The sequence below is a fragment of the Acomys russatus genome, chromosome 22, assembly GCF_903995435.1.
Source record: "Acomys russatus chromosome 22, mAcoRus1.1, whole genome shotgun sequence".
Lineage (NCBI taxonomy): Eukaryota > Metazoa > Chordata > Mammalia > Rodentia > Muridae > Acomys > Acomys russatus.
Window position 1 is genome coordinate 46,940,021 of NC_067158.1, and position 72,089 is coordinate 47,012,109.

Below are 72,089 nucleotides of genomic sequence, written 5' to 3' on the forward strand. Positions count from 1 at the left end.
CAGGTATCACAGCAAGTCAGATCAACTGCTCTAAAGAGTAGTCATCATAGTGAAAGCACAGTCGTTTTGGGATATAGAGAGCACACAGAAAACCGTGTGTTGGGTAATTTTCTGTTTTTTACAGCCTGTCTGTTTAGGTTATTAGTAGAGCACTAGGCTTTAATTTTCTGCACTGACTTCCAAGCTCAGTCAGTTCTGTCATCTGGAGATCTGCAGTTATGAATAGACAACCACATTTAATCTTTTCTGCATTACCCTTTATTTATTTTATGTACATGGGTGTTTTGCCTATGGATGATATGTCTGTGCACCCAATGTATGCAACAATCACAGAGACGTAAATGGACACCATATTCCTGGAAAATGAAATGAGACAAAGTCATGAGAAACCAAGTGGAGACTGGGAATCAATCCCAGGTACTCTGGAAGAGCAGCAAGTGTTCTAAACTGGTGAGCCACCTCTCCACCCAAGTTTGCCATATTTTAATCACAGTGTGTGTGTGTGTTCTGAACATTTATTCAGACACCTGTTTTATAAATTTACTTTAAAACACTGATCAATAGTTATTAATTGTTCTCCATAAGCTGCCTCTAGTTGTATGATCAGGATAGAATATGGGGAAGACTGAGAAAGCAGAAATGGGCACAGGTCTTTAATTCTTTCATGTGTGTGTGTGTGTGTGTGTGTGTGTGTGTGTGTGTGTGTGTATAACATCTGTTCATATATAAACATACATACACATACAGAAACACACACATTCAGTTCTCACTCAAAATCAGCAAATATTACTGCTTGCTTTGGTTATGCTTTCTTTTCCTCTTCAAGAGTATTTATTTTAGAGTTTGGTATCCATGATATGCCTTTCAAAAATTTATACCTTAAATTTGTCCAACTTCTGAAAGAGCTGATGGTTGCATGGTTTCTGGCCCAGTTCTTCCTATTAAACCTTCTGTGACTTTAATAAATACCCTTGTCCAGAAACGAAATGGCAACATCCAAACATTTTAGATGCTGGGAATGACTAATTTTTAATGCAAAATTCATGATGAGAAAACAATAGATTGATTTTGTTACTTGCTGGATATGACATACATAGCTCTTCAGGAGAACTATAGGTCATATCCAGGAATGAGTGGACACTTTTGACAAATGAAAGTTCTATATAAAAAAAAAAACAAAATCAAGTAACATTGTGACTGACATGAATATGATTTAGCATACTGATAATTAGTGTGTCATTTCCATAAACTCAAATGCAGTTTCTCAACTTACTGGTTATGTTAATTCTGTGTTTAAAATTTTGATAATTTTTATCATGATGATTATGACTTGACTTACATGTTTTTTTAAATATACAACTAAACATTAGTTATTCTAGTTACAGATTTTAGGGGTCATCCTTCAAATTTCACCCCTTAGATAAGAATTTCATGAACTGAATATACAGACTCTATAGCACTTCCCTGTGTAGCCTCACTTATTTTAGCACTTCCTAGGGTAAATTTTGCAGTTAGTCATAACAAAATCCTAAGAGGAAACCTAATTGTATAATAATGTAAATACACACACATATTCCAAACTGAGAAGAAATAACAATAACATAACCCATAATGTTTATCCTCCTACTAATTTATTTCTTTTGGAAATACATTAAAACATCAAATATTTACAACATATTTGAGGCAAATTCCTGCCATAACAGCAAGTAGCAAAGTAACAGTGTTCCAAATCAAATAAAGAGTATAAAAGAAAATTTACAAAGCTCTTATGACTTAGCTGACAGAAACATATGAGGATTCTATTATAGAAGTGAGGATGTTAATTATAGATTTCTTGTCCGGAGAGATGAATAAATGTCAAACAATAATGTAAGAGGGTCTCTGTATTAGCTGGTTCTCTCATTCTATCAGGCAGTGATTCTCGTTTAAGGTTTATATTAATAATGATGAAAGAAATATAAGTCTATTTGTGTAGATTTGCTGAATATCACATTAATTTCCACACTGATGTTTGAAATGGCAAGTGTCATGATTACTAGTTTTTCAGATACCATAATTAAAATTTTTGATATTCATTCATTCTTCTCCTTGCAATCTCAACTTTCTTTTTCATGATACACTATTTCCTCGATAAAAATACTAGTTTCCCACATTAAATTGCTTACTTCAAAATGTTATGTATCCAAATTTGGGGAGCTAGGACAGCAGGGACAGGAGTGTCACAAGAAGACCAACAGTGGCAAGTAACTGAAGAGACTGAAACACCAACCACGGATCACATATGAACTGGACCTAGTCCCCCTGTGGTATTTACCCATGTGTAGCTTGGTCTTTATATGAGTTGCCTAGAAAGAGGAATGGGGGCTGTCTTTGACAAGGTCTCACTTGCATGCTTTTGGACCACTTCCTCCTGGCAGGAATGCCTTTCCAGGACACTGTTATAGAGGAAGTACTCAATCCTGATGCAACTGGACGTGATGGTGTGAGTTAGTGTGCGGGGACTCCCCTTTTCTGAGGGGTAGGGAAAGATGGATAAGAGGAAGCGGGACAGAGAGAGGGGGAACACTGGGAAGAGAGGATGGAGGGGACTATAATTTGGACGTAATGTAAAATTTTAAAAATTTTCCCTGCACATTTTCTTTATTGGTACAACCATTGTCTTAAGAACCTTGTGAACAACTATTTCTGAAAACTAAGTCCATCTGAATACTTGAAACATCACTGAATATTTGTAATGAAGAACCATTCCTATGTCTAACATCTTTCACTGATGTCTCACAAAATTGCAGGGCCGCCCTTATTGTCAATTATTGGTAACAGAATGCTGAATAGGTATATTCTTGATTTTTTTCCAGAGGTTACATTTGATTCTGTGCTGACGCCTGCCATTAAATCAACCACTGTATGAAGAAATGATCAGTATGGAAGGGAGATGAGGACATACGCATGTTTGAATATTTTATTTTTAACCGGGAAATTATATACAAACTTTTATCAGATTAATACGTAAAGGGGAGAGTAGAGTCACTGGGAAGTTGATGACCACGCAGTATATAATAATGGACTTTCTAAAAACCACCTCAAAATGATACTAAAATACTATTTCATCATACATGGAAAGCAATTGAAAATAGAAGACACCTGTTTTTCTGTTGGCATATTGCATCATTAAAAAAATACCACAGACCTCAATAAAATATTACAAAACAACACAAGAAATTAAGCAGGAAATGTGGTGGATATAAACATGTTTTTGTTTGGATACTAAGTGTGGGATGGAGAACGTACTTGTGAGAGAGCAGGTGATATTTATCCAGTAGAAGACAAACCACCTCTTGTGGGGGCTTGGTTTTTGCCAGCTGAAACACATCTTACTACAGATTCTGAGAGGACACATATATATGTATGAGCCCAAAACAGAAGGCAGACCTTTTTGGGTCTTGACATTGTTAGGCTGTTCACAGCTCCACTCCGAGATGCTTCTAGAGAGAATGCTCCAGAGAATGCTTCTGACTGCTGTTTGATAATCCCGCAGCAATTTTGGTTGAATTGCTGGTCTGATGAAATCCTGTTGACTATGCCAGGGGAATTGCTCCCAGGAACTGAGTCCAAAAAGGTTTACTTCTCCTTTTCCCATTAACCTCTTTTCTCTCCTATTTATGGCAGGTGGGTTAGAAGGGAGGTGTAAGCATTAAAGAACCTTAAAAAAAGGAGGTTTGGAAAAGGTCAAAGCCTACAAGAAAATTATAGCTCAGATAAAAAAAATTACATGAAATCTTACATTGGGCATTTCACTTGGAAGCAAAAGCTATAACTGTGTTATAATAAATAATAGTTTAAAAAGTGTAAAACGAAGAATGAGTATATACATCAACAGATGCACAATGTATGAATGTAAAAAGCATAAATGCATAAACGTACATACACACATGTTAAGATCAAATTGTATTCCTACTCTGACATTTGAGGAGAAAACCAATGAATGCAGAGAAATAAGAATAAGAATAACGGACTTAAAATTTTTTAAGTGCCTAAGGGAGATACAAGATGCCGTCAAGAATCCCATGCCACTGATTATCAGTTGTCCAAATGAGAGAGAAGGAGATAAGGCTAGCAAGATTGTTTAAGGACATAGTGGATGGAAACTTCACAAATTTGACAAAGTTGGTGAACCTGCTTAACAAATCCCTTGAAGAAGGAGCTCAAGATACATCATGAAAACCAATTACATTGATAAGGCAAACACGTCAAGAACACCTGCTGTTTTCTCAGCTTAAGCTATGCAGAACAGAAGGGATTGTTGTGCCATACATTTGTCCTTCTGCATCTGTGGGAGAATAGTTACAGGGTACCACAGAGGTGAAAGTCTGCAGAACCTCAACTCACATAACTTCACGCAACCTCAACTCATAACCTCAGCACATCATCCTTTATTATCTTAGTTATCCCTAGATTTCTTATAATAGCTATCACATTGTTATACCTTTTTATTTTGTCTATTTAAGAAATGAAAATGAACCTGGGAGTGGTGGCTCAGGGCTTTAAACCCAGCACTTGGGAGGCAGAGGCAAGTAGATCCCTGTGAGTTTGAGTCCAGCCTCATCTATAAAGCAAATCCAGGACAAGACAGCCAAGGCTAACACAGAAAGACCTATCTCAAAAAAAAAAAAAAAAAAAAAAAAAAAAGAAATGAAAAGAAAGAAAGAAATTAAAACGAAAATATCCTTAAATCTTTGCACAAATCTATTTTCCAATTAAGCTCGAGTCATAAAATAATTGGTGTATAATTAATGGATAACAAGGGTTTACTATATCTGAAGTATGAAAAAAACTGTCAAATAAAAATTCTGTATGTCAAAAGACAGCAAAAATTTAAGAAGATTTTAACATAATTTCATATAGACAAATTATGTCACAGTTTGATACTGCTAAAATATCTTACAAAAATATTAAAAGATGAGCTTTAGCCAGAAAAGAATCTTAAGTAATATAAATTTAAAAAAATAATCTGTGGATATATTTCCAAAGTATATAAGGAAATGTCATTGTTGTATTTCTGGTTTATAAATCTGTTTTGTCTATATGATTTAAAAACTAGCCATAAAATAAGAATTAGTATGTATGTCAACAGATAATGCAATCTATAAAGATGCAATTTGTAAATAAACAGCATATAAAAAATGAATAGAATTGTAGAAGCAGAAGTAGTTAATATACACTAATAGTATTAACTGATAAGACTTAACTGACAGACTAGAAACTAGAGTGTTCTGAGTAACCAAAAGAAAAGAAATGAATAATGTAGAATTAGAATGTAACAAAAATGGTGTCTTAAGTGTCATTTATCAAGTGAAACAGAAGACTATGGAATAACTGAACAAATAAAATTAATTCAAGAGGATTTTAAAATTCTGAATATTGAAAACTTCTTAAAGCATTATTAGGAATATTCATGCTAAAGCATATAATGGTAAGGTAGATTGGGGCAGTTAGAATATTCATTGTAGATTCTATCAAAGAATATATACATATATTAATATGTTTACCAATAACTTTGTTATTTATTATCTAATTTATTTGTATGTTACATATGTATGCTACCTACTATATATGTGTATATATATATATATATATATATATATACACACACACACACACATAGATACACACACACACACACACATATATATATATGGCAAAATAAAGTTATTACCTGATAAATTTTTTAATTGATAATCAACAGTCTCTATTTCAGTATTAAATTAGTTTCTTGTTCCTTAGGTTTTTAAATTTTATTTGTATATTTTCAAATATCATAAAATATAAATATTTCATTGAAATAATTTTAGAATAAATAATATTGGTTTGTCAGTTTTAAGTGTCCTGTAAGCTTTATACCTGTTAAATTACTTATTTATATACATATATAAATATATTTCAATTATATACATTTATAATTATCCTTTGCTAATTTCCTATGTAAAATAGTGGCATACACACAGAACTCAGCACACTGTATTTGTAAAAGAATATGTGAAATCCAGTACAATTATATACAAAGTCTTTATTACCCCACTAAGAGACAAATGAGATATTTAAGGGTATTATCAACACCATTAATGACATTTCACATTTTAACATACTTCCAAGTTGTAAAAGAAGTGGAAAGAAATGTGCTCAGTGGAAAAAATTGGAGATCTAGGGCTTTTATAGTTCCTGAAGGGGTGATCAGATTATTTCCCCCTAGACATCCCTTGTTGTCATGGAGATGTTAAATAAGGGATTCATATATCTCTTTAATATACTATACAATTGTAAACATGAACCATAAATCCATGAATACAGTATATGTACCTATATATCGTCTGATCAAATAACTAATTTTAAAATGAAATTTTTAAAACAAAAATTAAAAAAAGCTTTAATTAGCATGATGTTCAGATAAGCATTTTGGGTTTTTAATTGTGAGGCATGAGAAAAACAATTTGCCAAAAAGGAGAGACAAAAAGAAACTGGATAAAATAGAAGAAAGTAAGGGAACAGACATAAGTAAGTGAGGATAAGAAGGAAGGAAGGAAGGAAGGGATGGAGGGATGGAGGAAGGGATAGGGAGAGGGAGGGAAGGATTGAGGGAGGGAGGGTGGGACACAGGAGGGAAGAATGTGGGAAAGAAGGAAAGTCTGAGGGACAATGGGGAGGAGGGAACACAGGGAAGTAGCTTAAGTTTGGAGGAAAGGTGCAGTGTAGAACTATTGTCAGAATATGGCCCTGGTAGTGAAAAGATGTAAGATTGGTTTTCTGGGTTTACTGCTGACTTACTCTGCCCTCTGCTTTCTCTGCCTAAACGTATCTTGTGGTATCTTTAATGGATTTTGATCTCATCTGAGAAAAGATGATGGAGGAGGCAGCATTTTCCTTAGCTCTAGCCAGCACTTGACAGCAAGCGCCATCAATTTCTCACATAAAGTGTCGGAGTATCCTTTTCTTGGAACCTTAACAATTGACTGGTCAAATTGTAAGAAAATATTGTAAGAAAAATTGCAAGAAACAGTTTGTGGTGCCTTTGGGAAATAGACTGACTGCAGTGACAGACCTTTGAGGTTTATTACATTCTTTGTTTTAGCAATGTGGCAATTTTTAGCACACTTTTTTCTTCCTTAAAAAAAGTGTGTATCCCATTTTGAAATAATTTGAAAGAAACAGCATCTGTTACTTTCCTCAGAAGCCCATCTTTCTGAATTTATCACTCACCCAGTGATATATATTTTTTTATGAACACTCGCTTTTCTAAGATTCTTACAAGCTCTTATGTGCACCACAAATTCAACCTTCTTGGGGCTCTTACCTAAATTTTCTCTCTTTTTTTGCTGCAGTGAATTCTGAAAATTCATTTTTTATATTATGGGAAGCATGCATGAATGTTTGTGTCTGTGTGTGTGCACGTGTGTGTGTGATACAACTGTGCTAAGTATAATTTTTTTGTATTTATCATGCCAAATATTTATAAAACCTAATTGAATTCTTTCCATATTTTAACATTATTCTAAAATCAATAATTTAAAAAAGTAAAAAAATCAATAATTTTAAATAATTATTACAAAATGTTTTAGTAAAGTTCCTATTTCATTCAAAAACATAAATCACTTCTTGGGCCCCCCTCCCCAAACCTCGTATGTCTATGCCAACTTGGGCAAAATTAGAACTGAACAAATGAACAAGACAAAATTCACAGATATCCTTCAGATTTTTACATTGCTTCCATGAATAACTTCACTAATTATAGCTTTTAAATGATGAAAGATAAAACCTGTGCAGAGTAATGGAAAAAATATATGGAAATATTTTCAATTCATAAAAAAATAGTTCTTATGAAATACAGCCTGGTATGAAATGTACAAAAGATAATTTAATGTTCTTAAATATTTTAAGCACACAAGTTTAAGATATAACCCTGAGTATTTGTTTGTAAATATAAATACTGTTAATAATAAAATTTTGATTATTTAAGAAGCTTATAAAATTTATACATTAATTTTTGATGAATGATTTTAAAAGTACACTAAATTTGCTACTTACATTATTGGGTTCTTATATTTACAAAGCTTTAAATTTTCTGCTTATGTTGTTTAATTTTCTGTTAAGAAGTCATATGTAGAAAATAAGTATCATTATAATAAAAATAGATATTCTTTTGCTTTTGTTTTTTTGAGCCAATTCCTCATTTTTGAACCTAAAATGGCCTTGAATGCCCTACATAAAGCAGGCTGGCCTCAAACTCAATGCAGACCTTCTCCCATAGCCTCGCAGGAATGAGGACTATAAGGATGAGTATCTTCAAATTGTATTTCTAAATTATAAAAATGTTAATATGAAAATAAGATTTCAAATATCATGACTATAAAAGTGAGTCAATGTAATAATTTAAAAGGAGTATAATAAATAAGGTGTTATATATCTTCTCACTGTGATAGTCTGCCAGTCACATAATAGCTGCATTTTATATTTATTATGCTTCAACTATAGATGAATCTGTAGAGTTATCTTGGTAAATACTGTGTATAAGTTTGAAGAGCGTATTTGGATGAGTTAAATTTGGAATTAATGAACTTAAAGTCAAGTTAATTACCCTCCAATGGGAGTAACCTTGTGCAATCAGATAAGGCTGGAGTGGTACAAGAGCAACATGCTTCTCCAAGCAGAGATTACACAGTGGACTCCCACGGAATCCATCTACACCATTAATTCCATGTTGCCTATACTTTCTACCTTTTGTTCTATGGGTAGCAGCTGGATCCTTCTGTCTATGAATGATTCTGGAACTATGACCAGAAGAACTGCCCCCTATATTCTTCTAGAAATGTGGGTTGTTCATCTACATTGCAGATAAATGGCTTACTAGTCTTCATAACTACTTGAGCTGAGTTAAAGTAAGTCAAGAGAGAAAGGAAACAAGGGAAAGAGAGAAAGAAGGAGAAAAGATGTGCATGGGCCTTCCTACACATGTATCATTCAAATCCCTTTCTCTAGAGAATTCTGAGTAATATAGTCTTTGATTTTATATAATAGTATTTAATGTGCTAATAGACTTTATATGATTGGTCAGGAGGGGGCCTGTTGAACACTATGATTCTATTCTGTGAGTAAAATACAGTGTTGTTATATTTTAGAAAATGAAAGAACTGTTGAAAATGTAGATCAAATGTGAAAAAATTCAATAATGGGGCTAGTTCCAATGACCTATATCTATATCCTTTATCAGTAAACAGAATATTCTCTTAACATCTCTCCGTTCAATTCTTTGCTCCTATAGACATTACCCTTGAAACACAAGTGAGGCTGCCAAAACACCTGAGTATTATAATACATGTGAGTTTAAATTAATTATTAATTTTGCACTTTCAGAAAATTTTTGCATTGCTAAATGCATAGCATCAGGAGGTATACTTTAGCAAGCATTGTCACTAATTGCTTTTCTTCTACATAGGATGTTGCTTGTATCAAAATAACCCTGCCCCTTTTACAAAGTATTACCATTCATAATTTCAGCAATGCATATTGTTTTTAAAACAGTAAAATGAAGGTGAAATTATGTGAAATAAACATGGTTCCCACCCTTAAAAGGATGGAATGTTATTTTAGTTTAAAACCCTTAAGTTCTGCATAGTTAATATAACATTAGAAAGAATATCGAATTGTATTTCTCTTAAAACTCTGACACCATTGAAAATAATTCCTGGTACACACTAAAGCCACTTAGGTGTTCCTTGGTGGTGTCTCCAAATGATGAAGGTCATTTCCAAATTTATTGTTGTTTACTCTGAGTTTCTGTTCTAAATGGCATTGTGTGTGACTCACTAGAGTTACCACACGGCTTATACTTAGAACTAGTTTGCCATAACTCAGGAAAGAGAAAATTGTCCTGACCTACTCTATGTATTTCCCTCTAGTTTCTGAGGAACATAATGCTAAATAGATGAATTTTTTTTTTTGTCTGTGTTGCTGCTCTTTTGGTTGCCTGTGTTAGTTTGGTTATTTTTGTTGTTGTTTTTGTGTTGTAGAATATCAAACTTAGACGAAATTGGAAAAATAGTAGTAAGATATGGGAGCGGAATTAAAGTAACAAAGTTTGAAAGTAGATGGGGGAAGGGTTTTTATAAGTATTGCTTCAGCCAACCCACCTTCTTCATTATTTGAGAAATGTACAAAATTATCTGGACTATCTTTTCACAATACAATTACTTCAAAAATATGTTCTATTTAAAAATATTAAATCATTTATCTTGAACATGGTCTTTTCCTTCCCCAAACTACCCCCAGGCCCTTCTAACCTCCCCAAACCCCAATATCCTGCTCATTCATGTACTACCCCCGCCCTCTCTCTTCCTCTCCCCCCTCCACTCCCCACTTTCCTGTCTCTCAAAAGAATATCAAAACATAACACAAAGGGAAAATTAAAACGACAAGCATTCTAAAAACTAAAAGTTAAAATCTAAAACAAAACAACTCCAAATTTACACACACACACACACACACACACACACACACACACACACACTGGACTCTGTTGTGTGGATTAACTATTCCTAGCCATAGGTCCTACCCTGGTGTTATGGAACACCCTATGGCATTTCATTGAAGAAAGCTAATTTTCCCTTTACCAGAAGTCACCAACTGCAAATAGTTTCTTCGTAAAGGGATCAACTTTGTGTTCTCTTCTAAAATCTGTGTTCTTGTTCTCTCTCTCTCTGTGTGTGTGTGTGTGTGTGTGTGTGTCTTAGTCTCTCTGTCTGTCTCTGTCATTGTTGTCTCTGTCTCTCTCTCTACACCTCCACCCCTATCTTTTTCCTCTGCCCTCCCCTCTTTTTGATATGCATGGGTATTCGTGTGCGGTGTGCAGCATTATTATGTTATTTTTTTTAGCTTATCACTGCAGAATCTGTTCTGTGCTCATAGAAACATATCAACATGCTCATCATATGTTTGCTAGTAGCCTCAGGAAGATACATTTTGGTTTTGCTGTACATTTTTTGAGGTGAGAAATGTAGATGTGATTAACTTTCTCTTACCGTCTTGCCCTTGCTATTAAATAGTATTCTCTGATCATTTAGCATCCCTTTGTATATCACCGAAATATTTTAAAGGTTCCATCACATTATATTTAAGTAAACAGCACATATGCATTTCATAATGCCATATGCATATTACATTATTCTACTGTTGCTACATATCCATTTATAGAAAAGTTGCTCTAACTCTTTTCATGTTTCACACTCTGCCAGATTTCATTTCATATTACATTTTAAAAAGGAAAGGTACAGCTTAAAGAACAGGGAAGAGGAGATTGGGAAATGCTAGGGAGACACAGGTAAGAAGGTAGAGGAGCTCCAATGGAAAGAATGGCACAGCGAAAAAGGGGTCAGTGTTTGACGCACTGAAAAGGTTCCAGGGATTTAAGTAACTAAGTGTATTTTCTGACATTTGTGAATCAGGGAGTGTGAAAATGTCACAATAGGTTTTGGCTTCACAATGAACAATTTTTATTAACATAAGGAGAAAGCATATTGTAACTTCTGAAATTTCTAAACTTTAGCTATATTTTTGAAATCCAGTTTAAAATTACTTTTGTCTTTTCAAGAAACCTGAATTTTCTGGTAATTTCCCAAGTGTTTGCTTGGGTTTTATGAGGATAATATCATGGCATTTGGAGAAGCATCATGAAATATACTTTCAGTGAAGTGGAAAATATAAACTGTTAAGCAGAAATTATTAAACTTAAGAGTACTCCCTTTTCTAATGATTATCTCTCAATTGCTTGAATGTACATTGTTTTTATATAAAATGTATAACTATAACATTTAAAACAATTATTTTCACTTATTTTCTACATGCCTAAAAAACAGAATACAATATATAGATAAGTACTATTTCTAAAACATCTCAATGTACATTTAAAATTCCTTTATTTTTTGCTACTGTTTGTAATGTATTTGTAATTAAATATATACACACGTAATTCTGAAAAAATTTTCAAGAAAATAATAAATAATTGATGCCATTCTGTTTTGCTTTTTTATTATAACTGATTTCTGGCCAAGATAATTGACCTTTCCTCAGGAAATTGATATTTGGTATGGCAAATTGAGTCATTTATACATGGGTAGCTGTATAAATAAGACCTTTAACTCCCAATTCTAAATAACAGACTAAGTTCAAAATGCTTTAGAAGAATAATATATTTTAAAAAGAAGGAAAGAAGGACTTTTGATCTTTTTTTCTTTTTTTTTTCTTAAGAAAGAAGAATGCAAGAAAATGCCTTGTACACCAAGCTCTTAATAGATATAAATTAGCAAAGAAAGTTCTATCTGTTAACTCTCTTTTTCATAAAATGGGGTTAGGTGTAACCCTTCAAAATGAATTCTAAACGATGAAGGAAATGGTGTATGGCCAACTCTGCTTTCCTTTAAAGATAGATTAAAATAAAACAACCATACACCTCACAGTACAGAACCTAGCTCCAAGAGACTACAGCTGCTCCATAGGAATCTTGGGACTCCATTATGGAAATATAATCATGAATGCAGTAATCCACTTTCCTCATAAAAAGTCATCATTATGTGCTTTGATTATTTTGCCTGTCAGAGATTTAAGTTTTCCTGAAATAATTGAGAATCAATAAACACTCTAGACACAAACACATTGTTAACAATGAAGGGATCAGAAGGGCCAGGAGTGATAGAACATTTGACATGTGCTAGGGTTTTGATTCAGTTATCAGAGCAGAAATAAAAGAAAATAAAAGTGTTTTATGTTTACGGCTTTTTTTTTCTTTTGGTTTTTGGGGTTTTGTTTTGCTTTGTTTTACAAAATATGTGATATTTTGGTCTTTTATTTGTTTGTTGTATTTTAATTTATTCAGTTTATATCCCTACTGTAGCCCCCCTCATCTTCACTTTCAGTCCCACTCTCCCTCCTGCATCCCTGTTTTCCCTCCCATCATCCTCAGAAAAGGGGAGCCCTCTTCCACTAACACTTAGCTCATCAATTCTCACCTAGTCTCCCAGTATCCTCTTTCTCTGTGGCTTGGCAAGGCTACCCCACCATGGGGAAGTGATCCAAAAGTGGGAGCCAGAGTTTACATCAGTAGTCCCCACTAGCCATGTTATGGAACCCACAAGGAGACTGTGCTGACTATCTACTACATCTGAACAGAGGATGTAGGTCCTCACCATGCATGGCCCTTGGTTAGTGCATCAGTCTCTGCAGCACCCCCATCCTCTTCCCAGATTTGTTGACTCCAGTGGTCTTCTTGTGGAGCTTCTGTACCCACTACGTTCTTCTATCCCCAAAGTCTTGAGTGGAGAGTGTGATATGACTTTTTCACTTACTCTGGTGCCTCACATTTGACCATGTCCCCTGGAGGGGAAGACCTGGTGGCACTCAGAGGAAGGACAGCAGGTAGCCAAGAAGAGACTTGATACCCTATGAGAATATACAGGGGGAGGTAATCCCCCTCAGGAACAGTCATGGGGGAGGGGAATAATGGGAAAATGGGGGGGGGGGAATGGGAGGATACAAGGGATGGGATAAACATTGAGATGTAACAAGAATAAATTAATTTAAAAAAACCACAAAAAAAAAAAAAAAAAAAAAAAAAGACTTCCTGGGATCCATCCTGAAATTGGGCTATAAGTCTCAGAACCTGCTTTGATCCCCTGCTGGGTGGAATCTTTCAGAGGACCTCTATGGTAGGCTCCCATTCTCTCCTCTTAAAGTGCATACAGTTCTATTCTATTTGCCCTTCTGAATGAGAATTAAGATTCTCTCTAGAGTCTTCCTTGTTATTTGGCTTCTTTGATTTGTGGTATTGTAGTGTGATTATCTTGGATTATGTGGCTAATATCTACTTATAAGTGTGTGTATACCATGCATGTCTTTCTGGGTCTAGGGTACCTCACTCAGGATGACCTTATCTAGTTCCACCCGTTTGCCTGGAAATTTCAAGATTTCCTTGTTTTTAATAGCTGAGTTGCATTCCATTGTGTAAATATTCCACACTTTCTTTATCCATGCATCAACTGAAGGCCATCTAGGTTGTTTCTAGATTTTGACCATTAGGAATAAGGCTGCAATGAATATAGTTGAGCAAATATACTTGCTGTGTGTGGGAGAATCTCTCAGGTATATGCCCAGGAGTGATATAGCTGGGTCTTTATTCAATTTTGGTAATTGGTAGCTATCAAGAGACTTTTCCATTTCATTTAGATTTTCAATTTTTGGATCATATAGGCATTTGAAGGAAGACCTAATGATTCTTTGGATTTCCTTGATGTCTCTCTTTATGTATCTGTTTTCATTCCTGGTTTTGTTGATTTGAGAATTCTCATTCTGCCTTTTAGTTAGTATGGCTAAGGGTTTGTTTTTCTTGTAAATTTTCTCAAAGAACCATTCTTTGAATTGTTCTCTTTGTTTCTAGTTTATTACTTTCTGCCCTGACTTTGAGGACTTCTAGTGGTCTACTCCTATTGGATATACCTGCTTCTTTTCATTCTAGAGATTTCAGGTGTGCTGTTAAGTTGATAGGATGGGATCCTTCCAATTCTTTATGAAGGCATTTAGTCCTAGCAACTTTCCTTTTAGTACTGCTTTCACTGTGTCCCATATGTTTGGATATGTTGTGCCTTCACTTTCATTGAATTCTACAAACTCTTTAATTTCTCTTTTCATTTCATCCAACACCCAGAGGTCACTGAGAAAGGAGTTTAGTGTCCATGAGTATGTATGCTTTCTGTTGTTTCTGTTGTTGTTGAGTTCCTGCTTTAATGCATGGTAGTCTGATAAGATGCAAGGGGTTATTTCCATCTTCTTTTATCTGTTGAAGTTTGCTTTTTTACCAAGTATATGGTCAATTTTGGGGAGAGTTCTATGAGGTGCTGAGACAAAAGTACATTCTTTGGTATTTGGGTGAAATTTTCTTTAGATACCTGTTAGGTCTACTTGATTTATGATGTCTATATCAGTTTCATTATTTCTCCATTTAGTTTCTGTCTTGCCGATCTGTCTATTGGGGAAAATGAGGAGTGGAAGTCTCCCACTATTAATGTGTATGGTTTAATGTGTGATTTAAGCTTTAGTAATGTTTAGTAATATTTCTTTTATGATTGTAGGTCTTCCTCCATTGGAGATGTAGATGTTCAGGATTGACATGTCATCTTGGCATACTTTTTCTTTGATGAGTATGAAGTGTTCTTCAGAATATCTTCTGATTGCTTTTAGCTGGAAGTTATTTTATTAAATACTAGAATGCTGCTCCAGCTTGCTTGCTTCTTGGGTCCATTTGTTTGGAATACAGTTTTCTAGTTTTATCCTGAGGTAAAGTCTATGTTTATTATAGAGATGTGTTTCTGTATGCAGCAGAATGATGGGCTTCATTTTCTGTTTCTTTATGTTAGCCTGTGTCTTTTTATTGGGCAGTTGAGGCCATTGATTTTGAGAGATATTAATGACCAGTGGTTGTTAGTTCCTGTTTCTGTTTTTCTTTTGGTGGTGGTAGTGTGTGTGTGTGTGTGTGTGTGTGTGTGTGTGTGTGTGTGTGTTTCATTTCTTTTGGTTTTGCAGATGTGGGGTTATTTATTTCCTGTATTTTCCTAGGTTTATTTAGCCTCTTAGAGTTGGAATTTTTCTTCTAGTATCTTCTGTATACATAGATTTGAGGCTAGGTACTGTTTAAACTTGAATTTATTATGGAATATTTTGTTTTCTCCATCTATGGTGCTTGAAAGTTTTGCTGGGTATATTAGTCTGGGTTGGCATCTATGGTCTCTGAGCATCTGTATGGCATCTGTCTAGGCCCTTTTGGTTTCATAATCTCTGTTGATAAGTCAGATGTAATTTTCATAGGTTTGCATTTATATGTGAATTGACCTTTTTCCTCTTGCAGCTTTTAATATTCTTTCTTTGTTCTGTATATTAGTGGTTTAATTATTTTGTGTCAGGAGAATTTTATTTTCTGGTCCAATTTATTTGGAGTTCTGTAGGCTTCTTGTATGTTTATGGACATTTCTTTCTTTAGGTTGAGGAAGTTTTCTTCTATGATTTTGTTGAAAATGTTTTCTAAGCCGTGGAGTTTGGTATCTTCTCTTTCTTTTATTCCTATTATTCTTAGTATTGGTCTTTTTATAGTGTCCCCGATTTTTTGGATGGCTTGTATGGAGAATGTTTTAGTTTTAACATTTTCAACCATATCTTCTACCCTTGAGAGTCTCTCTCCTACCTCCTCTACTCTGATAGTGTTGTTTATGTCTGTAATTTTGTTTTCTACCCTAGGTTTTCCAACTCCAAAATTCTCTCAGATTGTGTTTTCTTTTTTGCATCTAATTCCCTTTTTAGGTCTTGAATAGTTTTATTCACTTATTTCTCCCATTTGATTGTGTTTTCCTGTTATTCTTTATAAGATTCATTAAATTCCTTAATTTGTTTGATTGTACTTTCCTGTATTTGTTGAGAGATTCATTTTCCTCCATCAAGGCTCCTATCATTTTCATCAACTCAGGTTTAATGTTCTTATTGTGCTTTCTGGGTGTTAGTATCTCCAGGACTTGCTGTTGTAGGACCAGTGGGTTCCTGTGGTATCATATGACTCTGAGTTTTGTTGCTAGCCACTTGCACTAGCATCTAGCCAGTCCTCTGTCTCTGTTGTTAGCATGTCTGGAGATTACTCCAATGGGATCACTGTTTGTTTCCCACATGGGCCAGGCAGATTGGGAGCAGGCAAAAAGAACTCCAAGCCGAAGGCTCTTTGCTAGGCCTCCCCAGATGCTTCCTCAGGATGGTGGACAATTGGTGTTGGAGCCTACATTCAGCTCATCTCTGCTAGGTTCCCTGTCTGTGTCCTAGTTGGGTTAGGCAGGGAAGAGAAGCTCCAAGCTGAAAGCTGATTGAGTGCCCCTACCCGGGTAGTCTTGATATGGTATATAATGTGGGTCATGCCTGGCACTCTACTAAGCTCTGCTGGTTTGTCCTCTGTGACCCAAATTGGCCAGGCCAGAAAGGAGTGAGCAGAGAAAGTTCTAAGCCCAAAGCTGCTTAGGTGTCTCACAGTCCTTCTCTAGATGGCAGCTAATGTGCGTTGTGACCCACCCTCACTCAGCTCTACTTGTTTGCTCTCTGCATCCCAGATGAAGCAGGCTGGTAAGCAGTGGGCAGAGAATCATGCTTACTTTTCAAATGGTAGAATTTTTCTACATCTCCAGTAAATGAGACATAGGTAAACATGTTGTGTGTCTGACTACTGTTTTGATTTTATGGTACTTTCTTCTTAAGTTAAGTATGCTTAGTTAGTTGTCTAGTTAGCTGTTATTTTTTTGTATTTTGGCTGTTTGGAAGTGAAATTCCTTAGACTGAGTATATTCTTAAAATAGACTTTTAGCCATATGGATGGAGAGATCAAAGATTAATACAGTGATTAGAGCATCAACCCTATGAGTATTTTTCCTCAAATCTACCAAGAAAGAATATGTGTGTGTGTGTGTATACAATTTTATTTGCTGTTTAAGCTTGTTACTCAAAATATAAATATTTCTCTTTTAGATTGTTATTTCAAGATATATTCCTACTTTCCATAAACACATGACAATATTATAGAATTATGCTACATTTTAAAACATGAGCACTGTTCAGAACTGTTATAATGTTTGAACATCGCCATCAGTTTTACTAATATTGAATCCACTGTGTAAACCATGTCTTTGAGTTTGGCACTGTAGTGTCACTTTCCTGGGGAATAACATTTGTTCCACCTAGACCATCACTCGGAGACCAGAAAATCAATTTTACCAAGGTATATTGTAGTGAACCAATAAGTTATTGGGATTGTTTACAGGTGTCTGAGTGAATGATTGGTTACTTACAGGAACTTGGGTGACAACTCACAAAAGCTGTTTTCCCAGAGCCCTTGTCCCAGCATCTTGTTATTTTGTCAGGTTTTTTGCTTGTTTGTTTTTGTTAGGTTTGTTTGTTTTATAACACTGTATGACAACTTTGTGATTCTTAAACCTTTATAAACTTCTACCTACATCAACTCCCTGACCCTTGAATTTTTTAGCATGTTTTTTAAATTTTATTTTATTAATTTATTCATATTACATCTCAATGGTTATCCCCTCACTTGTATCCTCCCATTCCTCCTTCCCTCCCATTTTCCCCTTACTCCCCTCCCCTATGACTGTGACCGAGGGGGACTTCTTTCCCCTGTATATGCTCATAGGGTATCAAGTCTCTTCTTGGTAGCCTGCTATCCTTCCTCTGAGTGCCACCAGGTCTCCCCATTCAGGGGACGTTGACAGCACTCTGGACTCTGACCCTTGAATATTGCTGTCTAATTATATGGAATATTATCTCTAATATGGGAAATTTCAATTTATAGTAAATTGGTATATAACATAAATATAACTTTTGCAGACAAAATATGAATCCAACACAGGTTTGACAATTTGATCATGATATGAAGCCACTATTCCCTTCTCCAGATGACTGTGGTACTCTGCATTTTGGCATCCAAATGTAGACCTGAATCTCCTTCCATGGAGCCCTCTGTCAGTCTGAGTTAGCTATAAGAGCAAAATGCATGCTGCATCATATACTCTGCCTCAAAAACACACCAAAACCAACCAGACAAGTATTGTGCCTTAAGAAATCCCTTCTCTAAGTGTTCTCTGTTCAGCTTTACAATTGCAGCAGTTTCTTCTATCTCTCTTTCCATCTGTACAGCATTAACTCAAGTTCCTGAAAATGTTTTAGGTCCATTATGAGACAACTAGACAGAAAAGTTTTCATCTTTCAATTTACCTCTATTCACAAACTAAAATCACTTTGTATTTCCTACACATTCACCACATGGTACAGATTGTCAATGTGCTCCAATATTCATGGAAGAAGATTTTTCAAGAACTAAAATTAAACTAAAGAAGTCACTGCAGCAAGTTCTCTCATGGATAATCAAGAATGGACAAGGTGTAGAAAACCACTACCTAAAATCCATATAAGAAGTTATTTCTTTTTTTAATTGTTTTCCCTTCTAATGGAAAGCAATAATGAAGTCATTAATGATAATTGCAGTAATAATGCCAGTACCAGCAGCTATTATGGAAGTGAGTAATGACTCTATCTGAGGGATGAAGTTACTCATTTCACTAATATCATCTCATTTAATTTTCACAATGTGTCCACATGTAAAATACAATCAAGCACAATCTACTAAGGGGTAGCATAAATCTTCTATGTAAATATGCTGGAACCAGAAGCTTTTGAATTATTGTTTTTAATTTGGTCAATAGCTAGTATATCCAGTAATGAAGTAACCTAATTTATATTTATTTTAGAGTCTACTTTTTTAGACTGGTGCAGCAAGAAAGGCCCTTTAAAACCACAAATATTATTATATTAATCCTTAGCATAAAATATTTCAGTGCCTTACAATTAGTTATAAAGTATAACAAAAGATTTTTAGCATTAAATTTACAATCAATTGACTACTAAACAAATGTTTAATCAGTACTTATTTTGTCAAAAATTATGAGATAAGGGTAAAAAATATTAATTCAACATAACATATGCATAACTAGGTCACCATAGGGCTTGTACAATGGCTCAAATACATCACATGACACACTACCAAGTTTACACGGTTCAGCTCAGATTTTTACAGTGAACCACATTCTCTCTAGCCATTTTTTAGCTTTTTTATTAATTAAACATTTTTTATTTTTTACATATACATTTATATTATTACACATATATACAATAAACTACCTATAGCAAGAAGAACCATGACACAATCAGGAATTATATAAACGTTACATTCTTAGTCTTTTGGCTATTTGTATTTGGCAGCCTTAAAGAAAATATCTTTCCTACTTTGGTGGGTCTAAAATTCTGAGTGTAAATCAATATCCATCACATTGTGACCTCAAGATCACAAGATAACTACATTATAAAGTCTGGAAAATACATTTAGCCATAAACCTTAGCAAACAAGACGTAAGTGAAGCTCTATTTTTAAGGAATAGCAGAACAAAGTATTGAGTATTTAGTATTTAGTAGTACCTCCAAAAAACAAAAATAATTTTATGAGTTTTATAATAGCCCATGTCAAAAATATAACTTACAATTCAGGCTGTCTCTGCCCTATTGTCTTTAGTCTAATCACACCATGACAATTATTCTCTGCAGACAATTCCCAAAAGTTCCTCACACTTCTGCTACTGTGTGACTGCACAGGTTGTGTGTATTTGCATGGAAGTTCTCTTTTCTTGAAGTACTCACTTTCTATTTTTCAAGCACTTTGCCTTTTGTCAAACATTCCCATGTTATCTGCCTTGGCTGCCCAATCATTTTTTTCAGTTTCACATTATGTGGCAAATACCCATACCTGTAGTTACTAAATCTGAATGTTTAGAATCTATTAATCATGTGACATTTAGAAGTCTTTTTTTATGTTTAATAGGAGACTGAAACAAATAAATATATGAGCACAAAATTCAAGGCTTTTGCTTTTATCTTAATGACTTTCACACGAACTCTGGTGCCTCACATTTGACCATGTTCCCTGGAGGGGGAGACCTGGCGATACTCAGAGGAAGGACAGCAGGTTACCAAGAAGAGACTTGATATCCTATGAGCACATACTGGGGGAGGAAATCCCCTTCAGGAACAGTCATAGGGGAGGGGAATAAGGGGAAAATGGGAGGGAGGGAAGAATGGGAGGATACAAGCGATGGGATAACCATTGAGATGTAACAAGAATAAATTAATAAAAATAAAAAAAAAATAAAAAATAAATAAAGAAAAAAAGAAAATCCAGTGCTTCGTTTGACTAGATGGCTAACATATAATATATAATTTCTACAATTTTGCCACATGATAAATATGAATCAATAACTATATAATATTCACTAGTTTTCTATGACTTTAAATACAGTAGCTTATAAGTAATCTTTGTGTAGCATGTCAGCATTTTAAATGTGCTATTATATGGGATCATAAACATCAAAATGATCAATATAGATAAAAAAGATAGCATCTTTATGCGTAGATATTTAGTTGAGAAGTACAGTGTTTAAGAAAAGTACAGGATCCAGATGCAGTGGCACACGCCTATCATCCCAATACTAGAAGAAGCAAAGGCAGGAAGATCTGTGAGTTCAGGGCCAGCATGGTCTATAAAACAAGTCCAGGACATCCAAAGCTACAGAGAGAAACCTTGTCACAAAATTAATAATAATAATAATAATAATAATAATAATAATAATAATAATAGAAAGAAACAAAGAAAGAGAAAAAGAAGAGTGCAAGAGTATGTCAAACCCCCATATTTAATGAGAGTTAAATGTATATCATTGAATTTCAGATCAATGTTTTCTTTGTGAACTACATAGAATTATTAGAAGTAAAAAGTAATACAGGGTTATATGGGGTGAGGAATGGAGAGGAGAGAATGATAAAGAAGAGAATAAATAATGGGTTAAGTAACAACAAAGACATTTTAGAAAAGTCATATAAAAACCTTCTAGTGTGTAAACTTTCTAAACTATTACATATACATATATAGAGTTTATTCAGGGTTTAAATAAACTTCTTTCATCTGCACTGAAAATTCACCCTGCAGGTTACTAAGAACACAACAGTACTCTTAACATCAGGCATGAGAAGCTGATTTTGGAGTTCCTGGTCATGGCTGTCCTTGGAATCCCAAAATATGCAAGTTACTGCCATCATCCTTTGTTTTTCCTCATAGGCAGAAGTTAAGTCCCTAGTGCTAAAGACACCATGCATATACAAGATACAGAGGCCCTTTATTTGGAACTCACTTAGATGCCTTCTCCCTGGGGAGTGAGTTTTATTGTCACAGAAGGTGCCATTCACAGATAAGTATAGAGCTCATCCCTCATCAAGCAACTTTGCAAAAGACAGAGACCAATGGCAACAACTACAACCAATCGGAACTGCAGAGGTGTGGAGCCCAGTCCCAGTGAATACGTCTTCAAAACACTTCCTCCACTTAAGGGTCAGAAATTTTTTCAGAACTGAGAGCAAAAAGGGAGAATCAGGAAGTTTACTATGTCTCCTATTCCTTTCGAAAGCTGTACCTATAGATTCATGAACACGAGTTGAACAAGAACAATAGACATGAAGGAGTAAGTGGGAGAAAATCCGCAAGACCTAAACGAGAGAGAGGGAGAGAGAGAGAGAGAGAGAGAGAGAGAGAGAGAGAGAAGGGGAGGGAGAGAGGGATAGAGAGGAGAGGAGAGAGAGAGAGAGAGAGAGAGAGAGAGAGAGAGAGAGGAGTCATCTTTCGCAGAGATGAACTCCCCAGTTGGTTATCCCATACTAAGTCTACACCATTGAACAATCTTTCTATCCCCACTTTTGGTCATCCTAGAATAACATGGTTTACTATGGAGGTTCAGCATCCAGTGAGGTTAGAGCCTGAAGAAGGGTGAATGCAAGAGCAGCAAAGGAGAAATGAGCCAGGCACAGGGATTGGGAGGAGTTTTCAGCCTGACTGGCAGTCAGGGTCCTTTTTTGTTTGTTGCAGAACTCAGAAGGCAGGGATAGATACATGTTGTTCCAAAGCATAGATCATATCACTTTTGCTCATGGACACATGTTTTAACATTATGTAGGTTATAAGTTTGGTCATCATCAATAAACCATGACAGAACACAGCTATGTTTTACAACCACTTTTTTTTTGTTATCAACCCCACAAAGCAATTTTTAACAGTCTTCTGGTTTTAAGGTCGTATTTGCCAAAACTTGGCATCTGTTATCAGAGCAGAGATCCAGCCTTAATTGCTCTGTGCATCCTGCACACTTGATACCATCACAAAGTTAGAACTGTATAACGCTTGTGAGAAGTTGTGTTTTCAGAACGAAAGAACTGGACACGGACCCTGGATCAGACCTGACAGGATTCATTCTTGTCAGCAAGCTGGGATGCTGACATCCTGCACCCTCTGTGGCCCAGCCCCAGGCACCTCAGTTCCTGTTACCCATCAGAACAGGACAGCTTCCAGGACAATGTTGTAGAATGTTTCTGAACCCAATTGGTCCAGCAGTTCAGACTGTCCCACACAGGACTCCTATTAAGCCTGAAATTTCACAACTTAGGAAAAATGGACCACAAATGCCATCCCTGGCTTACTTAACCATTTCCCCCAATTATTTGGGAGAGAGTTTAAAGGAACTGTTTGCCCTAAATCAGGCTGAAGAAACCTTAAGAGAATGACATTCCATTTCCTCTAAGAGGGGTTGGGAAAGTTTCTGTTTTCTCTCTTGGTCTACAGATGCTTATTTTCATTGGGAGTTGTTCATAAGTATTTTTTCTCTTTTACAGAGAGGAAACTAGGTTTGACTCAGAGATATATCTCTTTTGCTTTATCTTTCTTTTGTAGGTAAGGAGATAGGAGCTGTAAAGAAGTAAAGGAAGATATAGAAATATAGAGAAAGGATAGAAAAAAAGGTAGATCACTGAATCTACTGTTCATCTCAAGGCCCTAATTGTTACTCACAAATAAGGTTAATTTTTAATTCAATGGTAGTGAATTTTGTATATTGATGGAAAACATGCTCATGTCAAAAACTAGTATAATTTTATCACAAGAATGTACACTCTAGGTCTAATAGGTAGATACGGTTCTGTAGATGTATGAGGTAGAATAGTTAAATAGCATCTTCAAAGACCTCAGAGACCTACAGAATATGGCATGTAAAGATGTTTTTATTATTCTAAAAATTCTCTGACAACAAGACGAGTTAACTCCTGGCAACACCAAGCCTGCCTCAAAGAATAAGATGAGCATCAAAGAACCTCCTTCTGTAGTTGGTTTCAAATGTGGCAAACCAGCCACTGGGCAAAATATCCTCATTTCTGCCACAGACATAATGCTTCCGAAATAAGCACAAGTTTAGATGCAGGCAGGGTCGACGGCCAAACTCTACCAAGACTTGGTAAGCAGGTCCTCAATAGTTGCTGCTTCATAAATATGTCTGTCAGATATATTGGGCCAGAAGGCTGAAGATGATGCTCCAACATTACAAAGAGTGTTGGGTGATTGTTCAGGCAGTAAACTGTCTCAGTCATTTATTTTCATTTTAGAAGCTGCTAATCTGCATTCTGGGTTCACTCAGGTATTTAAGTTTTATCCCTCCTCAAGTCTGATGGGTTTGAAGGCCAGATAGTTTAGTCTTTCAACTAGATCAAGATAGATGTTTTAAGTTAATAAAGATGAGATATGATAGATATTAATCTCCATTCAGAAATTTGGAAAGATGTTTACTTCAAGTTTGCCAAATACAAATGCCAAATCACTATGAATGTAACATTTATATAATCCCAGATTGTCTCGTGTTTCTTCCTACTGTATGTAGTTTATTTTACTCATGTGTAATAATATAAATGTATATGTAAAAAAGAAACATAATAAAATATTTAAAATAAAACATTTTTCTATTTGTAGAATAGAATTTATTTATATGTCTAATATTGATATTTTTTTGTTCCTTTGTCATACAGCATCATAGTGCCCTGTATGGGTGCATGTTTTAAAAGAAAGGAATGTCTTAGTACCTTCTTCTTTCATTTATCCACACCATTATTTGTCTATTAGTACATGGAAGAACCTTTTAATTTGATCTGTTGCCAACTTCTCTAGTCTACAGAATATTGTTTACATTTTTAAGTTACTTTGTTCTGATTATCTTATTCCTGAGTAAGTGCAGGGGCAGATGTGTCAAGAGTATCTTTATGTCAGAGCTTCATAAGGAGGTCTCTGGTATATTTACTTGAATCATAATCTCCAGGGTGTAAGAAAAATCTTCAAGTAGACCAGATACGTGCATCTTCCTATAATATCGAATGAGTAGTATGGTCAGGACAGAAAGCTTAGAAGCAGTACTCCTGGGAAAATGTGTAAATGATTCATTAGAAATTTTCTATCAATCCAATATCCACAAGTTGTACAAGTAATAAAAGCCCTCCCCAAAGAAAATGACACTTGGAGATTAAGGCCAAAAAGTGGGAGACTGCACAACAGCAATCGCATCATTTGGCTCAGATTTGCAGGCTTTGTCAAACAGCTGTGCTGGCTTTATCAATTGACTGTTCCCATTAGATGTGACTGTGCCAGTCTACCTTGCACAGTGATCAAAGGACAAGGAGGCAAGTTGACTCAAACTTATGGTTTACAATTTGAAGCCCATTTCAAATCACTGCTTCAGATATGAATGATTCCTAGGTAACTAACTGACAAATACAGTGAACAAATACAGATATTAACAAAAAAACTGGATGCTGCAATTTCTCCTTTTGTTCCTATGGATTCCATTTGACATTTCAGATCATTAAGTTTGCTTTCAAGCGTAAATATAATCAGTTTATTTTAACCACTAGTTTTGTTTTGTTTAGCTGGGAAGTCATGAACATCAGAAAGATTTGTTCTTGTAAGAAAATTATTTTCTATCACTGTTGCCATTAGATATGAAACATCTCATTGAACCACTCAACTAATCGTTTTACTTTCTGAGAATCTAGAAAATTTAACTAAAGTTCACAATGGCCAGGACTAGGGCAGGAATTGAAACAGGGATAGAACTTGGAGGCAAAAGCTGATACAGAAATCAAGGCTGCTGCTTATTACTTGCTTGCTCTCTAAGGTCCATTCAGGCTGCTTTCTTATTGAACCCCGGACACTAGTGCAAGGAGGGCACCACCCACAATGGGCTTGTCCCCCCAACATCAAGCACTAATTAAGAAAATGAGCTAAAACTAGATCTTATGGGAGCATTTTCTCTTTTTTTTAATAGATTTTATTGATTTATTCATATTACATTTCAATTGTTATCCCATCCCTTGTATCCTCCCATTCCTCCCTCCCTCCCATTTTCCTTTACTCCTCTCCCCTATGACTGTGACTGAGGGAGACCTCCTCTCCCTGTATATGCTCATAGGGTATCAAGTCTCTTCTTGGAGAGACAGCTCTGTTGATTACTGTTCACCAGAAACCCATCCAATTCAGGGAGGGAGAGGTCTTTGCTTCAAGAGCCCATGGTTTTCAGTTGCAACATAAATCTTTTGGTAGGAACCTGTGAAATGTCAAACAAATAAGAACAAGTAGAGCTACCGAGAAGAGACTTGATACCCTGGGGGCATTTTTTTTCAATTGAGGTACCTCCTTTAAGATAACTCTAGTTTGTGTCAAGTTGACATAAAACTAGCTAGAATACTGACACATTGGAAAAACTGCATTATGGGACTATCAATTTATTATTCTGTTTAAAAATATACTTAGACAATGATACTTTAAAATAACAAGATTAGAATAGTACTATTAAATTTATTTCATCTGAAACAAACTAAAATTATCAACTCATTTCAATGGTATAAGTTTAAAGTCCAATTTTAATGAAGTTCTAAGTTTTAAAAGTTGTGTCAGATAATGCTAGAAAGTGGTCAAAACTGTCTTGAGGCTCATAAACCTTCATCATGGGTAAAATGACAACAAAGCTAGTACTTCACTAATTTGTATTAGTTTAAAAAACGAATGAATTTTCTTTTAGTAACAGTCAGAAATACATAAATTTAAACTGATTTCTTTTAAATACTTTGCACAAGAAAATGAAAGACATTGCTGAACTCTGAGAGGCATATCAGCACAACCATCCATTATCTCTGAGGATAACACAGCTTTACCACGTTGATTTGTAATACTGTTGAATTTCAGTATAAAATCAATGCTGTATCTCTAAACAAAATATTTAGTTTAAATGGTATTGTTCACCATTATTTAAAACTTGATTACATCATGTAAAAAGTAAAAAGGCCTGTTTAAAAAAGCTCTAAATATTAACACAATGATTTTACAAAATTTGTTCCTTAGAAACCTCATTCACAAGGCCCAAGATATTTCCAAAGCTATTGGTTGCACTTCACAAACTGACAATATGGTCCAGTTCTGGAAGACAACAGTAACTCACTGCACATGGAGAAGTTGAGTTAAGGCTTACTTACAGCCTCTATCTCCTTTTACTAATGTTCATGGTATTTCAGAAAGTACTCTGAACATTTCCAGAGGAAAAAGATAAATACGATGCAGCTACAAACGGTGAAATCTACAACTGTGAGGTGCCAGCAAGATACACAAACATAACAGTGACACAAAAGTTCTCAGTGTAACCAATCACTATCTTATTGGAATCCATGCCCATCACTAGTTATCTAAGAATCCAAGATTAGATAGACAATAAACATAAGGAAAAAGGAAATAACACTATTCTGCTAAAGGACTATGGCAATAAAATGACTCCAAATAGTATTCTTCTATACTCCTGTGTCAGTTCTTTGCTCACACATCACTAGGAAAACTTCCTCCTGAAGTAAATTGGATTAACTACAGAAACCCATACCTCAACAAGTGTGCAGTGAGTAAGAGGAGTTGAAATATTCAGTCCTACATGGGATGCCTTTACTGACACCCCCTACCTCACAATCACTATAGCACCACCATCTTGAACTTCAGAAAATGTTGCAGAAACGGAGATGGAAAGATTGTAAGAGCCAGAGAGGACTGGGGATATCAAGGAAAAAAATCTAAGCACAGCAGCACTGATTCACAAAGGAACTCAGAAAGTGTGGCAGCATGTAGACCTGCACATGTCTAAGCCAAATGGAGTTGCAATTTTGAGAGAGGAAGTTGGTAAAAGCCTCATTTCTAAGGCAGAATCTATCTCTAATTGATAACTGCTCACAAAGGAAATATTAGTCATTCTTCAGTAGAGGCTTAATAGGTATACAAACACTCATTTTTTCTTATTAATTTATTCACTTATTTACTTTACATCCTGACCAGAGCTTCCCTTCCTTGCTCTCCTCCAAGTCTCCGCCCATCTCTCCACTCTCTCCCTGAAATTTTTCCTCAGAGAAGGGGGAGCTTCCCTTGGATATCAACATTTATCTTCTCCTATTGAGGCTGGACAAGGCAGCCCAGTTTGGGGAAAAGGACACAAAGGCAGGCAACAGAGTCAGAGACAACCCTTGTTCCAGTTGTTAGGGAACCCATATAAAGACCAAGCTGCATATTTATTAAGGATGTGCAGGGAGCCTAGGTCCATGACTCCCATGATCTTTAGTCGGTGTTTCAGTCTCTGTGAGCCTTTTAGTTGATTCTATAGATTTTCTTATGGTGTCCTTGAACCTTCTGGCTCCTTCCTTCCCATCTTCCACAAGGCTCCCCGAGCTCTGTTTAATGTTTGGCTGTGGGTCTCTGCATCTGTTTCATTAACTACTGAGTGAAACCTATCAGGACAATTTTGCTAGACTCCTGTCTGCAAGTATAACAGAATATTATTAATACTATCAGGGGTTATCCCTCCCTCACAGAGTGAGTCTCAAGTTGAGTCAGTCATTGGTTGGCCATTCCCTCAATTTCTCCTCCATCTTTATCCCTGCACTTTTTGTAGGAAAGACAAATTGTGGGTCAAAAGATTGGAGGATGGGTTGATGTTCCCATCCCTCCAATGGAAGTTGCCTGGTCACAGGAGGTGGCCATTTCAGGTTCAGTATCCCTTGTTGCTGCGAGTCTTAGGTAGGGTCACCCTCATAGATTTCTGGGAGTTTCCCTTGTCCTAGGTTTCTAGCTAGTCCCAAAGATGACCCCCACCGATTTTCATTCTTTTTCCTTCAGATCTCCCGACATGTTATTCCTTGTGTTCCCCTCCATACTCTCTTTCCCCCCCCACCCCAGTTTCCTCCATCCATCTACCCCTATATCTATTTTATATCCTCTTCTGAGTAAGAATCAAACATTTTCCTTGGGCCTTTCTTGTTACTTAGCTTCTTTCAGTCTGGGAATTTTAGAGTGGTTATCCTGTTCTTTATGGCTGACATAAGTGATTGTAAGTAAGTGAGTGCACACCATATTTTTCTTTGGCAGTCTGGATTACCACACTCAGGATGATATTTTCTAGTTCCATGTGCCTGAAAATGTCATGATGTCCTTATTTTTAATAGCTGAGTAGTAGTCTACTATGAAAATGTACCATAGTTTCCTTATACATTCGTTAGTTGAGGGACATCTGGGTTGTTTCCAGTTTCAGGCTATTTCAAATAAAGCTGCTATGAACATAGTTGAGCAAATATTCTTGTGCTATGGTGATCTTTCAGGTATGTGCCCAGGAATGATATAGCTGAATCTTGAGGTAGAACTAATCCTAATTTTCTAAGACACTGCGGAGTTGATTTCCAGAGTGGTTGTACATGTTTGCACTCCCAACAGCAGTGGTGGAGTGTTCTCCTGTCTCCACATCCCAGCCACCATGTGCTGTCACTTTAATTTTTTATCTTAGCCATTCTGACAGGTTTATGATGGAATCATAGAGTTGTGTTCATTTGCATTTTCCTGGTGCTTTATCTGGGCTTTTTAATTGTGTAGCCATATACTATAAATATTTTGGTATCCAATGTTTAAAGATTTCTTTATTTTTGTTTTATGTGCATTGGAGTTTTGCCTGTATTATGTCTGTGTGAGGGGGTCACATCACTTGGAACTGGATTGTAGACACTGTGAGCTTCCATGTGAGTGCTGAGAATTGAAATTGGGTTCTCCAGAAGAACAGCTACTGCTCTTAAGAGCTGAGACATCTCTCCAGGTGCAGAAGAATTGGCCATGCAGCTAGTAAGAAAAAGGCACACCAATGACCAATGTTCATGCATAATCAACACACTGATAATTAGTCTATAAAGTAAATAAAAACAGCACAATGAACATTTTCTGCACTGGATGATAGGGAAACTCATGATATGGAGGCGTACATTGTGAAGAAAATGTATAGCTATGAGGACCTCAGAAGATTAGCATCAGTTATCCATGGATTCACGATGGGAGAAACAAAAACATAAATGTATAGCTATGAGGACCTACCTCAGAAGATTAGCGTCAGTTATCCATGGATTCATGATGAGAGAAACAAAAACATAAAATTAGTAATAGTACAGATAATAGGAAGGCAATAATCCTAACATGATAAGAAAATTGACAAAGCTAAAGTTTGGTTGATGTATTAATCAGGAAAATTCTAATAAGACTGATGCCCTGCTTCTCTCGGGTAAGTTTGTGATTCTGGGTTTCTGCCAACCTCCTAGCATGCACTCAAAATATCTATCTGGAAGCCACTGCTAAAGAATTCCTGCTCTCAGTAAGCTACAAAAACCCGAAGCTTTTCATTTCCTTTGAAGAAAACATCTCCCCATCTCATCTGCTCAAAAGCTTTTTAAAAATGCGTTTCCAAGAAATGGATGACTAACATCATTATTTTGATGTGAAAACAGCTAACATCTGTGGCTCAGGGAGAAAAAAAACATGCTGCAGAAAGAACGACTCCCATGTCCTGTACAAATTCTATTATATCAACTCTAGTACTTACAAACAATGTACTCTTATTATTTTCCAGCTTATGCCAAAAAGAATAAGAAATAGAAAGTTTAACCCTCTCTTGTCATCATTTGCTTTTGTTAACAATGACAACTGGCCTTCAAGACATTGATACTGAGTTATTTGCAATAGACTGTATATTAATTTTTCAGTTCTATCAAGTGCCCTGTGCATCTCTGTAACAACAACAGCAAAAAAAAAATCCTTTAATCTTCATTTGGCTCTTTACATGAATAGACGGACAGATGGATAAATGGATAAAACCATTTCTCTATTGTTCTTAAAAAAAATCTATGTGAAAGCCAGTTAAATGTTAAATATTGCAGAATAAAAAAATGGGAGGTTATTGTTAAACACCTATAGTAATGGAAATCATTCACAGTTTACAAATTGATATTAGCTCTTAAATGGAACAGTCCTTTCTGAGTAGCTAAAGAGACGGGGTAGATGGGTTAAGGCAAAAAATATGCTTCCATGATATAGTTCTCAATTCTGTAGAAAGAAAGTAGGAATGAACTTCTCTGGCCAGTACAGCCAAGTGTTTAATCAAACTCATGGGCTTACAAATGTTATAACTGAAAAAAAAAATGGTTTGTGGAGTGAGAGGATTACCTTGAGAACAGGCATCTTGCTACATCTGGCATCTTTCTACAACACATTTATAACAAAAAATACATGTAAATGTTATGGATATAAGATTAATTTATCTGTCATACCTTTGAGTGATGAAAAGAAGTAAAACAAAACAGATATATTTAACTGAATATAGTCTTGGCATTTGCATTATTTCCAAACTAAAAAAGTTTAGATCCTTCTGGTCAAAGAAATTTGGTAATCAATGAATCCCGGTTTTTGTTAGCTGAACCAAACAAAACAGAAATAAAAACTGGATACCAAAATATTTATAATATATGCCTGCACATTTAAAAAGCCCAGACAAACCATCAGGAAAATGCCAATGAGCACAACTCTATGATTCCATCATACCTGTCAGAATGGCTAAGATAAAAAATTAAAGTGATAGCACATGGTGATTTTTATTTAGATTTTTTTGTTTTTGTCTTTAGGGTTTTCAGTTTTCTTTTTTGTTTTTCTTGTTTTGTTTGTTTGTTTGTTGGTTCTGAGTAAATTTGAGCACTGTGAGTGTCTCATCAAGAATCCTGATTATTTTATTTTTTAAATATATTTTATTAATTTATTCATATTACATCTCAATTGCTATCCCATTCCTTGATTATTTTAAAATGTTGAGCTTCTACTATTAGTCAGTGAGCACCTTAAGAATCAGAGCTGGAAAAAGATAAATAACATCTGAAGCCACAGACCTCACAATACCTGGGAAGAACGAGCAGAAATTATGCTTATGGCTACATGGAGAATAAGAGAGATAAGAAAAAGGAGAAGAGCATCATGGAGGACAACAGAATGGAGAAACAACTTGTTAATTGGATACTGAAAAGTATTCCTCTGAGTAAAGAAAAGTTAATTAGCTCAATATAAAAGAAAAGTACATGTACTACAAGAAAGATGGAGATGACCATACAATAAATCTATATTAATGGAAATAGAGACACTTTAGTGTAGCTAGAGAAAAAGTTAATTAGGAAAAATGTGAACAGATGAATTTTGATGTGAATTAAAGATTACTTTAAAAATAAATATAGTAAAGAAATTGCTTTATTTGTATAAGAAAGGAGCCTTTGAAGAAATACAAGAGGACAAATTTGTGCCAATTTTTACATTAGTGTGATTATATGGACTAAAATGTGGAACCTGATCTAGATGTCAAGAGTAGAGAGTGGTAAGGCAGCTGTTCAGAAAATCATATTGGAAATAATAGAAGCCTGGGATAAATGAATAGTAATGCAGCTACAAGGAAGTATAGTGCTTTTTTACACTAAGGAGACTAGTAAAGTGTCAGTATTCACAAGACAGGAAAATCACAAGGAAAAATACACCTGAAAGGAAATTATATGTTTATTGTGAACAAACTTAGGCTGTACCAGGTGACAATGTTCAGGAAACAGTATATAGTAATTGTACAATTATATTATTATACAATTATATTTGTGATGATATAATCATTAAATGAAAGATAATAATTTGAATGCCCATATATTTTCGATTATGGACATCCTTGATATTAAATGCTTTACTCTAAGGAAGTAATGACACAATTTTGGAACTTAAGTAGTGACTGTATTTTAAAGAATGTTGAATGAAAGACAAAATTGATAGTGATCCCATAGGGAAATGTAAAATAGAAACAATGATATCACACAATAAAAGGCAGAAAATTATTTCTTTGAGCATGTAGACAATGGTGATTATTTGCTTTGGTGGTAGACTGCACAAATTCAAGTTTTATGTGTTTGCTGATTTTTGAAATTATTAATTCTCTTTCTATTTCTGGTTCATCATGATGGATCTTAGATTACTGATTTACTGTCTACTAAGATAGGTTTTTATAAACTTCCTTCATATCAATTGTTTTGGTATCATGTCATGAATAGATTCCCTTATGAAAAGATATGGCTTAACATGCTTATCTGAATTTGATATTTAAAAATAATCCTGTGTAATAAGTTAATGAGCAATCTTTACTACTGACTAAATAAAGAAGTATTGAGCAGTGCATAAAATATTGTTGAAACTGAAGGCAATTCATCTAAGTTAGACTTTTCAGAAATCGAAAACTATCAAAATGCATAAGATAAGATGTAAAGATATAGTATGTTGTAACTCTTTAGTAACAGACTAAAAACAACAACGCTAACAACAGTTAAGTCCCCATTATTTTTCTTGTTTGCTGTCATATACATTTTAGGTCAGCAGGAAATCTGGGCCATGTTTCTCTCACTCAGGATCCAAGTTGTTAAAATGTTCAAATCTTAGAATTATGAAAAAGAAACATTAAATTGTGCATTAAATAATAATGTTTTCACCCCAGAAGTTATATAAACTAATCATTGTGTGTGTGTATCATAGCCAACATGAATCAGATGTTTGTACCTCCCTCCACTCAGGGGGTATAGAATCACAATTTATACTTCTTAGAAAAGTGAGATGTAACACTTGGATGATTCTGAATCATAAATACTTGCAGGGTTTACACTGAACAAAATATATCTTATTTACTTGTTTACCCCACTCATGGTCTCCACTGAGTCTTAACACTGAAGGAAATGGGCCAGGTTCTTAGGCTAAACATCTCGCTGATAAAATGATAAATACTAGCTTTACAATAAACCATAGCTGATTAAGATGACTTTCACTTTGAAAAATCGATGGATTTAGAAAGCCGTTCTATCTATCCCCTTAAACACATACAAATAAAGAAGGAGAAGAAGAAATGGTGAAAATCCACAGCAGACAGAAAGGTTTTTTCAAACTCATTTGAAAAAGAAAAGAAACTCACCTGGAGTCTATTTATCTTTGTCACTCTCTCCCTGTGTTGAAAGCAGTATAAGACAACAGTGTACTCTAATAGATGCAGGAAATTGTTATACCATTGCTTTTTCTCCCCAATATAGCTAGTATAGCTAGTATTAAGGGGTCTGTCACGTCTCACCCAGGAACAATCTCATATGGACCAAAATGGTTTTCCTATGTCAGCATATGTTATTTGAAAACATAAATTTCTATCAACTTGAGTGTTGACAGATTCAATTCCATTGGTCAGTATTTATGTATACATTTATTTTAAAAGATACTCATCCAACTGAGGGTTGGTATTAAGAATATATTAGTAATGCTATTATTAAGCATGTAAAGGGTAAATAATCAAATCAATTAATGCACAAATGAAGACATGAATAGAAAATTTTAAGTGGAGATAAACAAATGGCCAATAAACACATAAAAACATGTTTTATAACTTTACTCATAAGTAAAATGAAAATCATAACTTCACAAACTCCATTTCACCATAGACAGGAAGGTTATCAGGAAGAAAGCAAAAATTGGTCAGAGAATGGAACCATTGTACGCTGCTCAAAAGAACCTAAATTGGTACCTTCACTTTGTAAATCAGCATTGTGGTCCCTCAAAAACTAAAATAGGAACTATTATCAAACCATACTACTTCTGTATATGTACTAAAAAGACCTGGAGGCTGGTTTCTGTAAAGACACTCACATATCCATGTTTACTGTGGCATGATTTGCAATAGCCAAATGAAGGACTTAGCCTAGGCATCCATCTACACCTAGATATGTGAATGAAGAAAACGTGGTACACACAATGGTCTTTATTCAGCAATAAAGAAGGAGAGTATGCCATGTGTAGCTTAGAAATGGAGAACATCGTGATAATTAAGATAATCCATTCTCACAAACACAATCATCTCATACTTTCTCATGTGTGGAATCTGAGTAGGGAGAGGAAGCATAAAAGCCAAAGAGAACCTATTAGTGGTAAAAAACAGAAAGTGGCTAGAGAAGAGACTGAGAACATGTTCAAAGCACATCCTATTCAAGTATGGCCATGTCATGTGAAACCGCTTACTTTGTGCGATTAATACACATTACTTAGAAATGGTATCCTGTTCAATGTTGGAAAGGTCCAATTTCTGGGAGTGCCTTAATCCTTTTTATTTCTTCTTAAAACTGACCATCTTGAGATTGTGTTTCATTGTAATACCCCAGTAAATCCAGCGAAGAGTAGACAATACGCTCTTTCCCCTTCTTTTTCTTACTTCTTTGCAGTATGCACAACTGTTAGAAATGAGGTTTGCCTTCCAAGCTGCAATAAAATTTACCAAAAGTAAATTTTACCAATTTACCAAAAGTGTTGTCACTATATAATGTAGACACTTCTTGTTTCACCCATAAATAACAGTTTTCTGTTTTCTGACTATATGGACAGTGAGACATTGTATTTCTATCAGGATTTTCTTATGTTAGCAAGAAAGTTCTAGGAACCCATATTTATATAGTTACAGGCATATAGGTTATGTGTTGGCAAAAAGCAACCTCAAATTCTCAAATCTTAAAGTAAAGACTTAAGCCTAGTCACATCTCATTTTTTTGTCTCAAACCACCAGGAGTGTTTATTAAACATTAGCATTAATACCAGACCTAAATTTCCAATGTCAGCTTGCTGGACTACCTGCTTCATGTCAGAAATAGCAAGAATGGAGGTACTGGCACTCTCTGTGAAAGGTCTCTGCACCATTCTTTTCAACTGTCAATCCCACAGTAAGAAATACAGCCATAAGCTTTTGATAAAATTTTCATCAAATAATAGCACAGGCAACGTGTGTAGATGTTGGCCTAAATATTATTTTTACTGTAATTTTTTAGGTCTTGGTAAATAAATAAGTTTGTGTGTTAAGGATAACCACCCAAAAAAGAAGAAATTATAATCAAGAAAGAAAAGTAATGATCTTCAATAGAAATTCCTCAAAGAAACTATACAAGCAATTTTTTCTTAGCCTATTAAAGTCAACAAAGTTTCTTAAACTAAACAAATACCAAGAAATGCCCCTTTTCTGTTCTACATCAAATTCTCTATAACTGCACATTCTGTCTTTGCTGTCATCCACCCACATCAATTCCTTGTTTTATAAGAAACAAATCCTTTTCTATACTATTAGGGTTTCAGGTTTCAGTGTGACCATATTTCTTCACATACAAATCTGGTTTGGAACAAGTTGGATTCCTCTCTGCAGATAAGTCTCCACAGTCCTGCTGTGAGCAGGTCCCTGAAGGAAAATCACTACCAGAATAAGGCATAGTGTTGTCTTGTTTATGCTTGCTAGATGACTCTGCTCTGAGCATTTCATTATGACCTGAAATTTCTTTGCTGAGCATAGCTAAGGCGCAAACATAGATTTAACTGACCTAGATTGGAGATTTGATAATTGGCATTTGGAGATAGATTGGTGCCCTCCTTAGAATGACCCCGGTTCCTTGGACTTGGTTTGGGCTCATGTATCTGTCTTAGAATGAAGAATGTCCTCATTACAATATAAGCTGACCAGTGCTAGCAGAAGGAAGAGACTCTTACTATGTGAATAATTGGCTGTGCACTTCAGGCAAAGATCAGGCACAGTTTTGTTGAGCAGGCAGAAGAAAGCATAGTTTGAACAAGGTGGTAGTCACTTTTTGGGTGGTCACTAATAAATGATAATTTATTATAGAATGAACAAGCCTCTATAAAAGGAAGAAGTTTGATATTGTATTTAAGTCATTATAAATTCACAATATACCATTGTTTGTTCATACCTGCTATCACTGTTTATGTCTTTATCATCAAAGAAGACCTTGTTCTGCAGAATCAAAACATTACAATATCCTAGAACAATAGTCAAGAAGTTAATCTGACAATTTCCAAGGAAGAGACCCTTAACCATGATGATATTGAATTTAGACTCGTTGGGAGGAAACATTATAAACATGAGAATAGAGCGTCTCCAACTGAAAGGTAAGAAAGGAAAGAAGAGAGGAGAGAGAAAAGGACTGGAAGACAAAAAGTAATGGAGATACGTGAGAGAAATTTGAGAAAATAAATGAGATTTGAGAGAATAAATGAAGAATAGAGAGAGTCTAAGAGAGTTCTGGATAAAAGCTGCTAGGAACTGTCCTGTGTCCTTCTAAAATTCATATATTGACTCTGTAAATCAAAATGTAGATCCCCTATTTCCTAGAGATATTAAAATACAATTTATAAATTTTACACAGGTCTACTTATAATTTTACTTAAAATTCCCTTATTTGCTCCTACTTTTACTCTTACTTTGTCTCTTACTCTGTCTCACTCTCTGCCTTTCTCTCTGTCCCCCTAGGGAGTTCCCGCTTCCTTCTTTCCCCCAAGTTTCTACAATAAATCTTATACCATAATTTAAAAATTGCATTTTGCGTGAGAAGAAAGCACATGCACTGTAAAGGACACCTGATCTATTCAGATTGTAATACTACTAATGCTCTTGCTAAAACATCTACAAAATTGGTTTATTGCATAGTCCTTTCCAACCTTTTTTTCATGCCTCCTACTGTTTCTGAGGCATTTTTGGTTTTCACAAGGTTATGTTTCCTTTTTTGTCACTTTCTATACAGGAAGCTGGTTTTGACAACTCCACAGTGAACACTACTACCAGTATAACCTGTGAAATCCTGGATAAAGGCCCTCACATTATACTGTTAGTATGTGTTCGTCCATATCTACAATGTCTTCAGTCATCATAGCAGCTCTTTGTAAGTGCCACACAATGACCCCACCCTCTGTATATTTACATGGAATAAATTCTTGATAAATCCCACAGTGCTAGAATAAGTTACTCCTCTGCTGTACCTTTTGGTTTCTTAGAGTCACTCTTATTCAACAAAGTGACAAGTATAACTTACAGACTTTACACAGTAACCTTAATATCATTTATTGGAGCTTGATGTAATGTTATTTCTTTCTTTCCTTTATCAAGGATACTCGGTATTAAGGGAAAACAGCATTTTTTTGAAATCCAGGCATCCATCTTATTACTGGGTACTTGAATAATAATATTTTATATCTGCACAGTTTTATAAGGCTTCAGCCAAGTTAAATGATTTAGACATATGATTCAGTCTATGACAACAACAATAACCAGTTAGCCAACCCTAGATGCCCAAGTTAGCAGGTCACTACTGTGTCTACATCCTCTACTAACATATATAAGACCTTATTCTTAAGTAACTCATAATCTAGTTATCCACAGGAACTAAGAGTGGTAGTTTGAACAGGCATGGTCACTGTAGACTCATGTGTTTAAATGTTTGTCCATAGAAAATGACACTATTAGGAGGTGTAGCTTTGTTAGAGTAAATATAGCCTTGTTGGAGGAAATGTATAACTGTGGGGGCAGGGTTTAAAACCATCTAGTATGGGATCCTTAAACCTTTCTCATCTGCTAGATGCAATTAAAAGCTGAAAACAAAGTCCCTTCCTTACTTTGTTAAATATTTTACATCAACATTTATATTATTACACATAAATAAAAACACTACATACAGCAGGAAGAATGATGAAACAATCAAGAATTATATTCATACTTTTTTTTGGCTATTGGTATTTGACAGCTTTGAAGAAAACATGTTTCCTATCTTGGTGCATCTAAAATTCTGAATGTACATCATATCTCATCATTATCAACTTAAAACAACTGTCTGGACCTAAAAACATCTTAACCCCTATACAACTAAGTTTCATTGTAAAACTAAGCTACCTGGTCTGCAACTCCATCAGAGATATGAGATGGAATTAACTTGATTATCTGAGTATGGCAGGAGTACAGGTTAGTTGCTTTCTAAATGAGAAGATGACAGATACAGTATGCTAACTGAATAGTCCCAAAACTCACCTTGGAGCATCTTCTTCAGCATTCTAGTCCATTATATCTGACAGACGTATTTGTGAGGCAGGAACTGTTGAGGAGTTGCTTACTCTGTGTTGGCAGAATATGGCCGTTGACTCTGCCTGCATCCAAATAATTGTTAGTTGATCAAATCATGGTCATGTCAATTATTAGTCTATTTTTATCACAAGAATATATATCCTAGGTTTAACAGTTAGATATGATTATATAAATATATAAGGTCTTCACCAGCCTAAGAGCACTACATAATATGGCATTTAAAGATGTTTTTTATTATTTTAAAGATTATTTGACAAAGACAGGTTAACTCCTGGCAACAACTAGCAACTAGCCTACCTCAAAGAAGATAATGATCATCAAAGAACCTCCTTATGGAGATGGCTTCAAATGAGGCAAACTAGGCCACTGGGAAAAATGTTCTCATTTCTGCCCTTACTTACTCTTAAGCTATTTTCAAACTTGTTTTGTAGAGTGCTCATAATCTTCTCCAGAAAGCCGCATGTAAACTTTTTCATGCCCTCTTTTCTTTGTGTGACACCTTCACTGTCAAATTTGTAATTAATTGTTGACTAGTGTTCTGTCCTTCTATTAAACGGTAGTCACAACAGTTTTAAAGACAAGTAAGGAGATAATGAGGCTATCTCAGGTTACCTTATCAACATTTGGAACAGGGTTTTCTAAATATGATTTACTGGAGACTTTATACTGCAGATCATTTATGTTAAAACACCTACACATCATTTGGAGTTTCATTAAAGTATGTACTTTGACTCAGGTTAGCTGCAGGAGATTAAGATTCTGAGTCAGGTTTCAGTTCCTTGAATAAAAGTGGGTAGTGGATAGTGGATAGTTAGCCTACAGCTTGAGAAAGAGCATGTGTTGGTAGACTAGTAATTCAACAATCCTCCAACAATCCTATACATTTGGAAAGTCCTATGAAGATAAGAAGTAAAGTTTTAACAAAATAAACATAACGACTATATAACAATGGATTCTGTGAACAGAAAGTTCAATAATGATTCCATCTGGTAAATGGACTGATTCAAATTAGTCATGCTTTAGTTTACCGATTTATTTTTCCATAAAATGCCATTCACTTCTCGTGGTAAAAGTTTTCTTTCAAAAGCCAATGCCCATGCTTATTATTGCTCCTACAATTGAGAAAAAAACAGGTCATGATATCCAGAATGTCCAATGTGTCAAGGCTTGTCTACACTATCATGACTCACAGATATGGTGATGAATAATATGGTGGATTATTTTGGTACCTGTCAAACTTATCATATATTTCTTGCTGATTTTTCCCTTAAAAATATAAGTTTAACTAAATTTAACTAAACCAGTTTCTTATCAAACTCTTCAATATTGTAAATTCCATAGGATCTTTGTGAAATGGTTATAGACATAAATAGTACAAGAAAACATCCATGTACATAATCTGTTATTTGCTTGCTATTCTATATGCACCTCCTAAACACATTCTACGATTTTGTTGACATTGGCATATCTTTTCATTGCACTGTAAAATTATTGGATGCAAAACATGTGTGTGTTTTAATTTGTCAGCGTTTATTTCTATGCCTCTCCTTGTGTAATTTTCTCTGATGCTACCATTCCTGGTGTTTGTTATTTTTTTGTTGAGGCTTCCCATTTTGATCCACTGCAGAAACTCCAGGTATTTTCTCTGTGCTGCGTACATATTGGACATGTGGAATTTGTAATGCAGCTTCTTCGTGTTTACTTTAATGTTATGCCACATGATGAGGCTTTATTATAGCAATTCCCCTTCCTGCTTCAAATCCTGTCATACAGCGCAGCTTGAGTGCTTGTTGGACCAAAAGACCTTAAAAACTGTCACAAACTTGAGACTGGATGCTCGATTTATTAAAGACACTGGATTGTTGTTAATCATTTACTTGTGTCTGGCTATTCATTTTATTCATTCCATTAGAGTATTCTACATGTACAAATTTTAAGTGCATATTTCTGGATTTTTCTTACAATAATTATAGTAATGGGAAAATGTTATTGGATTTATTTTAGTAGTTTTCACTTCCTTCTTGAAAGAGATTTTTCTCTGGGCTACCTAAGATTCATAGCTAATAAATCCTCCTTGTGTAATGACGTAATTGTATATAGAAAGGCGCAGCTGCTGTTTGTCATTTGGACTTTATTTAGTGCCTTGTGGATCTGCTTCCACAAATTAAACACACCAGGGCTCGGTGAATAAGAGCATGAGTGCTGCAGTACAAACCCTTAACACCCAATGGAAAGAGGCAGGATGCACACTCCAGAGGCACAACAGAAAGATCACTGGGGCTTCCTGACAGCAGTCTGCATTCCGATTCAGCAGGAGATGCTATCGCTCCAAGGGATTATGGTAGAGAGAACTGTACACCTCATGGCCTCTTCCGGCCTCCAGGCATGCACAAGTAACATAGACCTTGTTGGATATAACACATGTACCCAAGTGTACACCATACTCTCCCTCTTCCTAAACATGGAAGCACGAAATAATTACATACATAATCAGCAGTGTTATTGCTTTAGTTGTGCTTTAAATCCTTTAACTGTTGTACTATTAAACAGTAGAAAAATTCTATTGTTTATTCCAATTGGAATTTCAGCTGCATACGTTTTACTGTGGCTACGTCTTTGGTGTTCTATAACGTAGCTATTAATTCCAGGTCATTGAAACTCATGTTGTAGAGCAAAAATCCTGCGGTGCAGCCATTGTTTTCATTTCCATTACATATTTGTATTCATTGCATTTATTTCTTTCTTCATTTTAAGAGCCAATTCGTTATTTAAAATCTTATCTATAAAACAAATGAAAATCAGGTGTATACTTGCAGTTGTAGATATTTAGATATGTCTGTAAAGTAATCCATTGTGATGACAGGAGTAATCTTATGTCTCTGCTTATTATATGGATTCACAGAAAGAGAAAATAATGCAGTAAAGTGATTTGAGTTAAAATTTTCATTTAAATGATGTTGTTATAATATTAATCCTTTGTAATAAAGTGGTAGAGTTTTCAGTTATATAAGTATTTGAGAAATTTGAGCTTTTGTTATGATTCAATCTATAGAAATTAGTGAATATGATTCACATCTATGATTTCAAAATGATATCTGAGATGTAATCAAACTGATTTTCAAGAATCCTCTCTTCTACAACACAATGTTCAAATTTCAAGGAAAAAAACCAACTTTTAAACTAATAGTTTCAAATTAATAGCCAATATGCATGAATCTACAAAATTTTTCCAGAAGACAGCAGTGCTTAACACATCTTCTGCCCTCTAGACATTACAGCTAGCCAACCGTCTACATTTTATCTACCAAATCAACTAAGAAGACTTTTCCCACCAAGTTAAATTATGTTCAATGTGCTTTTTCAAAATTAAATAAAATCTATAGGGGTTCAGCTCCTAGTAATGGGACTTGGGAATGTCTGAAGAAACAACATAAAGGTAATGCATCTTACTTCATGTATGAATGGTGAACTTTCACTTAAAATCTAAATTAGCAGAAATGTGGCCACGAATGTGTCAGTGTTCAGTCCTGTGGAAAAATATTATTTTCTCTGTTAAAGAAAAACACATATGATTCAAACAAAGGGAAATGCACTTATTTTTTTAATCAAATAAATATATTAGTGAATAAAAAAGGATTGTGACTTAACATACATACCTAACTCTAAAGACTCAAGTAAAACTTCATGTACGCTTCTCTCACACAGCTTTATTTTAACAGCATAGGATCACTATGAATGAGATATTGGTGCAAGAAAATGAGACAGAAAGATATTTGTCTTCTCCAAGTTATATTTAAAATCATTACTTTGTATATTACACATACGTTGATTAGAATATTAATCTATTTGATCCAAAAAATATAGAAGTCATGACTGATAATAGAATTGTTTTTAATACCTCCCTTTTCTTCTGCTGACAAATTTCTATTCTGGCAGAATGTGCTTTATAGGCTAGTAAGGAAGATATGGTGTCAGTGATCTTACTGAACTGGGAATCATTTAATGCATAGTATCAGCTCATTTGGAAAGATTCACTAATGACATGATAGTTTATGTTGGTACCCAAGTGTTCTTTGGTTTGAGTGAGGACCACTCCACAAAAAAAAAAATTGTAATGTCACCAACTTGCCTTTTTAAACAATTATGTTCATACTCATTGATAAGTGCTATTCCAAGGTTTATTCAGAGAATCATTTTTGTGAAACTAAATGTGATGAATACAAACATGCATGTCTCCTTAAGGTGATGAAAATAAGTGATAGTTGAGTATTCATCCTTAAAGAAAATATTTATAAACACCGGAACTATTACGCAGGGAACACTGTAGAAAGTGGAAAGATAGAATATAAGAAACATAAGATTAGCATGAAGGTATGAAAGGTCAACTTCTGGTCATGTCACACCAGCACAGTCATGACTTCAGTGCAGCTATGGCTGTTATTATGGAATTTTATAACAGGGGGGCTATTAACGATCAATCAAGAATTGGGAGCATCACTTAGATTACATTCTTGTTTCTTGTTTGCTTTAGATTCTTAGGCAACACTTTCAGGAACAGCAAGGTTTTAAAGCTCAAATGAAAACAATCATATTTCCTGAGAGATGGAATATTGTGAAAGGAAGGAAGAGAGAGGATATGGATATAAATGAAACCTAAACTATTGATTAGTTGATGAGAGGATAGAGAAATACTACTTTTGAAATTTGTTTTCTGATTTGTCAATACATTCACTGCAGAACTCTGTGAGCTGAAGGGCAATGCAGAAAATAACTGCAGAAGACTGAACTTAGTAGGGAACTGGGTGGAGCAGAAACAGTATGTCTTGATGGCAAGGTTAGAATTCATTGGCAGTTGATGTTCACTACTTTTGTATGGTCAGTCAACACTCTCGTTCATTTTATTTGCCACTCAGTTTTCAAAGGATTCCATTAACAAATGAAGAAATAGATTCTCGGTTTAAGATTGAATAGTGTCAAATACATATCATACAAAAACCAAGAAGATAGAGTGAAGTAAAGGTATAGTTCTGGAAAGTGAATAAATAATAAATAATACTAGCAGTGAACAGAATCCAAGTGAGCTACAGGATTCTCAGTATGTCAGATGATCATAAGATGAAAGTATGGTAACAGTGAAAAAAAATATGATCAAATTTGAAGGCAAAAAAGGCAGGTAAATGTGCCCCCTTAGGGCAACATGAGTAAGACGGTTTAGAGGTGAGCAGCTGCTCTTTGATTGGGTTTGAGGTAACATCTTTGGAAGAAAGACTTAGTTAGTATAAACATGTTCAACAACCTATGGCTAGAGAGGCCGCAGGGGAAGCTTACTACTGACGTTACATTAATTAGGCACATAGCCACACAGCCTTTGGAATGCCTATGTTTAAACTCTTAGATTAGTTCTGCCCTCAACTTTTGTGGGAGAACCTTCTTTTTTGCAACTGTTTAACCCTTAAATCAGACACCTTTATCACCACCTCGCTTCAAGGTCCAAAGAACATCACAGGAAGAGGTGAGGAAATACTGTCAAACATGCACTATGGGAAAAAGTATCATGAAAAGCTGTTTTCTGGATATGGTGTGGATGCTGTAAACATGAACACAGAAGCTTGAAGCACATTCAGGACGCTTGCACACAACAAAATAAATGAGAGGAGGAAGACTGATTGGGAAGAGTGAGTTCAGCCAGTGTGGAAGGGAATATGAGAGCTAATGTGGTGAATGGTATGATCACAAAACACTAAATACATGTAAAAATTTGTCAAAAACTAAACTTAAATTTGAGACAGAGACCATATGCATACTTTACTTAGAAAGCTCTGGTTTGAGGTTCAGTGCCAAGAATTTTTAACTTTAGCTTCCTAAATTTTCATTATAACTAATCACTTAAAATATATTTAAATAAAACCCAAATCAATAAGAATCTTTGACTAACATACACTTATACATTAAAAAGTATATAATATTAATACTATGCATAAAGTGATGGCTCAACAGATAAGAGCAGTGGCTGCTCTTGTGGGGATCCTGAGTTCAATTCCCAACAACCACATGGTGGTTCACAATACTATTTCTATTAGTACTATTATGACTCCAGTGAAAAGGAGACAATCCATAGTATTAACAGTATGGAGTATCTGTATTAGCCAGTCATCTCAAGAGAACTAGAATTAAAGGGTTATATAAACAAATAAACAGAAATGTATTATAAAATGTTGTCCAACAACATAAGTAAGATGCAGAGCTCTATCGCAGCAACAAGAAGCTCAGGAAACCTGGGGGTATAGAAAAGCTAAAGTCAAGAAACTTAAGAACAATACAAAATGAGAAGAGAGAAAAGTAGATGTTAATGCTGTCTTTCAGTAAGTCTACCACTTTTGTGTTATTAAGTCCTTCCAGTTTTTGCCATCTATTATTTATTGAGCGTTAACATCTATATCTTTCACAATGACTTTCCAATTCATACAAATAACTATATTCCTTCCAGTACAAAGAAAGATTTTTCTAACTCTAGTGTTTGATCACAGGAAAGCTATTAATCGACTTCCCACCAGCTTTCCCCCTGTCTCAAGGTCTAATTACTCTTAGCTCTGTTCTTTTTTCCAGTTCCCATTATAAGTTTACTTAATTATTTAGTGTTCTTCCTTTGATTAATTTCTAATTCCTTTCTGGTTATTATTATTGGTTGTGCCCTGGGCTAGGTGTTACACAGTGAATGACAAAGCTCTTCATGCATACAATCAAGTGATAAATTCAAGAAGCAAATGCAGTTTGATATTGAAAGCAAAACACTTCTCTATGCTACAAAAGCCTCAGCCCCTTTGTCATTTTTGCCACGGTTTTTAATTTTCAAAGTACCCTCAGCCATGAGTGAATTTGTTCACTTACACACATTGCTTAAATTCATTTAATCTACTTGTCATGTAGCTAACACTGTCTTGAACTAGAGGTCATTATATTATGTGAAAAAATGATATTTCAGTAAAAATGGTATTTTTCATATAATATATTCTGATTATGATTTTCCCTGCCTTAATTTCTCCAAGGTTCTCCCAATCTCTCCTCCTCTCTGGCTCCACCCTTTTTTGGTCCCTCCTTAGAAAACAAATAGGTATCTAAAGAAAAATAAGATAAAATAAAAGCAAACAAACAAGAATAGGATAACATAGATGCAAATGCAAAGACACACTCAGGAATCACAAAATAACACAAATCCAGGAGCCACAGAAGCGGTAACATAAGCGCTCAAAAGACTTGACAAAGCACTGTGAGAAAGGACCTTTAATGATGTATTGAGTTTGTTTTATGTTTGCCATCTATTACTGGACACACAGCTTGCCCTTAAGAGCGGTTTGTATCCCCAGTGAGACTCCATCAGGGAAAATTAATTTTTCCCTTTGCCAGTGGAGATAATTTATAGGTTAGATATGGGGCATGTGACCAACTTTCCTCTCAATACTGACACGTCACTCATCTGGTGCAGACTCAGACAGTCCCAGCACTTGCTGCCACACCTTCTGTGAGTTCATATGTACTTCAGTTCTGTGCTTAGAAGTTCTTGTAGCCTTTCCATGAGGTTTCCATCCCCTCTGGTTCCTACAATAGTTCTATCATCACTTACGCAAGGTCTCTTGAGCCCAGAGGGGAGGAATTTAATGGAGACATACCCCTTAAAGCCGAGTGTTCCTAAGTGTCTCACTTTCTGCACATTGTCTGCCTGTGGGTCTCTCTACTTGTTCACACATAGACCAGCCTGAACCTCCTCTGGTGACGGCTGAACAAGGCACTTATCTACAAATACAGCAAAATGTCCTTCTTTCATTTTTTATTATATTTATATTTTTACCTCATATATTACACCCCACAAGCAGTTTCGCCCTCCTTCCTCTTCCAGCAATCTCTACTGCCATATTCCCCCCAGTTCCACCTTCCTCTGTCTTTCTTCTAAAAAGAGCATGCCTCTCATGATATCAAGCAAGCACAGCACAACAAATTGCAACATGACAAGGTACGTACCATCATATCAAGGCTGAACAAGGCAACACAGTTGGAGAAGAAGGTCCCACAAGTAGGCCAAAGAATTAAGGACAGCCTCTGCTCCCAGATTCCCACAAGCACACCAAGCCACTGAGCCATAACACATATGCAGAAGACCTAAGTCAGACCCAGTCAGTCTTCCTGATATCTTTGAATCCTCATGATTCTGAGTCCTGTTCTCTTGTGTGCCCCTGACCCCTCTGGTTCCTCCAATCCTTCCTCCGCTTCCTCTGCAAGACTTGCCAAGCTCCATCTAATGTATGGCTGTGGTACTCTGCATCTGCTCCCATCAGTTGCTAGATGAAGTCGCTCTGGTCTCTCTGATGATGATGAGGCTAGTCTCTGGTCCCAGAACACACTGTAGGCAGGACAACTGTAGGTCAAATATTTTGTGGCTGGTTTAATGTCCCAATCTATCCACTTGAGGCCTTGCCTGATTACAGAAGATGGCTGATTGAGGCTGCCTGCACCCCATTACTAGGACTCTCTTCTACGGTTATGCTTGTAGATTCCATGGAGTTTCTTAAACTCTAGATTCGTGAACTCAGTTGGATAGAAAGTAAAAAGAGATGGTGTTATATTTTATGATAACCAACCCTGCTTGTACACATCTATCATTTTTCAAAAGAGTGAATATTATTTATTCTACAGTGCAATTGCCCAATGAAAAAAGGTAAATAATAAATAATAAAAAAACAAATATACAAAAAAGAGATGATTGCATTTTTAAAAGAAATTATATTGATTCAAGTATCGCTAATCTTCCTTTGTTGGTTATTTTCAATAACATCTTCACTGTATAGACAACTTACATATTGTTAGATTGAATTTTATGGATATTTTAAAAAACTTAACCCCCTCAGCAAATCTTAAGTAAATGAAATATTTGTCATTTTATGTCCTAGTTTTCTTTTTAGTAAAAATATCCATGACATAAAATTTGATAATGTGATAATGTATGACAGTTTGCTTGTGCTTCTATGTACATTATTTTACCTTGACAAAATAAAAATTTTAATTTACCTCTAAATCTTCTAAGGATAAGTTTTTCTGTCAAATAATGTCACTAACTCTGATGTGTTTTTCAACAATTTCAATTTTTTTACAGTAATTCAGTGCTTTTCTGACAAAGAAAACACAAACCAGAGCATTCATTTAAAAATTTATTGCTAGTTGATCTAAATTGTAGACACCATATTAATTTCCTTGCCTCCATGTCTTTCAAAACCTTTTGTTGAAGTAGTATATAGCAAGTAAGAGAGAGACAGTCCTTGTAAACACAAACAGATTCATTAAACCCTGCTCTTCATCTTAAGTGCTGTTGTTAGGGCAACTAAACTTCTAAAAAATTCATGAAAGGAAAGGACATCACCTAAAGAGATGATTTAAGTAGTCATAGCAACCAGTGTCTTCAAAACAAATATCTGTACCCAATGTTCCCTTCCTTCTTCCTGACTTAAAATTGTAGAATACTGTTGCCCTCTTTCTACGCATTTTATTTTTATGTTATAAAATTAAAAATCAAAATAAAAAACAAAAAACAAAAAATAAAAATAAAAGTCTCAGAATGTCGAGCTATGTCCAGTAGTTTTTCTCTGACAGGAGACAGACATCAGCAAACATGAGGACTATGCTGTTTGTGATATTTTTGAACTGTCTGTGAAACCATTATGTTCAATATCTACCTGATGCTAAAATGCACTTTGATAACAGCAACAACAGTAGAAATACTAAAATGGCTTTGAGAACTCAAGAATATGGGCCACTAAGTGGACTTCAAATCAAATTTAGGCATACTGATGAGTTATTATTTTATCTTAGATTACTTTTGTGCTTCTTATTTTTTACTTTTATTTATCCTTGTTTTTCTTGGTATTCCAGGAGCTGCTCTTAAACATCTGCCTGTTAGTTGCATACTTGACTGGCCCTCAAGGACCATCTTCATCCCATCTGATTCTCCCTGACCCATTTTCCCACTGTGATAAATGAGGTCCATGAACACAGATTCTATTTCATAATTCAAGATGGATTTTTCCCCAAACATAATGCTTGTTCTTGGTGGGCACATGGCTAGAATCCCAACACCAGAAATGCTTAGGCAGGAGAATCACAAGCTAGCAACCAACTTTCAAAATCATAATGAGTTCAAGGCTAATGTAAGACTTATATGGAGCTCTTGTATACTTCTTTTAACTTTTTAAGGTCAATTTTATTCTTTGACAATTTCACGAAGGCACACTTTGTGTTTAACTCTCTTTCCCTGTGACCTCTGCTATTTCCCTCACATTTCATCCACTCTCCTCCCACTCCCCCCTAGAAGTATCTTTAACACATTTAATTGTTTGTGTTTTGTTGAACATCCCACAGAGTTTAATCAGAGCCCTCTGTGTGATACTGAGTTTGGAATTAACCCTGGATGCTTGGTGGACTCACAAGTGGGTACACAATTTGATATAATGCTTCTCTTTCTCCCAAAATCATCAGTATGTAGTGCAACCCTTTAAATTCCTCCCTTCCTAGTAGCTGAATATTAGAAGGGCCTGATTCGTGTGGACTTGGTAACCAGGATGCACAACCGCTTTGAGTTTGTGGTTTCCATATACATGTCCTGTTTATAAGATGATGTTTAATAGCTCCTCTCCATCCTCTAGCTCTCTCACTCTTTTGAAGTTCCACAACATGTTCTGTCATGTTACCTAACCCTTATTCAGAATGTGAAAATGTCTTGTCTATGACTAGACCTCAACCACAGTTTATAAAAACAGATTGTGTGGGTGGTTTTAATTATCTTTTTAGTGTGAAAGTGTGTGAAAACAAAGTTTGTATCCATGATTCCTATAAAAACAAAACAAAACAACAACAGGAAAAAAAACACCTTCCCAGTTTTAATGTTCTCTGACATGAGATTTTCTGAAGATTTAGGAACAAGAAGAGGAAATGAACAACTCTAGTCAGCTTCATAACCACAGTTGGAACATGCACTCCCAAATAGGAGTGTCCTTTGATTTATGAAATGCTACTTGATGCCAAATAAGTTGAAGTCCCATTTGATGGGAATTTACAAGTTAAAAAGTCCCAATTCACATGAATCGGCTTGGGCAGGTAAGTGAGGGAATCCTTGCGTAATGGAATGATTAAAAGTTTCTGAATGTTGTTTTAATTCAATCAATTAAAAGCATAAGCAGCATGGGTTTGATTGAGTCAATTTAAGGAACTGCACAGTAGTCAATGTGTTGTCAGCAGGAGTGAAAAATTCATGTATCACCTACACACAGCTTGAAATTTGTATCCTTCAGCTGGATATATCAAACAACCTTTTACCATATCAAAGAAAGTAATCTTGCAAAAGGAAAAAAGAACACAAATGAGAAACACCTATTGGTATTTATAACTTGCAAATCTGTCCTCTAGTGTTTGAAATGCTTAACAATTACCAAATCTTCATTATGAAACAAACTGACTCTTTTCTGTCACTCCAGTTTAATCATCACTATGCAAAAAGTACTTGGTCTTTTCAGAATTAAGAAAAATAATTTACCAGGATTTTAGCAAGATACATTTTTAGCAAAAACTATATGGTATGATAAGTGTTAAAAATAATCATAAAATCATTGATTTGTTAAGATTCTGCATCCATAGCAAGGGCTACTAAAATTGGGGATACACTGGAATCTGATACATATACTTATGTAATTAATTTGTTTAAAATATAACAAGTATCCTCAATTATATCAAACTCTCCCAAAATTTCTGAAGTTTATGACGAATAAAATTGTCTTGAGAATGGATTCTCTTTATAGTGTTTATCACTGACATTGAGCCAAGGAAAGCATGCGAGTTGAGAAGAAAGTAAACTGGTATGAGCAATCCAAATAAAAAGTAACACCAAACTTCATGTGTCCACTTCACCAGTGCAAAGGTATACCTAGATTATTTTTCTGCATCTTTGCAAAGATTATACGTACACACACACACACACACACACACACACACACACACACACACACACACACATACACACACACACATATACTGTGTCAACCACAATTCCTGGTATATTAGGGATAGGAGTAACATTTTACAATCAAATTAACTATTTTGTAAAGAAGCATAGTAATAGTGCTACAAATGAAAAAACTTTCATCAAATAAAGTATGTATATACATACATATATACATGCTAATACTCAGAACTTTTAAGATTCTAGAGACATTGCTATCCACATATAACAACTATTTTCACTTATCTAAGAAAAAAAGAAATAGACCCAAGCTGAAAAGTAACTTGTTTATCATTTAAAAATGTAGAAAGTAGTGAAGCCACAACTTAAATTCAAACCAATTGACTCCAAAGACCACCTATTTGTTCCTCCATACTGTTCTTCCTCTATGGTAAATAAGCACATAAAATTGTTTTATTTCAGACCTAGGATGTAGCTTAGTGGTAGCGCACTTACAGTGGTAGGGTTCTTACATGCAGGAGGCCTGGAGTTCAATCTCCAGCACTACAGGAAAAGAGCTTCATTTATTCTAACAACTTGGAGCTTCCTAACTTTGGGTGGGTAAAGTATTTCACAGGGAACAAGTATGAAAGAAATCAGTTTTGCCACCCACTAAATTTCACCAGGCTTGTCTGTGTGGCCATTGGTTGGAAACTATGTCTATAGGAGCCTGTCAGGATCAGCAGCAGATTTACAAGTAACAGGAGGCAATGATTGTCTGTCTTTCAGAAACTATTAGTAATATTCAGTTATTGAGTAAGAAGGATTCTGGTAAAATGTGGCCTCTGCCCTCCCAAGGCTGTCTCTTAAGGACCTACCTCCTGTGATATTAGATGTGAGTTCCTAGTTGCCATGGCTATCCTGAGTCTTGAGAATGGCGTTTCATGGTGCCTAGCCCTATCTCCTTGCTCTTACAAGCTTCCTATCACCTCCTCGGCCATGTTTCCTCAGTCTTAGAGAAGAGGATGTAAAAGTCTTATTTAGAGATGAGAATTCAACACATATTTATTTTCAGAATCTTCGTCACCCATAAGTTTCTGAATTTATCCTCATTCATGTAAAGAGGCTTCTGTGAATAAGTATACGAGTGGCTTTTGTCTGCCAGTATTAACACACATGCGCTTTGATCTTTGCAGTCATGGATTGTAAGCCAGGCTTTCAGTACTAAACTTGCTTACCCATAGCACCCATACCCATGGAGGTGTCCTCAAATCTAATCAGAGGGAACTTTCCCATTGTCATATAGCCATGCCCTTAATGCACAGTTGGGCACATCTAACCTGGTAAATTAGGATTCTGGTTAGTACAAGCTACAGCTGTTTAAGACCAGTGTTGCCCACCAGTAGCCTACGTAAAACTTTCTGGGATTTTGAAAGCTAACCAAAGGAAAGGAAGTTTCCAAATCACTTACAGCTTTTGTTTTATCTGCATCTTGTAAGCAAGGTGCATCCTATCCTTAGCACTAGAGTCCTAGCCTGTAATTTCACTGTACAACTGAGAAAACCAAACTGAGGGGTTTACTCAGTAACGAAGAGTTCTTAAGTTCAGCATTATTTAGCCATACAATCATCATTAAGTAGTGAGTTGTTTAATAATCATGACATTATGTGCTTTCTATGGTTTTTCTTGCTATTAATACCTAACAGTTTTCTATCGTGGTGTTGATATCTGGTTTTGTTCTGTTGAATTTTCCAATACAATTTTGCTACATGTAAGTCATGGCTTTACATCAATTGGTGTTTGATTTACAAAGATGAGTATATTTGTATTTGGTAAGTATGTATTTAGAATTATCATATCCTCTTGATAGTGTATTTCTTTAATTTGTAAGAAATTATCCTCTTTATCAATTATGACTAGTTTTAGTTTGTAGTGTATTTTATCTAATATTATAGTCACTTCGGTCTGCTTACTAGATGTATTCCTCTGTCATAATTTTCTTTTTGTAATTGTATTCTAGGTTGGTATCTACATTTGATGGTGAAGTTTCTTTCTTGTAAGAAGCAAAGAAATGGATCCTATATTAGAATCCAATCTTCTATTTTTTTGTCTCTTTATCAGTGTGTTGCAATCACTAATATTCAGGTACTGAACAATGTTTATTATTTTCTCTTTTTTATTTTGTGATGTTTCCTTAGACACTCTATGATTACCTGTACTGTGGGGCCCTGGAGTAAAGACTGCAAGAAAAGGATATGAGACTAATGTGACTTTGGTTCCTCAAGATTAAGAGACAGACAGGGAAGAAACAAAGTTTATGTAAAAACTCATTCATCTGTGGGTTCAACTCAGCAAAAGCATTTTGGATCCTTATTTCTGAAAAATTATCACATGTCAAAGATTTCTCACTCATGTTCTGAATTCTATACACATTTAGGAATACATGTGTGTGTATAATAGGTATGTGTGCATGAGAGAGAGAGAGAGAGAGAGAGAGAGAGAGAGAGAGAGAGAGGGAGGGAGAGAGAGAGAGAATGAGAAAAAAGAGGTCATAAAATTAAAAGAGAGCAAGAGAACTATATGGGTGGTGGGAAGGGGAAAAAAGCAGTGACAAAAAGTGACATAAATATATTTTGATTTCAAACCTAAAAGAAATTTTTAATGAGAAAAATAAATGTCTGAAATCTAATGGCAAGGAAAAAAACTATCATTAAAAGTTAACCAATGATTTGTTTCTAATTTTCTAAGGCTTCCCTTCTGAAGAAGACATTTTAAGTTTCAAACTCGTTACAATATAAAGTACACACATTTAAGTAAAAAAGGCAGTAATTATACAATACTATATTCATGAGGTACTTAATCACCAAATTTAGATATTTAATTACCAAATTGAGATGCCAATCAATACATGATTACATTTTCTCAAGAGGCTTGTGATCATTTTATCCTTCTAAGAATATATCAATAAACATGAATGTATAAATAGCGTTATTTTCATCTTTACTTTTCTTATGATGGTATTGGATTAAATAGGCTTTATTCTTAATAGATATTGAATTTGTTTTCATACTATAAAACAAGAAGTTGTTGGAAATATTCTGAACTACGTAGATAGATGATAGAGAAATAGATGATAGATAGATAGATAGATAGATAGATAGATAGATAGACAGATAGAAAACAGAAAATACATATGAAATTATTTTGGGACAGACAGTGGCCATTCCAAGACACTCCCCAGCCTGCTAGGGCCTGGCTCCTTGGTGTGTCATGCTTCCTGTCCCTACTCCTGGCCGGGTTCATATAGCTAAGCTGTGGACAAGAATTCCAAGACACACTGTCATGGAGGCATGAGTGGTGCCATCTGGGACTATGGGGCCTTCAACACTGACAGGGAGGAATGCATTCCTTTAAGCAGTATGCAGGCAAATATATCCTCTTTGTCAGCATAGCCAGCTACTGAGGTCTGACAAACCAACACGTGAACTGAACTCACTGCAAGAACCTGGGCCATTCAGCCTGGTCATATTCTGGTCTTCCCTTGCAATCAATTTGGCAAACAGGAGACAGGAGAGAACTCAGAGATCCTCCACACTCTCAAGTATGTCCTGCCAGGTGGAGGCTTTGTCTCTGAATTCCAGCTCTTTAAGAAAGGTGATGTGAACCGGAAGGAAGAGCAGAAGTTCTACACTTCCTTGAAGAACTCTTGTCTTCCCTCTGCAGAGCTCCTGGGATCACCTTGCCACCTCCTTTGGGGACCCATGAAGGTTTATGACATCCGCTAGAATTTTGAATAGCTCCTAGTGGAGCCAGATGGCATACTGGTTATATGCTGGTACCACGAGATGACACTCAGCAATGTAAAGATGGATGTCCTGTCCTACGTGAGGCAGCAGGTTGCCCTGAGGGCCAGAAGAAAGTAACTGATGTCCTCAGCCCCATTTCCTTTCCATTAATGCAAGGACTAGGGAGGGGATCTTCAGGAAGGAACCCCATACGCTGTCATTCTACTTTCACCCCAGACCCCTGCTCTTATTACGTAAAAGCCAAGTCTGACACAATAGTGCATCCATACCACTATGCACACGTGACAATTGTCCCAGTGTGTGTATGGCTACACAACTATGTTTCTGCATGTTACCTAGGCATGGAGCATCTGTGCTCACAGCTAAGTACTGGGAAATAACACTCTTATTTTTTTTTTCAGATGTCTGTTCAAAGTGAGCCCAGAAGAAATGCCAGTACTGGATCCAATAGTCTGGCTCAAACCTGGACATCACTGTCGGGGCCCACATCTCCCAAATATTCTCATTTAAGTTCCCAGACTTAACCTCCAGACCTGGGTTCACTATAGTACCAGCCTCCTTCATCTTTCCTGAAGGGCTCTCCTGAGTCCCCAACGCCATCCCACAATGCTCCTGGGAACAGCTAAGACGATTGTGTAAGGAATGGTGTTTCCATGGAGAGGGGTGCCGAAGCCCTTGTGGGCTGGCTTCCCCTGAGTCTGTTGGGATTCAGGCTTAAGCTTCCACTACCCCTACTCCTCTGGAGGACATGCTATTCTTACTTTGCCCGTTGGCATCTGTCACATCCTCATCTTCCCAGTAAAGGTTTTTCTGCAGGAAAAAAAAAAACTGTTCCACACTTTTTCATCTCTCTCTCTCTCTCTCTCTCTCTCTCTCTCTCTCTCTCTCTCTCTCTCTCTCTGTGTGTGTGTGTGTGTGTGTGTGTGTGTGTGTGTGTGTGTGTGTGTGTATGTGTGTGTGTGTGTGTGTGTGTAAGATGCACATATGTATGTGTGTTTAGGCATACATGCTTGTGTACATGTGCCTGAGTATACATGCATGGAGGTCAGAGGAGAGATCAGACACACTCCTCTATAACATTCCAAAAAATTCCTTTAAGTCAGGAACCATCCTTGAACCTAGAGAATACTGTTTTTCTATTAGGCTGGCTGGTCAGCAAGAGACCCCAGACATCCTCTTGGGTTTGAGCCACCCGCTCCTCAGCACTGGAGTCACAGCAGCAGGTAGCCATTTCTGGCGTTTCACATGGGTGTTAAGAATCTGAGCTCAGGTCCGTATGCTTAAACATCAAGAGGTCTTAGATCATAGGCTGTCTCCAAAGGATTTTATCCTGTGTCTTTGTTTGTTTGTTTGTTTGTTTGTCACAGCTCAGTACTCCCCAACAAGTTTAGACTAGCCTCGTTGAGTTTCAGCCATGGTTGAAAGGATATGGAAGTCTTTGAGCTAACTTTTCCCAAGCACAGAGAGGAAGAAGGTATGAGGTTCTGCCATAGAGAAGAAGCCTGCAAGGCACATGTTTTCTCTATCAGTTTAATTGGGAAACTCGGGAAGTTGATCACAGTCTTAATGGGAAATGGTCTCACACCATAGTTCTCTTTTGTTTTTAATTCAGTGCAGTCAGCCTTGTAGTCCAGGCGAACCTCAAATTCATGGTCTTCATGCTTCATCTTGAGTGCCGGAACAGGTATAGATTGACATTTTTCAAATCATGGTTTCTTATTAAATAAAATGTTTATTTAAACTGGAGGAAGAACCCATCTCAAATTTATCAGTTCCCTGGCTAATACATCAGTTTTCTAAAACACTGTGAATTTATTCTTTCATCTCTTCTTCATAGAACTATGCTGTATTTAAATTATTTAATTTTTCCATAAGAAAACACACAGTTTTCATTGCATGTAATTTTGGGATGTTTTAGTCATTGTTTCATTTTACATACTCTTTCCTCACAGGAAAAAAATGCAGGGAAGGTTTAAACTTTCTGGAATGATCTATAGTATTCAGAAGAACTTTTTAAAAGATGAGCTCTTGCCTTAGGCCTTTCGATTCTGGTATTTTCCCACCAACATAGAAATTCCCAATTCAAATACAAAGCTGAACCAGATATTTCCGTGAATAAATATTGTATTATAGTTCTGTAGAATCTTGACATTCTGATAATCTCTATGAAATGAATTGCTCTCTTTCCCTCCTCCTTCTCTTTCTCTCTACACACAGACACAAGGAAATATGTACATATCACATACATATTATATATATATATATATATCCAATACTAGATGTTTACAAATGGAAAGTACAAGAATCCAGTAGTTGTTCACAGTACAGTCCTTGAGATTGGATGAATCAGCTGGTCTTCAGTCTATGCTGGAATCCCGTAGTAGGCTCTACTGCCAGGGAAGGAACGGACTGGCTAGCAAGGTGAGAGGAAGCAGGCAAAGAGTAAAAGCTTTCTTCTTCTGTTTCCCTATATAGGCTTCCAGCAAATGGTGTGGTCCAGATTAGAGGTGGGTATTACCAGATCAAATGCTATGGATTAAAGGCTTGTACTTTTTTTTTTTTAAGCTCAAATGATCTGTACTAATGGTGTGTGTCCTCCTGCCTCAAGATCCAGATTAGAGGTGGATCTTCCTACTTCAAAGTAAGCAAAAATTCCTCATAGGTGTGCCCTCCACTTAGGGGTTTTGTTTAATTTCAGATGCAGTGAGGTTGACAACCAAAAATACTTATCACAAATACTAAATTAAATGAATATACATATTGTAGAATACTCTTATTGAATGTCAACAGGTGCCATTTTTTCACTCAGATGGATAAAGATAATTGACTTTATAACTGAAGACACCATAGAGCCATCACATTATATAACACAATTAAGTTTAAACTGAATGTATACCTAACTCATGTCCCAGTCTTCTATCAAGAAGGTTAGTGTTGCAGAGAAATGAATAACAGCTAGAATACAAGTAGAGATTTGAACTTACTGTAATTGAATTATGTACTTTTGATATTTTACATAAATGTATTATTTTATGAACATATTACAAGGCCTTTTCAAGGTCTTTCAATAAGGCATTCATTTAAAATATACAGATTTCAGTGGTTTATACATTTCCATGCTGTCTTAGTCTTGAGTATAATTATTTTTAGATTTTCACTTTTGAGATATAATATAACTGCTTAATTTCCTCTTTCCCTTTCCACCATGAAAACTCTACCATATACCCCTTTATGCTTTTGTTCAAATTCATATACTCGCTTCTCATTAATAATTGTTCATACATATATATATATACATATGAATATACTTCTCAATATAACTTGCTTTTTGTATGCTATCTGTACGTATGTTTTCAGGGATGACAATTTTGAATGGCTTAACCAGTTGGTATGCTCTTCCCTGACGAACCCTCCATCTCCTCCTTTCAGCATGCTTTGGTTACCTGTTGTCCTTTGTATAGGGCTGATGCCCTCCTGGATTTGCCCATTTTATCATGTCTATTACTGTTTTTTTCAGCTTGCGTTTAGATGGTCATGTTCATGAGACATAAGGACGTAGTGTCACAGAAAAGTCCTTGATCCTCTGTCTCTTATAATATTTCTGCCCCTTCTTTTACAATGTCACCTGAGCCTTAAATGAAGGAGTTATATGTAGATGTGTCCATTGAACTAGGTTCTACAACTCTGCATTCTTATTGATTGTCCCTCTCTATAATGACCATGCTCTGATGCAAGCAAAATATTCCTTGAAGAGTAGTGGGGACTACACTTTTCTATAGATATAGGGACAAATAATTAGAATGCACTTAGATATTATGCTAGTTTAGTAAAGTGGTGGTTGTAGTTTCTCTTGCAAGAATCCGTGACTGTACAATTTTAAGATAATAAATTTATTCTCCATTTTACAAAATTAATGTACTGTGTCATGCAAAGTCCTCTGAGGATAACAAAATTGGAAACAGCAAGAGGAAGATTCAAAGACAGAGTTGAAATCTGGCAAGAATATTATAAATAAAGTGTTCATTCCAGTTCAGCATGCCACCAGTTATGTGATGATCTCACACAACCACAAAACACCCTAGTGATTGGAACTGAGCCAGACAAAGAAAGCACAGGCAATAGATAAGTTATTCACTTTCTTACTTAACTATTGTTAATTGAAGACATGTGATGCATCACAGTAACGTTCTGGAATATGGATACAAAGAAAACAAAAAAAATCTAAGTATTTGGCATTCTTTTTACTGGAGAACACTATTAAAATGAACAAAGTGTTTTTTGAATAATTTGTTATATATATATATTCTGTACTATTGTTGTGCTGAATTCTCTATGATATCCTATGTTATTTTACAGTTGATTAAATCCTTTACATACAAAACTGTTTACAGTGTTGTGTCCACTTAGCACTCACTAAATCTTGCATGCTTATAAAGATTTTGTTTATCAATCTATTTTGATTCCCACAATGGTGTGTTCCACAGACCTACTGGTTCATTATAAATGAAACTGAATTCTCAGTACAGGTGACTGCTTAGTAACATTATGAGTACACAAAGTGGAAAGATAAACTACTCCAAGGCAGTTTTTTCCAAGACAGTTTATGAAATATTTTTTGAAGTGGGATCTCATCTAGCCCAGGCTGGTCTCAAACATTTTGTATGACTAAGGATGACTATGATGTAGTATCATTCCAGATGCCCCTGCTCAACGCTGCAATGACAGTTATGTGTCACTATATTAGTGTTCTTTAAACAGCAGGACTCACAGAATGCATATATGTGAAGGGGATTGATTAGAACCACTTACAGGCAACAGTCCAAGTAACCAACAATGGCAGGCTATGAACAGAAAGTTCAGGAATCCAGAAGTTGCTCAGTTCACAAGGCCGGATGCCTCTGGTGGTTTTCAATCATTGCTGAAATTCCAAAGAACTATGCTTTAATGACAGTGAAGGAAGATGTGGACTTAATAGCAAAGAGAGAGAAAGCTGGCAAACAACAAAAGCCTTTTTCTTCCATGTCCCTATATAGGCTTCCAGAAGAAGCTGTGGCCCAGGTTAAACTTGTGTCTTCCTGCTTCAAAAGATGGGGATCAAAGCAATGTGTCCTCTAAATTCAAAGGTCCAAACCAGAAGTGAATCTACTCACTTCAAACCAAGGGAAAATAATTTGACACAGGTGTGCTTTCCATGTCTGAATTGTACTTTATTCCAGATGTAGTCTAGTTGACAACCAAGAATACCCTTCACAGTTACCATGCCTGATAAATGACATGCTAGAGACTAAATCTTGGACTTCATTCATACCATTCTAGTCCTCAATCAACTGCACTATATCCCTAGTAGATTATGATACCTTTTGCACTGCAGCATAGAATAACTGAATTATTTAAAATGAATGGATTGCCTTGCTCTGATATGGTTTTTAAAATAAAATACAAAAGAGTTTTACATCACACGTGAATGTTTGTTCATTTTAAATTACAGACAAAGATAAATTTTAGAATCATTATTTATTGAAAGGCGTAAGGGAAGTTTTTTTTAATTTTTTATTAATTTATTCATATTCCATCTCAATGGTTATCCCATCCCTTGTATCCTTTCATTCCTCCCTCCCTCCCATTTTCCCCTTACTCCCCGCCCCTATGACTGTGACTGAGGGGGACTTCCTCCCCTTTTATATGCTCATAGGGTATCAAGTCTCCTCTTGGTAGCCTGCTATCCTTCCTCTGAGTGCCACCAGGGAAGTTTTATGGGATAAATGAACTACTTATTGTGGGCATTTTTTTATTGTTGTGACTGAGTTTTTCTATTCGACATGATAGTTTTAGCTTCAATAGATGACTAATCATCATAGTTTTATGTACATTTATTTATTCCCTAAAAAGTTAATACCTTAATGCAATCAAAGAACAGTTAAACAAGTAAATCCAACACAAAAATGTGTAGAACAGTCTCCCTCAAAATCTGGGTCTCTGAATCTTTAAGGTCCTTTATTGACAGAAAGGCTTTCACAAATGAACAGTAGAGCTTCCACAAAAGATATTTTTATCTCCTAGTCTGTAGTCTCAATTCTATTGAATCCATTAAATATTAAGGTTTTCATGACACCGTTAAGAGTGTAGGCCTAGTAGAATAGTTAAATGTTTTATTTATTGATTTATTTTTATTTATTTTTTATTAATTTATTCTTGTTACATCTCAATGGGTATCCCATCTCTTGTATCCTCCCATTCTTCCCTCCCTCCCATTTTCCCATTATTCCCCTCCCCATGACTGTTCTTGAGGGGGATTACCTCCCCCTGTATATGCTCATAGGGTATCAAGTCTCTTCTTGGTAACCTGCTGTCCTTCCTCTGAGTGCCACCAGGTCTCCCCATCCAGGGGACATGGTCAAATGTGAGGCACCAGAGTACGTGAGAAAGTCATATCCCACTCTCCACTCAACTGTGGAGAATGTTCTGATTGTTGCATATACAGAGAAGAGAAAGTCAGTGTTGCTACTGCTGAGCTAGTGTGTCTGAAAGTTATGCCCTGGTGGGTTTATTGATTAAGACCCAGTTCTAAAGTAGCCCATAATATACTCTACTCCAAACATTAAAATACATTAATTACATTACAGACATTGTAACATACAGAGTCTGTTCTCTACAAAGGCTATGGTATGTATCTAAATGGGTAGGGAACTTCAGCCTGTTGGTAGGAGGAAGCCCAATAAAGCTGCTTCCAGGAAATCAATTACAGTTTATGCAAATAATAAATGTCCAAAAATAAAAGTAAATAAATATCAACAAGTAAAAAGTGTTTTAAGGATGTACTTAAAATTAGATAACATTCATATTCAAATGATATGCTAAATGTCAATAAAAATAGTGATAGTTAATGGCAGTGGACCCATGACCCACTCTTTCTTCCAGCCCCATCTACTGAATAGAAGGCTTCTGTGAAGTAATTAAAATGAAGATCCTTCTCCCCAAATCTAGCTTATGGCACATTTCTAACTAAAACAGGCAAGCTACCACCTTCTTTTCTTTACTTCTAGTTTTCAAACTTTTTCTCCATCTTTTTCATTTGTTTGTTTTTTTCTTTGATCTTTTTACAGTCTAATCCCAGACCCTCCCTCCTCCCCTCCCAGTCCAATCCGCATGCCTCCTTCCATCATTCCTCTTTCTACTCTTAAGTGAACAGGAGACACCCAGGGAGTACCAACCCACCCTGACTCCTCAAGTCACTGCACGACTAAGGTCTTCCTCTCCCATTGGGGCTTGATAAGGTAGCCCAGCAAGCAGAAAGAGACCTAGTGGCAGGCAACACAGAAATAGCCCCTACTTCCAAATGCTGAATGGTTTTCACACATGCCTACTACCCCAACCCTAGTGAGCAGGCAAGAGGATTGCCAAGTCAAGTCTTGCTTGCAACACCATCTAGCCAAAATATAATAAGCTTCAAGCTTAGTTAAAGACACTTACGATAGGTAATAAAGAAGAGAGTGATAAAGGAGAATGTTGCATGTCTTCCACTGGTTTCCTCATGGGTGCATGTACTTATTCAAAAAAAAATATATATATACACATACATACACACACACACACACACACACACACACACACACACACACATATATATATATATGCATGTGACATAATAGTATTTAATTAGTTAATAATTACAAATACAATTGCTCATGATACACAAAGGTGTGCCATGGCAACTTCTGGCCTTCATATGTAGCGTATGACAGAATGCATCTGCACACATAAAGGATGCATACATATAACTGATGACATCAAACTAATATGGTAATTTTCACTCAAAAGACTAGGAGAAGAAAAAGCATATAACAAGAAAAGAAACAATCAGTTGAAAGAATCTAATAAATAGAAAATATACCAAACCATTAAAGACCATAAAATGATCAACTATTTTATAAACATTTATTTATATTGACATAAAAAATCATTGTGAGGACATTAAATTCAATTGAAAAATATTTGGTTACTCCATAACATTTGTGTCACTATGGAAATATTATATATTTCAGGCTTGTCAGTGTTATAGGTTTCAGGTTTTATAAATCTGTAAGATAGATGACTACTTTTTTTTTTTTGCTTAAACAGCATGCAAAGCACCTTCTTTTTTATTTTTTTTAATTTATTCACTTTACATCCCAACCATACACCACTCTATTGTCTCCTCCCAACCCCATCCTTCCTGCATCTTCCTCCATGTGCCCTTCTAATCCTTAGAAAGGGGGAGCCATTCTCTCATACCACTTAACTCCAGATTTTCAAGTCTCATCAGGACTACCTGCATTATCCAGCAGCCCCCCTGGACCCAGATTTGTTTCCTATGTTGGTCTTCTTGTGGAGGTCCTGCCCCCTCTGGGCCCTTCTATCCCTCTCACTCTTCCATAAGACTTTCTGTGCTGTGCCCAAAGTTTGGCTGTGAGACTCAGCTCTGCGTCAATCTCCTGCTGGGTCGAGTCTTTCACATGACTTCTCTAGTAGGCTCTGGTCCTGTTCCCTCTTTTCAACAGCTTCCAGAGTCTATTCTATTTGTTTTTCTAGATGAGATTTAACTATCCTCCCTAGAGTCCTTGTTAGTTAGCTTCTTAAGCTCTGTGCATTGTAATGTGGCTATCCTGTATTATATGGCTAATATCTACTTATAAGTGAGTATATACCATGCTAGTCCTTCTGGGACTGGGTTACTTCACCCAGGAGAATCTTTTACAGCTCCATCTATTTACATAAAAATTTCATAATGTCCTTGTTGTGATAGCTGAATAATGGCCCACTTTGTACATGTACCTCAGTTTCTTTATTTATTCTTAAACTGAGCGACATCTGGATTGTTTCCAGTTCCTGGCTATTACATATATTACCCTTATGAACATAGTTAAGCAAATGTCCTTGTGGTATGATGGACTCAAGAAATTAATCACCAACAAACAAAATATTCTAATTTAAAAATGGGATGCAGAGCTTAACAGAATTCTCAACAAAAGAATATCAAATGGCCAAGAAGCATTTAAAGAAATGCTCAATTTCCTTAGCGATCAGGAAAATGCAAATGAAAAGGAATCTGAGATTCCAGCTTACACCCTTCAAAATAGCTAAGATCAAAAACCCAAGTGGCAGCACATGCTGGTGAGGAGAAAGGGGAACACTCCTACATTGCTGGTGGGAGAACAGACTTGTACAACCACTTTGGAAATCAATCTGGTGCTTTCTCAAAAAATTGGGAACAGTTCTACCTCAAAACCCAACTATGCCATTCCTGGGTATATACCCAAAAGATGCTCCACCATACAACAAGGTAACTTCTAGTAACATGGACACACTTGCAGCAACAGCTAGCTGTATTTCACCCATGTTGGGTTACATAAGAAGGTGTATCTTCAGTGATAAGGCCTTACCTTCCAACAGGATTATCTTTTTTCTTTCATGTGTTTATTTATTTATTTTTTTATTCACTTTACATACCAGTCACAGTTGCCACCCTCCTTTCCTCCCAGCCAACCCTCCTACTCTTTCCTCAGAAAAGGGAAACCATCACCCCATCAAGTGCCATCCAGCCCCACCACTTAATGTTGCATCAAGACCAAGCATGTCCTCTTTCACTGAGGCCAGACAAGGCTGCCCAGATAGAGAAAAGAGATCCAGTAGCAGGCAACCGTGTCCATGTCAGTGACAGCCTCCACTCCAGTGCCTAAGCGACACACATGAAGACTGAGCTCTCCATCAGCTCCAAAAGTGTAGGAGGACTAGGTCTAGTCCATGCATGAACTTATGTTGGTGGGTCAGTCTCTGTGAGCCTACATGGGACTCAGTTAGTTGAATCTGTTGGTGTTCTTGTGTCCTTCTAGCCCCAACTCTTCCACAACATTCCCAGATCTCCTCCTAGTGTTTGTGTGCTGATCTCAGCATCTGTTTTGATCTACTGCTGGGTGGAGCATCTTAGAGGACAGTTAGCTTGGCTCATGTCTGAAAGCATGACAGAGTATCATTAATAGTGGAGGGGTTGGTCCTCTCCCATGGGTGGGTCATTGGTTGGCCATTTTCTCAAACTCTGCTACGTCTTTATCCATGCCCATCTTGTATGGAGGGAAAATTTGGGGTCAAAAGTTTTGTGGGGAGGTTGGTGTCCCCCTCCCTCCATGGCAGGCAAATGAATGAAACTAGAAAAGGTCATCATCCTGAGTGAGGAAACCAAGGCCAAGAAAGACACATATGGTGTATACTCACTTATAAGTAGATATAAGCCATATAGTACAGGATAGCGATGCTACTTTCACAGACCGAAGGAAGTTAAGTAACAAGAAGGCCCAAAGGAGGAGGCTTGAATCTCACTCAGAATGAGAAATAAGACAGACATTGGAAGGAGATGAAGAGAGAGAACTGGATGGCAGAGGGGTTGAGGAGAGAAACTGGAGGGGACCAGGTTTGGGAAAGTTGAGTAGGAGGCTTGCAGATCGAAGGATGGTGAGAGGCAGTGGGCTGGGGGAGAGATGGGAAGCCGATGAGTGGGGATCTCTGGGACAAGCTGGAGACTTGCTTCCAGGTAGGCTCCTGTGAAATATGGGGTGATTCCAGCTAAGACTCCTAGCAGTGGAGGTTTTGGAGGCTGAGTGATCACCCCGTATAGCCAGATGGGACTTCTATAGATAATCAATTTTTATGTGCTCTTGGATTCAGTTTGCAAGTATTTTATGGAGAAATTTTACATCTGTATTCATAAAAAATACTGGTATATAATTTTCTTTTTGTAGTTTTGGTGTGAGTAATAGTGGCTTTATTAAAAGAATTAAGAAATATTCCTTCAGCTTTTTTTGTGCCCTATCTCAGGCTATTCTCTGATGGTCTAGCAGAATTCTGTGCTGAGTCCATCAGGCCCTGAGATTTCTTTTCCTGAAAGATTTTTAGTTAGTGCTTCTATTTCACTGACAATTATGAATTTATTTCAATTATTGTATTATCCTGATTTAACTTTTGTAGGTAATGTATCTCAAAATATTACTCCATTCATTCTAGATTCCCCATTTTAATAGAAGAGATATTTTTTAAATATGTCTTTATGATTCTTTGAATTTCCTCAGTGTCTGTTGTAATATCATCCTTTTCATCTCTAATATTACTAATTTTGATATTTTCTCTGTGTCTTTTGATTAATTTGACTAAAGGTTTGTCAATCTTGTTGTTTTTTCCAAAGATCCAACTTTGTTTTTCATTGATTCTTTTTATTGATATCTATTTGTTTGCTTTTTTATAGACCATTAATTTCCATCCCAGGCTTTGTAAATTCTTCCTGTCTACTCTTTTTTTTTTAATATTTTATCTTTTTGTTTTTCTAGAACATTCAGTTGTCATTATGCTTTTACTGTGAGATTTCTCCAGTTTCTGTATAGAACACACTGCTACAACCTTGTCTCATGGATTTTTTGTTTTTTTAGAACATATACTGGTGGATGAGGTGCCCCTCACTCATAGATCTAGGGGAGGGGAATAGGGTAAAAGAAGGAAGGAGAGAGGAACAGGAGGATACAAGTGATGGGATAACAATTTAGTTGTAATCTGAATAAATTAATTAAATAAAAATATTATGCCCCCCAAAAAAGAAATATTTTTCATTCCTTATCTCTTCAGACTCATTTTGGTTTAAAGTCTGTTTTGTCTGATATTAAAACCTACATGCTTCTTGGTTCCCTTGGCTTGTGACAATTTTTTCCATTCTTTCATCCCAAGATGATATCTGTCCTCAATGGTTAGGTGTGTATCTTGGAAGAAGCAGAAAGATGGATCCTTTTTTCTAATTCAATATATTTTATGTATATTTTCATGGGGGAATTGATACCATTGATATAGATGGTTGTTAATAAGCAATCTTCATTAATTTTTGTTATTTTGTTGTGGTGTTGTTTTAAAAAAATTTTACATGCACATTTATATTATTAAACATATATACAACACACTAACTATAGCAAGAAGAACTGTGACACAATCAGCAATTGTACCTATATTACATTCCCAATGTTTTGGCTATTTGTATTTGACAGCCTTGAAGAAAACACCTTTCCCATCTTGTCTTTTTCAATGAACCATTCTGGGATTATTTATCCTATGTCCTTTTAGGTGTAGTAATCCTTTTCAAACCGGTTTTCCTCCTAGCAATTTCTGTAGAGTTGTACTGGTAGATAGAAATTGCTTAAATTTGGTTTTTTTCATGGATTCTTTTTTTTTCCTCTGTAAGTTGTAGTTAACAGTTTTGCTGGTTGGAATACTCTGGACTAACACTTGCCTTCTCAGAACTTGGGGAACATACATCCAAGCCCTGACAAGTTCAAATTCTTAGTTGAGGCCAGGTGTTATTCTAATGGGCTTGCCTTTCTACATCACTTGGCATTTTCCCTTGTAGCTTTTATTATTCTTTATTTATTTTGTGCATTTAATTTTGACCAGTATGTGTTGTAAGGAGATTCTTCTTTGGCCTTGACTATTTTTGTTTTTTTTTTTTTGTTTGTTTGTTTTGTTTTGTAACCATTCACGAATCATCATAGGCACATTTTTTTCTTAATCTGTGGACATTTCTTGTATGATTTTCATTATACGTTCTGTGCCTTTGACCTGGATTCCTTCCCCTTCTTCTATAGCTATTACTCATCTTTTTTTTTTTTTTTTTTTTTTTTTTTTTTTTTTTTTTAATTAATTTATTCTTGTTACATCTCAATGTTTATCCCATCCCTTGTATCCTCCCATTCCTCCCCCCCCCCCTTTTCCCATTATTCCCCTCCCCTATGACTGTTCCTGAGGGGGATTACGTCCCCCTATATATTCTCATAGGGTATCAAGTCTCTTCTTGGCTACTTGCTGTCCTTCCTCTGAGTGCATCTTTTTGATCTCTTAAAATTATCCCAGATATCCTAGAAGTTCTGTGTCTGTATTTTCTCCCTCATTTTTTTAAGATTTAACTTTTTTCCCGTTGGCTGAGATATATCAATTTCTTCTAACCTGTCTTCCAGACTAAAAATTTCTTTTCTATTTATTTTAATTTGTTGGTGAGGCTTACCCGTGAATTTTTTTTCTTCCTAATATTTTCATTCTCAATTCTGTTTTAGTATGGCTTTTATTTACTGATTTTATTTCTTTGTTAAAATTGTGCTTACATATCTTTAATTATTTTATTATTTTATTCAAATATTTGTGTTTTCACAGATTTGAATTATTTATTCATAATGCTATTAAAGTCCCTGAACATATTCAAAATTGCTGTTTTGGAGTACCTGTCATATTCTTCAGCTGTATTGATTTTCTCAGAGATCATTACGATAAGTTGCTGGCTTCTGGCAGAGGTATATTTTATTGGTTGTTCACATTTGTGATTTTGCCATGGGATCTAGAAATCTTGAGTGATAACTTTTGAATTCTTGCTCTAGATACATTATCTTTCCTTTTGTTGTGTGAGTCTTCAGTTCTTTGGCTACGCTTGCCCTCTCTGGGTCGTAGCCAAATGTGGGATCTGTGGAGTCCCTGATGCTCAACCAAATGTAATAAATAAGAGATCATTGTTAAAAAGCCACTCTATGGCTTAACAGGGAACCATAAATGAATGAAATTTGGCTAGGAAAAATGGCTGAAAGAAACTACCTGCTGGAACCTTGGGCCCTGGGTCTGTACCAAAAGTTGTAGTAACAAAGAAATAGAGGTTCCTTTAGAGAAGTGAGGTGGGCAGTACCCAGTGTGAAGTAGGTTTCAATATATATATATATATATATATATATATATATATATATATATATATATGTATATATATATATATGTATGTATGTATATATATACATTATATATATATACATACAGATATATATATATAGATATATAGATATATATATATAAAACAAAAATTAATGAAAAAGAGTCCATGAATCTGAAAATGAGCAAGGACTGTGTGGGATGGTTTGGACATAGAAATGAGAAGAAGGAAATAATATAATCATGTTATAATATTAAAGTGAAACAGTTTTCCTAAGTGTTAGTCTGGACAGACCTGAATGAAATACAAGAAGACACAGATAATCTATTCAATTAAGTCCCAGTCAAGTGTGGCAGCTTTGGGTCCCGGGTAGAGTGCTGTCCTACTGGACTGGAAGTGACAATGGAACAGAAATTATGAGAAGCAATAACTGAACGGAGCCTCAGAGAAGGTCTAAGGAGACCCTGGACCCTTGGTCCACAATAACAGGCAGATACACAAGGGGATCTGGCTGACTTATTGTAATTTTTGTGTTTGCCAAAGGAGTCTTGTAAACAAAATAAGTGAGATGATACAAAAAGATCTATGTTGAAAAAATTTGTTCATACATTGTAATTTAGTCATGATTTTTCATCTCTCATATCCTCCTCACCTCCACACCGACCAAAATCCACACCCTTTTATTCTCTCCTTGTAGAAAACAAATAGGCAAACAAACAAAAAATATATACAATTTCTAAAAACAAAAATCACAAGGAAGAACAGACACATGTGCACATACAAAAAAAATCATAGAAATACAAAGTCAGAAACCATAATAAAGCAAAAGACCAATAAAACAAAAAAATCCAAACAAAACCATATAATTGGAATATTCTACAAAATACCATTAAGTTTGGTTTTTGTGGGCTATCAACTGCTGGTCATGGGGCCTACCCTTAAGAGTGGTTTGTATACCTTGTGAGACTCTGTAGAGAAATATAACTTTTCCTTGGCAAATGGGTGTCAACTGGAGATAGTTGCAGCTAAATTTTAAATCAACATCATAGCATTAGACACCTATGTGTAAAATTTTATGTCCTGGAGCGTTATATATGTTTTTGTACTTGTGTATATTCAAATGTCTCAATATCAACATTAAATATGCATGCATATATGTTTGTGTGCAAGAAAGATATTAAAAATCAGATATGTGTACACATATTCCTCAAGTTAGTTTTATTTATTCATTTTTATTAATGAGATTCTGGCTTGTATAAAAAACATAGTTATCTGTTTTAATGAGTAGTTTGTCTTCTAGAAATGTCCAATTGATATATAAAATCTCTAATGAGCTTACAGATCCTTTCTATAAATGGAGAAGAAATGGCCTCAAATTGATTCCTTTAGTGACTTATGTTTCCCACTCTGTATTAAAGTGTAAACAAATTCAAAAATATTTTTAAACTGTTAAAATTAAAGTGCCAAAATATCCAAGCAGTTAAATCTTAAAATGCCAGACCAAACAACTTCACATGCATATTCTCAGTGAGGAGACCGACTCCATCAGACTCCGGGAGCCACAACTGCTTACCTAATTGGCCATGAGCAGGTGTAAGTATCCGTCTTCACAGATGGAGGAACTCAGACACAGAAGGATTAGGAATCCTACTTAGAGACCCACAGCTGTTCGAGTTAGTGCTTGCACATAGAAACCCACTGTGAATGGGACTTTATCCTGGAATTTGTTCCCTTGACGGATCCCTTACACAGTTGCCAATATTCCCAGCTTTCCTTTCTTTTTATCAATTTGCCACACTCAGGTAGGATTGGACTGTACTATTAAGTCAAGAATGTCCAAAGTGGTGGTCTCGAGTACATTCATTCCCGCTCCCACAGAGGTAGTTCCCAAGGCAGAATGCTTCCCTTTTTTATACACAAGCCCTCATTCATTTCTGGCCATATAGCCTGAATTCCTGTCTCACAATTTATATCCATTCTGCTTCAGAGTGAACTGAATCTCCCAGTGACTGCACAAGGGCATTTTTCTATTCTTGGCCTACATGTCCGCTTGTATAGTTCAGCACATGCCACTGTCCCGTGTTTCTCCACTTCAGCCAGTGTGATAGTAATTATCATACTGTGGTTGTTTTCTTAAGTGGCTTGGAAAGGGCTAACTCAGCTTTGTCAAGCTGCTAGGGCAATACTTGGCACTAGGTAACCTTAACTTTTCTTAACCCACCACTCTATGTTTTCAAGTTCTTTCCAACCCCCACCAGAATCACTTTCCTTTTATACTAGATGACGTATTATTGGGGGAAAGAAATAAAACAATTACCTGTGATTCTTGGGATCAATTTTGAGAAACAAGAAAATTAGTTATTTTATATTATTTTAGCCAGGTGTTCCCTGAAAGTATAGTCCTGGCCTAAAAGACAAAGTATTGAACTTTAATGCTCTGAGTTGGTCTCTGATTACACTGTATTTACACATTCTAGTTGTACCCAAGAGTTAATCCTGTTTTGGATATCCCTGTTTTTTCACTTCAAAACCATTTGGAAAATCATTTCCAAATTTTGTCATGTATAAGCATCAGAAGAATTTTTAACCTGATTCAAAAGACATATAATGCTAAACTTTTTAAAAATTTTTTAAAAAATATATTTTATTAATTTATTCATATTACATCTAAATTGTTATTTCATTCCTTGTATCCTCCCATTCCTGCCTCCCTCCCATTTTCCCCTTACTTCCCTCCCTATGACTGTGTCTGAGGGGGACCTCCTCCCCCTGCATATGCTCATAGGGTATCAAGTCTTTTCTTGGTAGCCTGCTAACCTTCCTCTGAGTGCCACCAGGCCTCCCCCTCCAGGGGACAAGGTCAAATATGGGGCACCAGAGTTCATGTGAAAGTCAGATCCCACTCTCCACTCCACTGTGGAGAATGTCCTGTCCATTGGCTAGACCTGAGTAGGGGTTTGAAGTTTACTGTACATATTGTCCTTGTTTGGTGTCATAGTTTAAGCAGGACAACTGGGCCCGGATCCTGTTATAATGTTCTTGTAGGTTTCTAGGACCCTCTGGATCCTTCTATTTCCCCATTCTCCTTAGCTTCATCCACCTAGAATCCCAATAGGAAATCTTCCACTCTGACCCACTTTCCTGGTAAGTGAAGACTTTCACGGGACATGCTCCTTGGGCTAGTGTCCAGTTTCTTTATCCATTCTTCTACTGAGGGACACTTAGGCTGTTTCCATGTTTGGCTATTATGAATAAGGCTGCTGTGAACATGTTTGAGCAAATGTTCTTATTATGGACAATAGGTATAAATTTTTCTGTATGACATAATGATTTTTGTAACATTCATTCCAATATAAAAATCAATGTATTGCTGATATTGAGTTACTGTAAATCTGTCTACTGGGTCGCTTTTCTTAAAATTTAGTACGGCTGTGAAAATAGAGGCTGATGTTAGTGTCATAGTAAAGACTACATCAAAATGTATTCTTAGGAAACAATCAAAGATTATTTGAAAGATATGGTTAGCTACTATCTTTGTAAAACAAAACATAGTAGAAGGAAACACAATTTGGTTGAAATACCTTCATATATATTATTTTGAATTGTTGTATGTGTGTACCACTTCTGTTTAGATATGTGTATGTATGAATACATGCTATGTATTAGTCACTTTTGTTTGATTTAAC

The 72,089-nt window shown here is 35.8% G+C and overlaps 1 pseudogene; it reads left to right on the forward strand.

The window, feature by feature from the left end:
- The first annotated feature begins 49,991 nt into the window (after positions 1–49,991).
- On the forward strand, positions 49,992–54,770 carry LOC127205751 (glutathione peroxidase 3-like; annotated as a pseudogene).
- Positions 54,771–72,089: the final 17,319 nt, after the last annotated feature.